The sequence below is a fragment of the Musa acuminata genome, chromosome BXJ2-4, assembly GCF_036884655.1.
Source record: "Musa acuminata AAA Group cultivar baxijiao chromosome BXJ2-4, Cavendish_Baxijiao_AAA, whole genome shotgun sequence".
NCBI lineage: Eukaryota > Viridiplantae > Streptophyta > Magnoliopsida > Zingiberales > Musaceae > Musa > Musa acuminata.
The window spans coordinates 26,140,202-26,212,290 of NC_088341.1; the positions used below are offsets into that span (position 1 = coordinate 26,140,202).

Genomic DNA, 72,089 nt, shown 5'->3' on the forward strand with positions numbered 1-72,089 from the left:
GTGCCGCACGACTTAGGCAAAACTAGCTAAGTCCGTGACAGATGGTATCAGAGCGGGACAAACACTCATAGAAACACTTAGCATGCAAACGTGGGGGACCTAGCGGGGCTACGTTGAGGGCAGTCAGCACACGCGCGATCGTTTGGGGGAAAACGGGCATGGAGATGTAGGGAAAAGGAGTCGCTCGGAGGAGCGGGCATCTGACATTGACATTCAGAGGAATGGCCAACCCTTCGCGCAAGAGGCACCACGAGAACAGGCAAGCTTGGAAGAATGTGGAGTGCATAAAGGTTGGGATGGCTGAGTTTGAGCTACGGCTCAACGTTGACAACTATACTTGATGGTGCTCAAGGCAAGCGAGGCGCTTGGTAAAGGATGAGACAATGCAAGGTGGAATGAGTTGCTCAACGACCAAAAGAGTTATGCAAAGCTCACAGAGGTGAGGGGAATTACTAACTCGAAGAATTTGGTACTCATGCATGGGCTTGTATGTGGACGATGGAATGTTCGTGGCCATCCCAAGGCGACCGAAACTCGGCGCCATGGAGCATTGAAACTTTCTCTTCGGCATGTGAAGGATACGTCCGTAGGAGGCTGAAGTGTGTAATGAGTTCAGCATGTTGCTAGGCCTTGAGTGGTGCAGCGGGGGCTGTATTGACGTGGAGTCGCAATCTAGCAAGTGCGTTTGCAGGAGGCAGAACAATGCACAGTTTGTTCAGCAGATCGGAGTAGTCCAAGGGGATGGTGGTCTCCGAAACGAAGAGAGATGTTTCTCCAATGGGACAGTTATCCAGGAGGGATAAGTCTTGGCTCTCCAGAGGGAGAATCATGTAGGACGGACCTCACATGTTGAGGAGGAGTACCTCGACAAACAACAACTCCACGAAGCTCAATGGACTGAGCAAGCGACGAGGAGTTGTCACATGATCTCGCTCGAGAGAATGCATTGGTGGATGCATTGCGAGATCAAGTGGGGGAGCGACCCAAAGCAACTTAAATGAAGACACACTTGGAGTCGATGTGGAGATCAGACTCAAGGGAGGGCTGACCCGTGGAATGGTGGGCACGAGGGCCACCATCAACTCAATGCAAAAATGAGGAGCGGAGCAACTTGGGTGTAACTTGGCGAAGTACCTAAGCCGCATGAAGGGAGCCAGCATAGAAGTTGGAACATGGAGCGGAGGCACAGTGCTTTCCTTAGACATAGGTCAAGGACATGAACTCTTGCAGAGGCAAGAGTAGAATCATGTTGTTCTATGGGTCCTTCATTCTGATGGAGTGGACTCATCTTGCATGGTCACAAAGACGAAAGGAGCTTCTGGGCACATGCACCTTATCTCGGAGGAGCATGGTCACAAAGATGAAAGGAGCTTCTGGGCACATGCACCTTATCTCGGAGGAGCATTTGATGGAGGAACTAAGGCGACTCAATTTGCGGAGGCGAAGTTGGGTTCAGAAGGCCTTAGCATGGGGCAAGAGGACGCAGAGGCAGGTACTCTTGAAGAATATGCCATAGTGTTGCCATTCAAGTTGCCATGAAGGAAGCGGTGCGCAGCAGAGATTGTGCTGGTAGGGGCAGAGACCCAGGACCCAGACAATGGTGCACAAATTACAGTGAAGTCGATGGACTTCGGGAGCTACTAGGCGACGGACTGTCCTAGAGCGATGCTTCATCTAGGTGTGACCCAAGAGTGGGTGGATGAAGGTCGATTGCCAAAGGAGCGAACAAAATCGAAGGTGGAAGAGACCCTACGATGTATTGGCAAAGGCCACACATGGAGGGTTCATAATTCGAGTTTATTCCACAAGGATCAGAATGCAATAGAGATGTCACCAGGAGGTGACATGGTGCAGCGGATCGTGGTGGAACAGTTCGTGGCAATGCGATACACACGACATAGTCCTATGAGGGACTAGATCATATGGAGGTATGATCGGGAGCTACTGGAAGCGCCACTTCGGTGAACAACACGACGACAAGAAGGGCTATGGATTTAAGGAGTGAAGGCCATGGTACCGCAGAGGCGGGTCTTCCATGCGTGCATTGAATTTTGCATCGAATGAAAACCTTGGTCATCAGCATATGGGGGCTGGGTTCCACCAAGGAAAAAGTTCGAATGCAAGTACCGGTGAGTTCCATGGGAGGGACTTGATCATGCAGAGGTATGATCGAAGCAGCTGGAGAGTTGGACTGCTCCAGAGCTCATATTCGCTTAAGGGAGCCCGACAAGTCAGAGGACAAGGTCGAGTAAGCGAACGTTGCTACCAAGGAAGCTAAGGAGAACAGAATCGGTGCAAACCCTACAACGTGATAGCAGAGGCCATGCATGGGAGTTGCAGTCTGTCTTTCCATCGACCAAACAAACTGCTTGGAGAACACAGAGGTGTTGAAGTAGGGGGTCGAAAGGGGCGAGGAAGCAACGACGAGTCTAGAGGGACTTAGCTACCCAAAATCAAGCATCAGTTAGAATGGAGGTTGACTCGGAGGAGTGCCACAGAGGCATATCTACTGATTGTGAAGAAAAGGGATGCAGATACGAGGTGACGGATAGTAGTGCCATGGGCATGGCATCGCCATGGTACCGCAGAGGTGGGACTTCCGTGAAAGTCATTGATCCCTTGCTCCCATGGAGGGAGAGCGCTTGGTCGTGAAAGGGGCCGAGGAGGTGGAGCATGCAGAGGCAATCTCCAAGTACTGAGACAAGGCTGAAGGGCAGAGGCCAAGGAACTTCGTAAGACCGGTGTTAATGAGCTTCTCATCAAGATAGCCGAAAGTGATGGACTTCGGGTCATGCAAGAGTGCATAACCAAGGAACGAAGCAGGCAGTATGCGGTGCTGTACCTTTGCTACTCAGTGGAGTAGGCGGCAGGGTTGATGGAGAAGACGGTACAATCCCAGAGGTGACCAAACCTATGAGAGAATTACTCCAAGTTGGGGTGAAAACTTCCTGCATTCCAGAAGTTCGATGGCATTGAGAAGGTGAATCACAGTAACTAACTCAACGCAAGGCGATTGGGACACATGAGCGAGAAGGGGCTGCAAACTCTTTCCAAGAGAGAGGTATTACCAGATCTCAGAGGTATACATCTGAACCCTTGTATTGATTGTTTAGCTAGTAAACAACATAGAGTTTCATTTGCTAGTGTTGCTTTGTCTAGAAAAATGCATGCCTTAGACCGTGTTTATACAGATGTATGTGGTCCTTTGAGGACAAAAACTCCTGGTGGATCTGTTGATGTTCTTGGTATAAGTGGTGCACTTTATTTTGTCACTTTTATAGATGATTTTTCTAGGAAAGTTTGGGCCTATGCTTTGAAGACCAAAGATCAGGTTATTAATGTCTTTAAAGAGTTTCATGCCAGGGTTGAAAGGGAGACAGAAAGGAAATTGAAATGCATAAGATCAGATAATGGTGGTGAGTATACAGGATTGTTTAATGACTATTGCAGGTCACATGGAATCCAACATGAGATGACAGTTCCTGGTACACCTCAGCATAATGCAATTGCAGAGAGGATGAACCGCACCATCATGGAAAAGATCAGATGTATGCTTTCACAGGCCAAGCTACCCAAAAGGTTTTGGGATGAGGCTTTGAGGACTGCAGTTGATGTGATCAACTTATCACCATGTACAGCCCTAGATGGTGATGTTGCAGAGCATGTATGGTCAGGGAAAGATGTTTCCTACAGGCATTTGAAATTGTTTGGTTGTCGTGCATTTGCACATGTTCCAGATAATGAGAGGTCCAAGCTGGATGGTAAGTCTAAAGAATGTATTTTTCTTGGTTACTCACATGATCAGTTTGGTTACAGGCTTTGGGATCCAGAAAAGCAGAAGGTGTTCAGGAGCAGAGATGTGATCTTCTTTGAGGATCAAATCTTTGAGGATTTGAAGAAGAAGGCACCAGCCAAGACTTCTGCAGAAGGATTAGCAGATTGTGACCCAGTTACTCCTCCAGTATATCAGGGTGATGGGGGAGATATGCAGGAAGATGGTGTAGAACCTGATATTGATCTACCTGTAGGACATGTTGAGCAAGAAGAAGTAGGAGAGCAAGTTCCCGCAGAACCTCAGTTGAGAAGATCTTCTAGACAACGTCAACCTTCCAGAAGATACTCTACAGATGAGTATGTGATGCTTACTGATGCAGGTGAACCAGAGAGTTACCAGGAAGCAGTTGAGAGTGAGCAGAAAGAGAAGTGGTTAGTTGCTATGCAGGAAGAGATGGATGCTCTTCAGAAGAACCACACTTATGATTTGGTGCTGCTACCAAATGGAATGAAGGCCTTGAAGAACAAGTGGGTTTTTAGGTTGAAGACTCAAGAATATTGTTCTCAACCAAAGTACAAAGCTAGATTGGTTGTGAAAGGCTTTGGTCAAAAGAAAGGTATTGACTTTGAAGAGATATTTTCTCCTGTTGTTAAAATGTCTTCTATTCGTGTTGCTCTTGGTATTACTGCTAGCCAGGACTTGGAGGTTGAGCAGTTAGATGTGAAGACAGCTTTCCTTCATGGTGATTTGGAGGAGGAAATTTATATGGAGCAACCAGAAGGCTTCAAAGTCAAAGGTAAAGATAATTTTGTCTGCAAGTTGAAGAAGAGCTTGTATGGGCTAAAGCAAGCTCCAAGACAGTGGTACAGAAAGTTTGATTCATTTATGACAGAAAATGGATACAAAAGAACGGCTTCAGATCATTGTGTGTACATCAAATGGTTTGGTGAGGATTTTATTATTCTCTTACTTTATGTTGATGACATGCTTATTCTTGGGAAAGATATGTCTAAAATTGACAGGTTGAAGAAGGAAATGAGTGAGTCTTTTGCAATGAAGAACATGGGGCCAGCAAAGCAAATACTAGGCATGCAGATTTCTCGTGATAGGAAAAACAAGAAGATTTGGTTGTCACAGGAGAAATACATCGAGAAGGTATTGGAAAGATTCAGTATGAGCAATGCTAAGCCAGTTGGTTCTCCTCTTGCAGGTCACTTCAAGTTGTGCTCAGAACAGAGTCCGTCAAGTGATGAGGAGAAGGAGAAAATGCAAAAGGTTCCTTATGCTTCAGCAGTTGGAAGTTTAATGTATGCAATGGTATGTACGAGGCCAGACATCGCATATGTAGTGGGTGTTACTAGCAGATTTCTTGCAAATCCAGGCAAAGAGCACTGGGCAGCGGTGAAGTGGATTTTTAGATATCTCAGAGGGAGCTCTAAGGTTTGTTTAAGCTTTGGAGGTGGACCACCTGTGTTGACAGGTTACACAGATGCAGATATGGCCAGAGATATAGATACGAGGAAGTCTACTTCAGGTTTTGTACTTACTTTTGCAGGGGGAGCTGTGTCATGGCAATCCAGGTTACAAAGGTGTATTGCTCTCTCCACCACAGAAGCAGAATATATTGCTGCTACAGAGGTATGCAAAGAAATGTTATGGATGAAAGAATTCTTACAAGAATTGGGGCTGAAACAGGAAAATTATGTGGTGCATTGTGACAGCCAGAGTGCCATCCATTTGTGTAAGAACTCAATGTTTCATTCCAAGTCAAAGCATATAGATGTCAGATACCACTGGATTCGAAATGTATTTGAAGAGAAGCAGTTGCAGCTTCAGAAAATTCATACAGATGACAACGGAGCAGACATGTTGACGAAGACCTTACCAAAAGAAAGACAGGAGATATGCCGACAATTGGTCGGCATGGCTTCACATTGAGGAGTCATGGGACAGCCTCCCTTATGGGCTGAAGGGGGAGGTTGTTGGGCTGATGGCCCATATTCAGCCCATGTGGGCTTTATCAGCCCACAGCCCACACCCTCTCTTAACCTAACCCTAATTAAGATTAGGGGGGTGTGGTGGCTGCGTTTTAGAGGCAGATTAAGGCTATAAAAAGGCAGCAACGAGGCAGATCTTTGAGGCCACGGGATTCCAAAGAGAAGAAGGAGATCAAGGCAGAAAAGGAAGAGAAAGAAAGGGAAGAAGACAAGGACAACGCAGAGAGACTGTTCACAATCATCTAGCAGTGTTCTCATCTCAGGTTAGATCAAATCTACAGTAGACTCTTGCTGTGATTACTTGGGGAGGTTTTAGATATTGTGGGCAGTGACGTGATCCTTGTATCCCAGTTATTCTCTTGTGGTTGTTGCTAGGGTTTTGGGCAAGAGATTGAGATTTGTATATTCATTATTCTCATAGTGGATTATCTCTAGTTTGCCCCGTGGTTTTTACCCTTCACATTGAAGGGGTTTTCCACGTATATCTTGGTGTTCTGTTTGATTGTGTTTCCATTTTATTCCGCTGCGTATTTTGGTCTTCTAGTATTTGTTCCTATACAAAGGTTATTCCTCTTTTTATCCCCATCAACTGGTATCAGAGCGGGGTTTTGGTGATTTAATTTTTGTATTTGAACATGGAGGCCAGTAATATTTCTCGCATGATTAGTTTAAATGGAAATAATTGGATGATATGGAAACCAAGAATGGAATATCTCTTGTATTGCAAAGATTTGTATGGACCTTTGCAGGGGGATAGTGCAAAACCTACAACTATGACAGATGATGAGTGGAAGAGGTTAGATCGAAAAACAATTGGGTTTATTAGACAGTGGCTTGATGATAGTGTCTTTCACCATGTTTCTACTGAAATTTCTGCATATTCTCTTTGGAAAAAATTGGAAAGTCTCTATGAGAGAAAAACAGCTGGCAACAAAGCTTTTTTTATCAGAAAACTTGTGAACCTAAAATATAGAGAAGGTGCTTCTATTGCTGAGCATTTGAATGAAATGCAGAGTATTACTAACCAGTTATCCTCTATGAAAATGTCTCTTGATGATGAGTTGCAGGCATTGTTACTTCTCAGTTCATTACCAGAAAGTTGGGAGACACTGGTGGTTTCCCTCAGTAATTCTGCGCCAGATGGTATTGTCACTATGAGTCAAGTAACAAGCAGTTTGTTGAATGAGGAGTTGAGAAGAAAGAGTTCAGCAACATCTCAGAATGATTCACAGTCACTTATCTCAGAGAACAGAGGAAGGTCAAAGTTCAGAAGCAGTTCACGTATGGGTAGGAGCAAGTCAAGATCAAGAAAAGATATTGTTTGCTATAACTGTGGTGAGAAAGGACATTACAAGAACCAATGTAAGCAACCTAAGAAGAACAAGAAAAAGGGAAAAGAAGTGGAGTCTACAGAATCAAAGGATAATACTACAGCTACAGTGCAGGGTGGTGATTATTTGATTTTGTCTCCTTCTGATGATATTTTTTCTTGTGTGTGTCAGGATCTTGAGTGGGTGATTGACACAGGTGCTTCTTATCATGCTACACCTCGGAGGGAGTTTTTTGCTACATACAGGTCTGGAAACTTTGGTGTTGTCAAGATGGGTAACTATGGCACAGCAGACATCATTGGCATGGGTGATATCCATTTAAAGACCAACCTTGGCTGCAAGTTGGTACTTAAGGATGTGAGACATGTGGTTGACTTGAGGCTGAATTTAATTTCAGTTGGAAGACTAGATGATGAAGACTATGAAAGCAGATTTCACAGAGGGCAATGGAAACTCAGTAAGGGTTCTCTTGTTATAGCTAATGGAAAGAAATGTCATACTTTGTACAGGTTGCAGGCTAAAGCTTATGGTGAGCAGTTAAATGCTACAGAGAAAGACTTCAGTATGGAGTTGTGGCATAGGCGATTGGGACACATGAGCGAGAAGGGGCTGCAAACTCTTTCCAAGAGAGAGGTATTACCAGATCTCAGAGGTATACATCTGAACCCTTGTATTGATTGTTTAGCTGGTAAACAACATAGAGTTTCATTTGCTAGTGTTGCTTTGTCTAGAAAAATGCATGCCTTAGACCGTGTTTATACAGATGTATGTGGTCCTTTGAGGACAAAAACTCCTGGTGGATCTGTTGATGTTCTTGGTATAAGTGGTGCACTTTATTTTGTCACTTTTATAGATGATTTTTCTAGGAAAGTTTGGGCCTATGCTTTGAAGACCAAAGATCAGGTTATTAATGTCTTTAAAGAGTTTCATGCCAGGGTTGAAAGGGAGACAGAAAGGAAATTGAAATGCATAAGATCAGATAATGGTGGTGAGTATACAGGATTGTTTAATGACTATTGCAGGTCACATGGAATCCAACATGAGATGACAGTTCCTGGTACACCTCAGCATAATGCAATTGCAGAGAGGATGAACCGCACCATCATGGAAAAGATCAGATGTATGCTTTCACAGGCCAAGCTACCCAAAAGGTTTTGGGATGAGGCTTTGAGGACTGCAGTTGATGTGATCAACTTATCACCATGTACAGCCCTAGATGGTGATGTTGCAGAGCATGTATGGTCAGGGAAAGATGTTTCCTACAGGCATTTGAAATTGTTTGGTTGTCGTGCATTTGCACATGTTCCAGATAATGAGAGGTCCAAGCTGGATGGTAAGTCTAAAGAATGTATTTTTCTTGGTTACTCACATGATCAGTTTGGTTACAGGCTTTGGGATCCAGAAAAGCAGAAGGTGTTCAGGAGCAGAGATGTGATCTTCTTTGAGGATCAAATCTTTGAGGATTTGAAGAAGAAGGCACCAGCCAAGACTTCTGCAGAAGGATTAGCAGATTGTGACCCAGTTACTCCTCCAGTATATCAGGGTGATGGGGGAGATATGCAGGAAGATGGTGTAGAACCTGATATTGATCTACCTGTAGGACATGTTGAGCAAGAAGAAGTAGGAGAGCAAGTTCCCGCAGAACCTCAGTTGAGAAGATCTTCTAGACAACGTCAACCTTCCAGAAGATACTCTACAGATGAGTATGTGATGCTTACTGATGCAGGTGAACCAGAGAGTTACCAGGAAGCAGTTGAGAGTGAGCAGAAAGAGAAGTGGTTAGTTGCTATGCAGGAAGAGATGGATGCTCTTCAGAAGAACCACACTTATGATTTGGTGCTGCTACCAAATGGAATGAAGGCCTTGAAGAACAAGTGGGTTTTTAGGTTGAAGACTCAAGAATATTGTTCTCAACCAAAGTACAAAGCTAGATTGGTTGTGAAAGGCTTTGGTCAAAAGAAAGGTATTGACTTTGAAGAGATATTTTCTCCTGTTGTTAAAATGTCTTCTATTCGTGTTGCTCTTGGTATTACTGCTAGCCAGGACTTGGAGGTTGAGCAGTTAGATGTGAAGACAGCTTTCCTTCATGGTGATTTGGAGGAGGAAATTTATATGGAGCAACCAGAAGGCTTCAAAGTCAAAGGTAAAGATAATTTTGTCTGCAAGTTGAAGAAGAGCTTGTATGGGCTAAAGCAAGCTCCAAGACAGTGGTACAGAAAGTTTGATTCATTTATGACAGAAAATGGATACAAAAGAACGGCTTCAGATCATTGTGTGTACATCAAATGGTTTGGTGAGGATTTTATTATTCTCTTACTTTATGTTGATGACATGCTTATTCTTGGGAAAGATATGTCTAAAATTGACAGGTTGAAGAAGGAAATGAGTGAGTCTTTTGCAATGAAGAACATGGGGCCAGCAAAGCAAATACTAGGCATGCAGATTTCTCGTGATAGGAAAAACAAGAAGATTTGGTTGTCACAGGAGAAATACATCGAGAAGGTATTGGAAAGATTCAGTATGAGCAATGCTAAGCCAGTTGGTTCTCCTCTTGCAGGTCACTTCAAGTTGTGCTCAGAACAGAGTCCGTCAAGTGATGAGGAGAAGGAGAAAATGCAAAAGGTTCCTTATGCTTCAGCAGTTGGAAGTTTAATGTATGCAATGGTATGTACGAGGCCAGACATCGCATATGTAGTGGGTGTTACTAGCAGATTTCTTGCAAATCCAGGCAAAGAGCACTGGGCAGCGGTGAAGTGGATTTTTAGATATCTCAGAGGGAGCTCTAAGGTTTGTTTAAGCTTTGGAGGTGGACCACCTGTGTTGACAGGTTACACAGATGCAGATATGGCCAGAGATATAGATACGAGGAAGTCTACTTCAGGTTTTGTACTTACTTTTGCAGGGGGAGCTGTGTCATGGCAATCCAGGTTACAAAGGTGTATTGCTCTCTCCACCACAGAAGCAGAATATATTGCTGCTACAGAGGTATGCAAAGAAATGTTATGGATGAAAGAATTCTTACAAGAATTGGGGCTGAAACAGGAAAATTATGTGGTGCATTGTGACAGCCAGAGTGCCATCCATTTGTGTAAGAACTCAATGTTTCATTCCAAGTCAAAGCATATAGATGTCAGATACCACTGGATTCGAAATGTATTTGAAGAGAAGCAGTTGCAGCTTCAGAAAATTCATACAGATGACAACGGAGCAGACATGTTGACGAAGACCTTACCAAAAGAAAGACAGGAGATATGCCGACAATTGGTCGGCATGGCTTCACATTGAGGAGTCATGGGACAGCCTCCCTTATGGGCTGAAGGGGGAGGTTGTTGGGCTGATGGCCCATATTCAGCCCATGTGGGCTTTATCAGCCCACAGCCCACACCCTCTCTTAACCTAACCCTAATTAAGATTAGGGGGGTGTGGTGGCTGCGTTTTAGAGGCAGATTAAGGCTATAAAAAGGCAGCAACGAGGCAGATCTTTGAGGCCACGGGATTCCAAAGAGAAGAAGGAGATCAAGGCAGAAAAGGAAGAGAAAGAAAGGGAAGAAGACAAGGACAACGCAGAGAGACTGTTCACAATCATCTAGCAGTGTTCTCATCTCAGGTTAGATCAAATCTACAGTAGACTCTTGCTGTGATTACTTGGGGAGGTTTTAGATATTGTGGGCAGTGACGTGATCCTTGTATCCCAGTTATTCTCTTGTGGTTGTTGCTAGGGTTTTGGGCAAGAGATTGAGATTTGTATATTCATTATTCTCATAGTGGATTATCTCTAGTTTGCCCCGTGGTTTTTACCCTTCACATTGAAGGGGTTTTCCACGTATATCTTGGTGTTCTGTTTGATTGTGTTTCCATTTTATTCCGCTGCGTATTTTGGTCTTCTAGTATTTGTTCCTATACAAAGGTTATTCCTCTTTTTATCCTCATCAATTGGTATCAGAGCGGGGTTTTGGTGATTTAATTTTTGTATTTGAACATGGAGGCCAGTAATATTTCTCGCATGATTAGTTTAAATGGAAATAATTGGATGATATGGAAACCAAGAATGGAATATCTCTTGTATTGCAAAGATTTGTATGGACCTTTGCAGGGGGATAGTGCAAAACCTACAACTATGACAGATGATGAGTGGAAGAGGTTAGATCGAAAAACAATTGGGTTTATTAGACAGTGGCTTGATGATAGTGTCTTTCACCATGTTTCTACTGAAATTTCTGCATATTCTCTTTGGAAAAAATTGGAAAGTCTCTATGAGAGAAAAACAGCTGGCAACAAAGCTTTTTTTATCAGAAAACTTGTGAACCTAAAATATAGAGAAGGTGCTTCTATTGCTGAGCATTTGAATGAAATGCAGAGTATTACTAACCAGTTATCCTCTATGAAAATGTCTCTTGATGATGAGTTGCAGGCATTGTTACTTCTCAGTTCATTACCAGAAAGTTGGGAGACACTGGTGGTTTCCCTCAGTAATTCTGCGCCAGATGGTATTGTCACTATGAGTCAAGTAACAAGCAGTTTGTTGAATGAGGAGTTGAGAAGAAAGAGTTCAGCAACATCTCAGAATGATTCACAGTCACTTATCTCAGAGAACAGAGGAAGGTCAAAGTTCAGAAGCAGTTCACGTATGGGTAGGAGCAAGTCAAGATCAAGAAAAGATATTGTTTGCTATAACTGTGGTGAGAAAGGACATTACAAGAACCAATGTAAGCAACCTAAGAAGAACAAGAAAAAGGGAAAAGAAGTGGAGTCTACAGAATCAAAGGATAATACTACAGCTACAGTGCAGGGTGGTGATTATTTGATTTTGTCTCCTTCTGATGATATTTTTTCTTGTGTGTGTCAGGATCTTGAGTGGGTGATTGACACAGGTGCTTCTTATCATGCTACACCTCGGAGGGAGTTTTTTGCTACATACAGGTCTGGAAACTTTGGTGTTGTCAAGATGGGTAACTATGGCACAGCAGACATCATTGGCATGGGTGATATCCATTTAAAGACCAACCTTGGCTGCAAGTTGGTACTTAAGGATGTGAGACATGTGGTTGACTTGAGGCTGAATTTAATTTCAGTTGGAAGACTAGATGATGAAGACTATGAAAGCAGATTTCACAGAGGGCAATGGAAACTCAGTAAGGGTTCTCTTGTTATAGCTAATGGAAAGAAATGTCATACTTTGTACAGGTTGCAGGCTAAAGCTTATGGTGAGCAGTTAAATGCTACAGAGAAAGACTTCAGTATGGAGTTGTGGCATAGGCGATTGGGACACATGAGCGAGAAGGGGCTGCAAACTCTTTCCAAGAGAGAGGTATTACCAGATCTCAGAGGTATACATCTGAACCCTTGTATTGATTGTTTAGCTGGTAAACAACATAGAGTTTCATTTGCTAGTGTTGCTTTGTCTAGAAAAATGCATGCCTTAGACCGTGTTTATACAGATGTATGTGGTCCTTTGAGGACAAAAACTCCTGGTGGATCTGTTGATGTTCTTGGTATAAGTGGTGCACTTTATTTTGTCACTTTTATAGATGATTTTTCTAGGAAAGTTTGGGCCTATGCTTTGAAGACCAAAGATCAGGTTATTAATGTCTTTAAAGAGTTTCATGCCAGGGTTGAAAGGGAGACAGAAAGGAAATTGAAATGCATAAGATCAGATAATGGTGGTGAGTATACAGGATTGTTTAATGACTATTGCAGGTCACATGGAATCCAACATGAGATGACAGTTCCTGGTACACCTCAGCATAATGCAATTGCAGAGAGGATGAACCGCACCATCATGGAAAAGATCAGATGTATGCTTTCACAGGCCAAGCTACCCAAAAGGTTTTGGGATGAGGCTTTGAGGACTGCAGTTGATGTGATCAACTTATCACCATGTACAGCCCTAGATGGTGATGTTGCAGAGCATGTATGGTCAGGGAAAGATGTTTCCTACAGGCATTTGAAATTGTTTGGTTGTCGTGCATTTGCACATGTTCCAGATAATGAGAGGTCCAAGCTGGATGGTAAGTCTAAAGAATGTATTTTTCTTGGTTACTCACATGATCAGTTTGGTTACAGGCTTTGGGATCCAGAAAAGCAGAAGGTGTTCAGGAGCAGAGATGTGATCTTCTTTGAGGATCAAATCTTTGAGGATTTGAAGAAGAAGGCACCAGCCAAGACTTCTGCAGAAGGATTAGCAGATTGTGACCCAGTTACTCCTCCAGTATATCAGGGTGATGGGGGAGATATGCAGGAAGATGGTGTAGAACCTGATATTGATCTACCTGTAGGACATGTTGAGCAAGAAGAAGTAGGAGAGCAAGTTCCCGCAGAACCTCAGTTGAGAAGATCTTCTAGACAACGTCAACCTTCCAGAAGATACTCTACAGATGAGTATGTGATGCTTACTGATGCAGGTGAACCAGAGAGTTACCAGGAAGCAGTTGAGAGTGAGCAGAAAGAGAAGTGGTTAGTTGCTATGCAGGAAGAGATGGATGCTCTTCAGAAGAACCACACTTATGATTTGGTGCTGCTACCAAATGGAATGAAGGCCTTGAAGAACAAGTGGGTTTTTAGGTTGAAGACTCAAGAATATTGTTCTCAACCAAAGTACAAAGCTAGATTGGTTGTGAAAGGCTTTGGTCAAAAGAAAGGTATTGACTTTGAAGAGATATTTTCTCCTGTTGTTAAAATGTCTTCTATTCGTGTTGCTCTTGGTATTACTGCTAGCCAGGACTTGGAGGTTGAGCAGTTAGATGTGAAGACAGCTTTCCTTCATGGTGATTTGGAGGAGGAAATTTATATGGAGCAACCAGAAGGCTTCAAAGTCAAAGGTAAAGATAATTTTGTCTGCAAGTTGAAGAAGAGCTTGTATGGGCTAAAGCAAGCTCCAAGACAGTGGTACAGAAAGTTTGATTCATTTATGACAGAAAATGGATACAAAAGAACGGCTTCAGATCATTGTGTGTACATCAAATGGTTTGGTGAGGATTTTATTATTCTCTTACTTTATGTTGATGACATGCTTATTCTTGGGAAAGATATGTCTAAAATTGACAGGTTGAAGAAGGAAATGAGTGAGTCTTTTGCAATGAAGAACATGGGGCCAGCAAAGCAAATACTAGGCATGCAGATTTCTCGTGATAGGAAAAACAAGAAGATTTGGTTGTCACAGGAGAAATACATCGAGAAGGTATTGGAAAGATTCAGTATGAGCAATGCTAAGCCAGTTGGTTCTCCTCTTGCAGGTCACTTCAAGTTGTGCTCAGAACAGAGTCCGTCAAGTGATGAGGAGAAGGAGAAAATGCAAAAGGTTCCTTATGCTTCAGCAGTTGGAAGTTTAATGTATGCAATGGTATGTACGAGGCCAGACATCGCATATGTAGTGGGTGTTACTAGCAGATTTCTTGCAAATCCAGGCAAAGAGCACTGGGCAGCGGTGAAGTGGATTTTTAGATATCTCAGAGGGAGCTCTAAGGTTTGTTTAAGCTTTGGAGGTGGACCACCTGTGTTGACAGGTTACACAGATGCAGATATGGCCAGAGATATAGATACGAGGAAGTCTACTTCAGGTTTTGTACTTACTTTTGCAGGGGGAGCTGTGTCATGGCAATCCAGGTTACAAAGGTGTATTGCTCTCTCCACCACAGAAGCAGAATATATTGCTGCTACAGAGGTATGCAAAGAAATGTTATGGATGAAAGAATTCTTACAAGAATTGGGGCTGAAACAGGAAAATTATGTGGTGCATTGTGACAGCCAGAGTGCCATCCATTTGTGTAAGAACTCAATGTTTCATTCCAAGTCAAAGCATATAGATGTCAGATACCACTGGATTCGAAATGTATTTGAAGAGAAGCAGTTGCAGCTTCAGAAAATTCATACAGATGACAACGGAGCAGACATGTTGACGAAGACCTTACCAAAAGAAAGACAGGAGATATGCCGACAATTGGTCGGCATGGCTTCACATTGAGGAGTCATGGGACAGCCTCCCTTATGGGCTGAAGGGGGAGGTTGTTGGGCTGATGGCCCATATTCAGCCCATGTGGGCTTTATCAGCCCACAGCCCACACCCTCTCTTAACCTAACCCTAATTAAGATTAGGGGGGTGTGGTGGCTGCGTTTTAGAGGCAGATTAAGGCTATAAAAAGGCAGCAACGAGGCAGATCTTTGAGGCCACGGGATTCCAAAGAGAAGAAGGAGATCAAGGCAGAAAAGGAAGAGAAAGAAAGGGAAGAAGACAAGGACAACGCAGAGAGACTGTTCACAATCATCTAGCAGTGTTCTCATCTCAGGTTAGATCAAATCTACAGTAGACTCTTGCTGTGATTACTTGGGGAGGTTTTAGATATTGTGGGCAGTGACGTGATCCTTGTATCCCAGTTATTCTCTTGTGGTTGTTGCTAGGGTTTTGGGCAAGAGATTGAGATTTGTATATTCATTATTCTCATAGTGGATTATCTCTAGTTTGCCCCGTGGTTTTTACCCTTCACATTGAAGGGGTTTTCCACGTATATCTTGGTGTTCTGTTTGATTGTGTTTCCATTTTATTCCGCTGCGTATTTTGGTCTTCTAGTATTTGTTCCTATACAAAGGTTATTCCTCTTTTTATCCCCATCACACAATAGTATAAAAGCCCATGATCGGCATCTGGCTACGGGATGGAGAAAAAAAGGAAAAAAAGCGACCACTAACTTAATCTACGAGGGGCCAAAGTCGGGAACCCCCCGACGAGGGCCTTTGTGCAGGAGCTCGGCCACCCCCGGAGGCGTGGTCGTCCTAACCAAGAGACGCCTCCCCAGAAGATTATGTCGACAGCCCGACCCTTGATCCGGCCGACTCCAATACTTCTTTCGTCTGATTGAGAACTCCGGACATCAACCCGTGGACTAAGTCGTGCTGACTCCTCGGCCACGACGTATCAGTTCACCAACACCTTGCAAACATATCTTCCCATAGAAACTATCTACCTGAGACTATCCCTTGGCCCGTAGGTCTTGACACAAGGTTAGAATTCTAACTCTTCTAGAGTCGTATCTCACTAATGGCTCAGGCCCCCTCGGAAGGAGACCTTCACCTTCCACCTAAGCTGCGTAGGAAAAGCCCAATCCTCTTTTATCTGTTGCGGGTCGACGATCCGTTCCTCTTCTTCAATCTTCGATTCATATTTTTCATATAGAAATCTCTTATCAATGATAGAACAAGATCTATTTTGCATCATATCTAACTCGGACCGAAGAAGTACTGTGCCCAATCCCGAAGTTAGTTATATACATATGACCAACGATCAAAAAAATATTAAGCTGCTTTATTCCATTTGATCACTCATGCCTATTCTAAAGTTTTTGGGATCCGAATCTAACATCATTTTGAATCCATTCCATTTGAATTGGCACTTTCTCCGTCACGATTATTGGTAAGTGACATCTACAAAAATTAGTCTTTGGACAAAATATGACTTTCAAATTAAGTTTCTAATTAGTAGATGTTGTGAAAGGGAGTAGTGATGCCATACGAAAAACGGAATATGCTGTTTTACACAATAGAAACATTAGAACGAGGAAAACATTTGAAGTAGCAAGAAGGGGCATAAAAAATAATAAAAGGGTTCAGCTCAGAAAACAACATTGAGATAGCAAGCAAAAGTCATCAAAAATTGAAGATTAGGCTCAGACAATCACTAAACATCTTAATGGTATTAAGAGCATATTGTGCAAGGACACCATGCACATGTGACACTCTTCATTGCCTATTACACTCTGTTCTTTTCGCTTTTCTTTTATCAAATGCAATTGTTTCTTATACCAGAGCAATATGGGACTAAGGATACGTATTTTGCAACCTTGCTTGGTATGATCTAGCTTTCTTTCTCCTTTTTTTTCTCCTCCCTTCATTTTCAAGAGGAATTTTAAGAAATTAAGATAGGAAAAGAACCTTGTTTTAAAGATTTAAGAAAGCAGAAAAGATTTCCTGTTCAGATAATTTAAGAAAAGAAAGAAAACGAAATTTAATTTTACCGAGTCTTATCTGTCGGGAAAGACGATGCTCAATCGAGTTTGACCCAACCCAGTTAAATAAATCTTGTCAAAAAGAATTTGAATCTTTGTGTACTTCACAAAATCTCATGCTGTTCCACACAATGGAAACAGTAAAGCATTATAATCTACAGAAACAATATCAATCCTCGACATAAATCTACCTCAAGATTAATCTCGTTGCCTTTTGTACTCACAGAATCTGATGTTTTACATAATAGAAATATCAAAACGAGGAAAAGATTCAAGTAGCAAGCACAGGATTTCTAAAAAACAGAATACGCTTTGTCATCGTTGTATCTTAATCTAGTTCTTCAAGTTTCAATATGAAACTAATATAATCTCATGCTGGTGTTGTTTTGCACACTAGAAAGAAACATTTAAGTAACGAGAAAAAACATTTAGAATACATGATGACTCAAGCACAAGTCTTGTTATTTGTTTTTTTCAGGAGGAATATTTAGAAACTTAAATGATAAAAAAAACCTTGTTTCAGATATGTTAGGAAGAAAAAAAGATTTCTTCATCAAATAACTTAAGAAAAGAAAAGAAAAAAAAGTGAAACCCTGCTTAACTTGAAGCCCCTGAAATGCACTCAAATTGGAACTTCTCAATTGTTCTTGCAAAGCATTTGTTTTGGAACATGTTGCTTTTAAACATTTATTTGCTTGTTGATCTTGAGAGATTAGCATAAGAAGCTAATCCCTTGTCTTCATTAGCTTTCAGTTTATCATAGTCTTTCATTCAATCAAGTATTCACTTATAGGAAGATGATTTATAAATAATATAAGTATTAACCAAAAAAATTAGATAGAATTAAAAAATAATTATATTTTATCCATTCTTGATTAAGGAGCAAACAAGAAATACATTAAAAGTCGTATAGTGAGAGATTGCTATGAAGGATATCAATATATAGATCATTCTATATTGTTTATATAATATATATTCCTACCTAAGTGGCAAACAAGTACATGCATTAAAATAAAAAATATTTGAACTAGTAAGCCAAGTCATTAGAAGAAAAAGAATGATTTAGCTCAAACAAGCACTTAAAAATTTTAAATTATTCAAGAAGTTATATAAGTAGCCCTTTCAAATGTGCCACTCTTTCAATTATAATGAAAGGATTTCATATCAGTAATTTTTTTTTTTTGAAAAAATAGAGTGCAAACTATTTCTCTCGTGTTCAAATTACTTTAATGAGAACATATTCAAGTACAAATGAATAATTCATCATGCTCCTAATCATATCTATAAGAGTGCAATTTCATCTTTCAATAATTTCATTGCACATTTGATAAAATATATTGAGTATAAATATCTCACTTTTCTACAAATATAACAAAATAACTATAATTATAATCAAGCTCATCATAACAGTCATAAAACTTATCATCTTGTCAAATCTAATAATTTTAATTTTTTTATCTAATCATCTCTCGACTTTATTTATGTATACCTAAAATTGTCAATAGTATGATATCTTAGATAGTCATATCTCAATAAATAATCTATAAATATGATAAAATATCTTTTTCTATTGAAACAAAAATATAAAATGAGTCACAGATGCAAGCATATATAATCTCAAGGAGTTCATAAAATTATATTCCATTCGAATATTTGATTATAGAATCATTACAAACCATTATATATAATTCAAAAAACTTTTATTGAATTATGATAAGTTTACTACTACCAAAAGAGAAATAATATCTTAATAATTTTAAATATAGAACCCAAATTTTTAGAATTATAGGAACATTACATGCATCCTTCGCTTTAAGATTATTCATATCTATACATAGGCAATAAGTATTCACTATCATCGCTTTCGCTTTAAGATGATTCCTTATAACGATGAATATCTTCTACTCTTTTGGTTCCCGTATTAAGATGAATATATATTATCAGTAATATAAGTTGAAACATCATAATCAATCCATCAAATATCATAAATAATATTTGATTCAAAATATATAAAAGTTAGACTTATACTTTACATTAAGGTGTAACACACCCAATATAAATTACATATACTCAAGCCATTTATAATAATTTAATCCAGAAAATATATGAACATTTATAAGAATATATTTGAGGAAGTACCACTATAATAAAATAATATAATATTAATAATTTAGGTTTTTTAATAAATGTTAAACTATTGATATCATCTCTATTCACCCTTAGGTGAAATATTAATATATCTAGTATTCACTTAAAATTATTTGTAGATGATTAATATTATCCTCGTGGAAAAGTGTTTAATACTTTTGGGCATACAACTCTAAATTGAAACGATATCCAAAACAATATCATCCTACCCCATCACATAATTATTCGAAATAAATTCTTCTTTAGGATTATCTAAATCTTCTAATTATGTATATCATTGTGAGTATTATTTTTTTAATATATTTAAGACTAATTCTTTAATGTAATTTTATAAGTTATTAGTCTAGACCCATTTGATGACTACAAAAGCAATAAAATAATATAAAATATTATTTTTAAAAAATATTTATTATAATTCACATCTCATAAGTCTATCATCCCAAGGCAACTACCTTGGTAGCTACTAGTTAGATAAAACTTAGGAATGTAAGAAACAAATAATATTCACTAAAAATTTTTAATCTAATTTATGTCAAAACAGTTCAATAATAACAAAATAATAACCTTACAATTAAATAGTAACCAACACAAAAAATATAATAATTATAATTATAGTAAAACATAAATAATACCTTTATGTAAAAAATAAATATTATTTTATAATTTTAAACATATGCATATGAATAACCAAAAAAATATCCAAGAACAATAATTAGATTTTAATTATCACATATAAAATTTTATATTTTTAAATTAATTTCATGTGGAACCCTTAGACCAATCAATCCTATTTAATTGGGATAAACATTAGACTAATTAAGTTAATCAAAGTCAAAATTAATAAAAAAGTTACCTCTCCTCAAATTTGATCAAAACCTAATTGATCAAATCTAAATCTAATCAAATAGTTAAAATATAATTATGATCAAATCCGATCAAAATATTTGATTAAAATAAGTTAATTAAGTAATTTTATAATTGAGGATATAAGTCAGAAAATTTTAATTTTTGAAGGGTAAAACTATAATTTTTCGTAAGATATAGAATAGAAGTAAATAATTCTAAATGGTGAAATTATAAAAAGGATATAAATTGGAATTAAAAGATTATAAGGGTAAAACTATAATTTTAATAAATAAAACCCTATTTTTTTTCCTTTGCGATCGTTGCTCGAGTCATATGACCATCACTATGCATGGTCGCCACTTGCTCGTCGTCCTAGTATGCAGTTGCCACTTACAAATTGTAGATAGTTGCCACTCTAGGTGGTCGTTATTCTTAGACAACCGACCAATGACCTCATCGGTCGTCGTGTCCACATTCAGTTGTTCTCAACGCGTGTGGGTTGTTGGGCTGAAGCCCATATTCAGCCCAAGGTGGGCTTTATCAGCCCACAGCTCACTCCCTCTTAACCTAACTCTAATTTATATTGGGGGGTGTGGTGGCTATAAAAAGAGGCAGAAAAAGACAACGAGGTAGTTTTTGATAGCCACGAGATTCCAAAGAAAAGAAGGAGAACAAGAGAGAAAAGGAAGAGAAAGAAAGGGAAGAAGACAAGGACAACACAAAGAGACTGTTTTCAATCATCTAGCAATGCTTTCATCTCAAGTTAGATCAGATCTTCAATAGATTCTTCTTGTGATTACTTGGGGAGAATTAGGGAGATTTTAGATATTGTGCACAATGACGTGATCCTTGTATCCCAGTTATTCTCTTGTGATTGTTGCTAGGGTTTTGGGCAATAAATTAAGATTTGTATATTTATTATTATTATAGTAAATTATCTCTAGTTTGCCCCATAATTTTTACCCTTCACATTGAAGGGGTTTTCCAAGTATATCTTGGTATTCTATTTTATTGTGATTCCATTTAATTTTGCTGTGTATTATGGCCTACTAGTATTTGTTCATATGCAAAAGTTTATTTCTCTTTATATCCAATCAACTAATATCAGAGCAGGGTTTTAGTGATTTAATTTTTGTATTTGAACATGGAGGCCAGTAATGTTTCTCGCATGATTAGTTTAAATGGAAACAATTGGATGATATGAAAACCAAGAATGGAAGATCTCTTATATTGCAAAGATTTGTATGGACCTTTGCAGGGGGATAGTGCAAAACCCACAACTATGACAGATGATGAGTGGAAGAGGTTAGATCAAAAAACAGTTGGGTTTATTCTTGCAGTTCACTTCAAGTTGTGCTCAAAACAAAGTTCGTCAAGTGATGAGGAGAAGAAAAAGATGCAAAAGGTTCCATATGCTTCAGCAGTAGGAAGTTTAATGTACGCGATGAGAAGTCTCAGAGCTTGCTAGAGAAGCTCGTCGGAACTCGCCAAGAAGATTGTCATGAAGTCCAAGAGCTTGCTAGGAGTCCGTCGGAACATTGTCGAGAGATCGTCCTAAGTTCGCCGGAAGATCGCTAGAAGCTCGCCGGAAGAATAGTCATAGGGACTTGTTTAGCTTAGATTTGGGCTTGGATTTGGGCCAACCCAATTAGGGGCCAGCTAGGCCCATGTAAGAACTGTGTTGGGCCCAATAAGAGGCCCAAACAGTGCCCTAAGAAGTCTCACCATCATGGCACAATCTTCGTGACTATGTCAGTCGGTGGTACTGCTAGTATGGGCGGTTATACCTCCCTCGGCAGGATGCCAGGTGGTGGTACCGCCAGTTTGGGTGGTGGTACCGCCCAGCACTATCCCCCGAGCGATGGTACTACTAGACCCGGGCGGTGGTACCGCCCGTGCCCGGGGAACCCGGGATGGGAAAATTTTAGGCTAAAGTTTGAATCAACTTGAAGCCTATAAATACCCCTCTTATCCCTGGTTAAAGCACACAAGCACAAAGAGTTAAAAAAAAAAAAAAAAAAAACGCTGCTAAAATCTTGTGTGATCCCCTCTCCCTCTTCTAAGTGTTAGACTAGTTTGAGAGAGGAGTGAGTGAGTGCTTGTAAGGGTTATCTCCTAAATCTAGTAAAAGAAGAAGAGAGGTGTAAAAGGTGATTGGCCTTCACCTATTGTAGGAAGGCCTCTAATGGACGCGGGTGACCTCGTCGAATGAGGAAGCCAAAAGTGGATGTAGGTCACGTTGACCGAACCACTCTAAAACTGTTGTGTTCTCTGGTTTGCATTTTATTCTTGCCGTTTATATACTACAAACTACTTAGTCACTATGCTTCCAAGTTATTAAGCTTCCGAAATCGGTTTTCGTCGAAATCAGTTTTTATCATACGAAAGTTTTTAAACCGACGTTATTTTACCGCTGCACTAATTCACCCCCCCGCCCCCCCCTCTTAGTGCCGACTCTTGATCCTAACAATTGGCATCAGAGCCTCGTGATTTCTCAGTTGGTTTAACACCCAAGAGAAATGACTCTTTTTGACTTTCAAAAGGGTCACTCTCTCATTCGTCCTCCCTTTTTCAATGGTACGGACTACATTTATTGGAAAACTCGATTGAGAGTTTTCTTACTTTCATTGTATCTCGATTTATGGCATATAGTCGAATCCGATTTTCAAATGTCTTCTCTTCCAATGAACCATTGGAATGATTTGGAGAAGAAGACATTTTCTCTAAATGCAAAGGCTATGAATGTCTTGTTTTGCGCCTTAGATAGAAATGAGTTTAATCATGTTTCTACTTGCGAAACGGCTCTCGATATTTGGCACACTCTTGAAATCACACATGAAGGAACTAGCAAAGTTAAAGATTCAAAATTTAATTTTTTAATGCATGATTACGAGCTTTTTCGAATGAAGTCGAGCGAAACCCTTGTGGACGTGTACACCCATTTTACGAATGTCTTCAATGGTTTAAATGCTCTTGGCAAATGTTTTTTGGATTTTGAACTTGTAAACAAGATTTTGCGTTCTCTTAATAAGAATTGGGATTCAAAAATAACGGTTATTCAAGAATCGAAAAACTTGAACCAATTTCCAATCGAAGAACTAATAGGGTCCTTGATGACCTATGAAATGACGTGCAATGCACGTAAAGAACTTGAGAACCACCTTCCAAAGAACAAGAAGGATTTTGAACTTAGAACATTTGAAGACCACTCGAGCATAAGCTAAGTGATGATGAACATGAACTACTCACTAAGAAATTTAAAAAGTTTATGAAACAAGAATTAAAGAACAAGAACAAAAAGAATGTAACTACTTGCTTTGAACGCAAGAAGAAGAACACAAAGTGGGATGAATCGAGCTCCTCCGAAGACAAGGAGAAAATCAACAAAGGCGAGGTGGCAAACTACGTCTTAACAGCTTTCGATGTTGAGGTAATCAAAACGCCTTTAGTTTATTTTGAATTTACATGATATATTTCTTAAGTTATTTTTAATTTAGTTTAGAATTAATTTTCTTAAAAAGTGTATGTTTAAATAATGATAATAAAAAATAGGAATAATGCTTATCATTCTAGTAATTTTAAAAATAATCATGAAAAATACATATTTTTATGATAAACAAACAAAATGATTTTGATTGAAAATATGAAATCATGTTTGATTTGAAGCTATGCATAATGATGAAAACATTAAATGTTTCGATACCATGCTTGATAATTTTATGCATGAGACTTTAAAGTTATACATGATGATTTTTATGATTTATTGGTCTTGATAGTTTTTATGATGAAATTCATTTTTCGATTCTAAACGTTGATGCACATTTTTATTTGGCATAAATGAAATAAATCACAAAAGGTTTCTCCTAGAAAAATATATTTTTCCTACTTTCTCGATTTTACCATAAAGGAGATTAATGAATCTATTTATATCACCTTTATGAATCTCTTGGACCATGAAAATGATTTTGATGAGTTAAATTTGAATGACCCTTTATCCAAATCTTTCACATATTCTTGAGAGATTTATGAATCAAAATCTTTTATCTCCTATGCTTCTTTTTATCATTTATAAAAGAGAAAAATTATCAAAATGAATCATGAATGTTCTTTCGGTATTCATGAATTGATTATAACTTGAAAGATTTGTTATGAATCAATATTTTTTATTAATCGTTCTCCTACGATTCTACTTGGTATTTTCTTAAGTGGAGATTTTCTAATGAATCATGATTTTTCTTGTGAGTGTTGAATCTCATATTTTGATGATGAAACCAATTGATAATTGTGTTTATGTTTTAATATAAGTTTTGAGTGACATAGGATGCTTAGATCAGGATGAGACAATTAAAGCAAGAAAAATCATGTTGGGCTGGAGGAACATGTCAGAAGATTGGACGTCGAGCCGGTGGATCGGTCGACGTATCGACAGAAGGCTTTGGGTCGTGGATTCAGGCATCGGGCTAAGAAGAGCGGACATTGCACTAAGGATATCGGAGTTGCGGAGTCAACTAGCCGATTGGGCAATAGGCCGCAGGAGAGGACGATGCGCCGAAGAATCAGACGAAGCGTCGAGGGACCAATGACATGCCGGACAACTTGATTAATGCTTAGTATTAATTGTCTAGATCGAAGTTTGTTTTACATGTGCAGGATTAACTATGATGGAAGTAAGACATGTAACAGGAGTTGTGCCGGAGTCAAAACTATGATCACGTTGGGGATTCGAGAGTTCGACGGAAGTCCGGACGGTCGTCAGAGGTTCTATGGGAACAAATCCGAGAAGTCTAGGAGCTTACCAAAGAAGCTCGTCGGAACTTGCTAAGTAGATCGTCGCAAGTCCAGGAGTTTGTCGGAAGTCCGTCGGAGCATCACCGAGGGTTCGTCGGATGTCCGCCGGAAGTTCGCCGGAAGCTCGCCAGAAGAAGCGATTGACACACAGAGCAAGTTGTAGTAAATGTCTTAAGAAATATCATAGTTAGTATGTAGATTAAGTTAGGAATGGGAGGTGATCCCATTAACTTAATTTGGGGGCAATTGGGTCCTTGATAGACCCAAATTGGGCTGAATGGATCAGCCCATTCGGACCCAAATTTCCTAGCCGGCGGTGGCACCGCCTAGGAGCTCAGGAAAGCTAAGCGGTGCAACCGCCCAAGTCAGGCGGTGGTACCGCCTGGGCTCAGTCTTCGAGCGAGACTGGGCGGTGGTACCGCCCCTGTCAGTCGGTGGTACCGCCTGGGCTCAGTCTCCGAGCGAGACTGGGCGGTGGTACCGCCCTTGTCAGGCGGTGGTACCGCCCTTGTCAGGCGGTGGTACCGCTTGAGCTCGGTCTTTGAGATGTAGTACCGCCAGGACCCCGGAAATCTGGGAGATGACACATTTGAGCTCCAAATTCAAATCAGTTTAGGCCTATATAAACCCCACCCTTTCTTGCATGAAAGGGCAACCAAAAGGCACCGAAAATCCAATCATACTCTGTGATATTTAGAGCTCAAAAGTGTTATATAAGCTAAAAGTTCCCCTCCCTCTTTTCTTCCAAGTTTCGATCATTCAAGAGAGGAGTGAAAATTCTGTAAGGGTTGTCTCCTAAGCCCGTCAAAAGAAGTGAAATTGTAAAAGGGTGGTTGGCCTTCGCCTAATGAAAGAAGACCTCTAGTGGACGTCGGTGACCTCATTGGAGGAGGAAGCCAAAAGTGGATGTAGGTCAAGATTGACCGAACCACTCTAAAATTGCGGTGCTCTCTGGTTTGCATTTCTTCTTGCTGCTTATCTTACTGCAAACCTCCATATGTGCTTTACTTCCTTATTACTTTTGCTGCACTCCTTTACGAACTCGCTTTCAAGTTAAGTTTCCAAAAATGGTTTTACGTCGGAAACGATTTCATTGTACGAATGCAGTTTTAATCGTCGAAAGTTTTTCGCTACAGAATCGAGCTCCTCCGAAGATGAGGAGAAAATCAACAAAGGCGAGGTGGCAAGTTACGCCTTAACGGCCTTCGACGTTGAGGTAATAAAAAATCCTTTAGTTTATTTTGAAATTACATAATGCTTCTCATGACTTATTTTTAATTTAGTTTAATTTAGTCTAAGAAAATTAAATACTTTTCTTAATTGCATGTTTTATGATGTAATGAAGATGCAAAAATAAAATTGTATCGTGCTTACCTTTCTAGTGATTTTAAAAATAATCATGAAAATTGCATGTCTTATGAAAATACAACAAAATGATATATTTAAATGTAATGATAATCCTATGTATGTTTTTGAAAATTTTCTTCTTGATGATTTCTAATTTTGATTGAAAAATGATTAAAAATACCTTATGAAATCACGCTATATGTGGTTAAGAAGTAATAATGTGTATCATTGTTATTTCTCGATTTTGATTAAATGAAATCATGTTTGATTTGAAGTAATGCATAATGATATAATGAAAATATTAAATGTTTTGATATCATGATTGACGATTTTATGTATGAGATTTTAAAAAGTTATACATGATGATTTCATCTCGATGGTTTTTATGATGAAATTCATTTTTCGATCTTAAACGTTGATGTATGTTTTTATTTGGCATAAAAGAAAAGAACATGCATATATGAAATAAATCACATGAATTAAAACAACTAAAAAGTGGAAAGGTTTCTTCTTGAAAAATTTATTTTTTCGACTTTATTGATTTTTCAAAAAGGGAAATTAACGAATCTATTTGTATTACTTTTGTGAATCTTTTGAAAATGATCTTGATTTGATGATTTAAATGAGCTTTATCTTGATTTTTCGAAATTTGTAAATTGAGATTTCTTATGCTTAAATCAAGATTTTATATGCATGAATTAATATCTTGTTTTCTTACAAGATTGAATGAATTCTATCTTTTTCATGATCTCCTAAGAATTCTTTATGTTATTTATTTAAGAGGATATTTGTTAAAATGAATCACGGTTTCAAAATTATAACTTGAGTATTCATTTTATAAATCAAGATTGTTTATATGTTCTCTCATGACATCTTTTAAGGCTTATGACTTGAATTTTGTTATGTAAAATTCTTTGAATGTATGAAATATATCTCATCACCTAATAATTCTTCTTGATATTCCTTATGTGATGATATGATATATGAAATATTCATTAATTTGTTTTGATGTATACAAATAAGAAGTTTCGATCATGCATGATATGATGTAATTTGATAAAATTGGTAACATCATGATGTGAAATAAATGATGATTTGGAATCATGCATTAATGATGATTTTATATTTTATGATTTGGTATTATGCATGCAATACTTATGATAATGATGTACATAATGTATTGCATATGATGTGTATCATGAATGCTTTAAATGATGAATATTTGGTATCATGATCAACATGTTGATAAATGCTTAAAAAATTTAATGTTTGAGTATCATGTATGATATGCTCATTAATGATGATTTATTTATTTTTCGTGCATGAAAAATATGGTTTTTGAAATTGTGTATGTTTTAATTTGAATATATAATGATGCACAAATAAAATTGATACTTACCTTTGTCATAATCTGAAAATTGATATAAGGGTCTTCCCTTCTTTTTGACAATGACAAAGGGGGAGCAAGAATTTCTAACCTGGACATCATGAAAAAAGGCAAACTAGCTAGCTTGCATAATTCAAGATGAAAACAAAAATTACACTTCTCAAAAGAGAAGAAATTGCTATCTTGAACATCACCGATAATTGCTAGCTTGAAATCTCAAGAAAATGCAAAAATGTGCTATCTTGCCTATCTCAAGATGCTAAACTTGCACTTTGTAACGGAAGCAAAATTGCGAGCTCAAACATTTCATAGGAAGTAAAAATTTACTAGCTTGCAACTTGCATATTTCAAGAAGCAAGAGTTGCCTTCTTGAACATCTTTAATTTGCTAGCTTGCATAATGTAGAAGTTGCTATCTCAAAAGAAGCAAAAGTGCTATCTTGTATGTTATAAAACTTACATATCTAAACCTTAATAGCTTGAATGTTTTAAGTATGATGTAACTGTTAGGATCAAGAGCACTAAAAGGGGTGGGGGGAGGGGGGTAAATTAGTGCAGCGAAAAACTTTCGACGATTAAAACTGTGTTCATACGATGAAGTCGTTTCCGACGTAAAATCGTTTTCGGAAACTTAACTTGAAAGCGAGTTTGTAAAGGAGTGCAGCAAAAGTAACAAGGAAGTAAAGCACATATGGAGGTTTGCAGTAAGGTAAGCAGCAAAAAGAAATGCAAACCAGAGAGCATCATAATTTTAGAGTGGTTCGGTCAATCTTGACCTACATCCACTTTTGGCTTCCTCCTTCGACGAGGTCACCGGCGTCTACTAGAGGCTTTCTTTCAATAGGTGAAGGCCAACCACCCTTTTACAGTTTCACTCTTTTTGATGAGCTTAGGAGACACCCTTATAGAATTTTCACTCCTCTCTTGAATGATCAAAACTTGGAAGAAAAGATGGAGGAGAATTTTTTGCCATTAAAACACTTTTGAGCTCTAAAATCACAGAGTAAGATCAAGCTTTCGGTGCCCTTTCATGCAGGAAAGGGTGGGGTTTATATAGGCCCCAAACTGGTTTGAATTTGGAGCTCAAAAATGTCATCTCCCGGATTTCCGGGGTCCTGACGGTACTACCGCCATAACTGGGTGGTACTACCTCTCGGAGACCGAGCTCAAGCGGTACCATCGCCTGATAGGGGCGATACCACCGCCCAGTCTCGCTCGGAGACTGAGCCCAGGTGGTACCACCACCTGACCTGGGCGGTTGTACCGCCCAGCTTTCCTGAGCTCCTAGGCGGTGCCACCGTCGGCCAGGAAATCTGGGTCTGAATGGGCTAATCCATTCGGCCCAATTTGGGTCTGTCAAGGGCCCAATTGCCCCCATATTAAGTTAATGGGATCACCTCCCATTCCTAACTTAATCTACATGCTAACTACGATATTTCTTAAGACATTTACTGCAACTTGCTCCGGTGCGTCAATCGCTTCTTCCGGCAAACATCCGACGAACCTTCGGCGATGCTCCGGCGGACTTCCAGCAAACTCCTGGACTTGCGATGATCCACTTGGCGAGTTCCGATGAGCTTCTTTGGCAAGCTCCTGGACTTCTCAGATTTGTTCCCGCAGAACCTCCGATGACCGTCCGAACTTTCGTCGAACTCTCGAACCCCCAACGTGATCATAGTCTTGACTCCGGCGCAACTCCGGCTGCATGTCTTACTTCCATCATAGTTAATCCTGCATATATAAAACAAACTTCGATCTAGACAATTAATACTAAGCATTAATCAAGTTGTCCGACATGTTATTGGTTCCTGTTCTTTGGAAGGTGATTTTGTTCATCATATTCATCATATGCATTGTGCACCATTTCATATGTCATCAATGAACTGATAAGTTCTTCAAGTGGAAAAATATTTAAATCTTTTGTTTCTTGTATTATCGTTACTTTTGATTCCCAAGCTTTAGAAAGTGATCGTAAAACTTTACTAACAAGTTCAAAATTCGAGAAACATTTGCCAAGAGCTTTTAAACCATTGACGACATCCGTAAAACGGGTATACATGTCAATAATGGTTTCACTCGGCTTCATTCGAAAAAGCTCGAAATCATGCATTAAAAAGTTGATTTTCGAATCTTTAACTCTAGAAGTGCCTTCGTGTGTGATTTCAAGAGTGTGTCATATGTCGAAAGCTGTTTCGCACAAAAAAAACCCAATTGAATTCATTTTTATCTAACACGCAAAACAAGGCATTCATAGCCTTTGCATTTAGAGAAAACGTCTTCTTCTCCAAATCATTCCAATGGTTCATTGGAAGAGAAGATATTTCAAATCCGTTTTTGACTATATGCCATAAATCAAGATTCAATGAAAGCAAGAAAACTCTCATTCGAGTTTTCCAATAAGTGTAGTCCATCCCATTAATGAAGGGAGGACGAATGAGAGAGTGACCCTCTTGGTTGCCGAAAAGAGCCATTTCACTTGGGTGTTAATCCAAGTAAGAAATAACGAGGCTTTGATACCAATTGTTAGGATCAAGAGCACTAAGAGGCGGTAGGTGAATTAGTGCAGCGAAAAATTTTCGACGATTAAAACTGTGTTCGTACAATGAAATCGTTTCCGACGTAAAATCGTTTTCGGAAACTTAACTTGAAAGCGAGTTCGTAAAGGAGTGCAGCAAAAGTATTAAGGAAGTAAAGCACATATGGAGGTTTGCAGTAAGGTAAGCAGCAAGAAGAAATGCAAACCATAGAGCACCGTAATTTTAGAGTGGTTCAATCAATCTTGACCTACATCCACTTTTGGCTTCCTCCTCCAACGAGGTCACCAGCGTCTACTAGAGGTCTTCTTTCAATAGGCGAAAGCCAACCACCCTTTTATAGTTTCACTCCTTTTGACGAGCTTAGGAGACAACCCTTACAAAATTTTCACTCCTCTCTTGAATGATCAAAATTTAGAAGAAAAGAGGGAGGAGAACTTTTGGCCTTTACAACACTTTTGAGCTCTAAAATCACAGAGTAAGATCAAGCTTTCGGTGCCCTTTCATGCAGGAAAGGGTGGGGTTTATATAGGCCCCAAACTGATTTGAATTTGGAGTTCAAAAATGTCATCTCCCAGATTTCCGGGGTAACTGGGTGGTACTACCTCTCGGAGACCGAGCTCAGGCGGTACCACCGCCTGACAGGAGCGGTACCACCGTCTAGTCTCGCTCGGAGATTGAGCCCAAGCGATACCACCGCCTGACAGGGGCGGTACCACCGCCCAGTCTCGCTCGGAGACTAAGCCCGGGCGATACCACCGCCTGACCTGGGCGGTGCCACCGTCGGCCAGGAAATCTGGGTCCGAATTGGCTGATCCATTCGGCTCAATTTGGGTCTGTCAAGGGCCCAATTACCCCTAGATTAAGTTAATAGGATCACCTCTCATTCCTAACTTAATCTACATGATAACTACGATATTTCTTAAGACATTTACTACAACTTGCTCCGGTGCATCAATCGCTTCTTCCGACGAGCTTCCGACGAACTTCTGGCGAACATCCGACGAACCTTCGGCGATGCTCCGGCGGACTTTCGGTAAACTCCTGGACTTGCGACGATCCACTTGGCGAGTTCCGATAAGCATCTTTGGCAAGCTCCTGAACTTCTCGGATTTATTCCCGCAGAACCTCCGACGACCGTCCGGACTTCCGTCGAACTCTCGAACCCCCAACGTGATCATATTCTTGACTCTGGCGCAACTCCTGCTACATGTCTTACTTCCATCGTAGTTAATCCTACACATGTAAAACAAACTTCGATCTAGACAATTAATACTAAGCATTAATCAAGTTGTCCGGCATGTCATTGGTCCCTCGATGCTTCGTCCGATTCTTCGGTGCATCATCCTCTCCTGCGGCCTATTGCCCAATCGGCCAGTTGACTATGCAACTCCAATATCCTTGGTGCAATACCTGCTCTTCTTGGCCCGATGCCCGAAGCCTTCTGTCGATACGTCGACCAATCCACCGGCTCGATGTCTAATCTTCTAACATGTTCCTCCGGCCCAACATGATTTTTCCTGCTTTAATTGTCTCATCCTGATCGAAGCATCCTACGTCACTCAAAACGCATATTAAAACATAAACACAATTATCAATTGATTTCACCATCAAAATACGAGATTCAACTGGAACACTTGTTAAATTTTCTAGCTTCAAAATTGCATGATGATAAAACTAGATATTATGTTTTTCATACAATGAGTTAAACCTATATTCCAAATACAAGAATAGTTGGACTTCTCCTTTTTGTTGATGACAAAGAGGGAGAAGTATGATGTTTTGGATAAGTTTATGCATAAGTTCATGATGACGTGTTGTAAGTATTCATGATGAATATTGCAATGACTTGAATTCAGTTTGAATTCAAGGTTCTATCAATATGGCATATTAATAGGAGTTTGTTTAAACTCCGGGAGTTAAGTTTAACTCCGTCATCAATTGGTTGTCATCATCAAAAAGGGGGAGATTGTTGAATCTTGTATTTTGATGATGAAATCAATTGATAATTGTGTTTATGTTTTAATCTACGTTTTGAGTGACGCAGGATGCTTCGATCAGGATGAGACAATTAAAGCAGGAAAAATCATGTTGGGCCGGAGGAACATGTCAGAAGATTGTTCGTCGAGCCGGTGGATCGGTCGACGTATCGACAAAAAGCTTCGAGCCGTGGATTCGGGCATCGGGCCAAGAAGAGCGGACATTGCGCCAAGGATATCGGAGTTGTGGAGTCAACTGGCCGATTGGCCAATAGGCCACAAGAGAGGACGATGCGCCGAAGAATCGGACGAAGCGTCGAGGGACCAATGACATGCTGGACAACTTGATTAATGCTTAGTATTAATTGTCTAGATCGAAGTTTGTTTTACATGTGCAAGATTAACTACGATGGAAGTAAGACATACAGCAGGAGTTGTGCCGGAGTCAAAACCATGATCACGTTGGGGGTTCGAGAGTTCGACGGAAGTCCAAACGGTCGTCGGAGGTTCTACGGGAACAAATTCGAGAAGTCCAAGAGCTTGCCAAAGAAGCTCGTCGGAACTCGCCAAGTGGATCGTCGCAAGTCCAAGAGTTTGCCGGAAGTCCACCGGAGCATCGCCGAGGGCTCGTCGGATGTTTGCCGGAAGCTCGCCGGAAGAAGCGATTGATCCAAAGACATCACAATATATATCCAAATAATATATGATAAAATGTCAATAATAATAAGCAAAGAGATTGTCGCAGCATGTCACAGGTGTTATCACTCATGTGATTGACTTGTAGGGCACCTATAACTAACAAATGGCTGGCAACATGCCCTAGTTTCCCCAACTGCCTCTTGGCTGACATCTCAGCAAAAGCTATGTCTCTGTATTAATGACTGACAACATGACCCGATTTCACCAACCTTCCCTTCCAGACAACCGATGGAGGGACCACTCCCTGCCTAACCCAAAGCGGCAAGGGAGTCGACCCAAAGGCATCCTAATGGTCCGCCCAAGGCGCTAGAGAACACATGGCAGCAAGTTGCCCTCATTAATGCCTCCACCATACTAGGTAAGGGGGGGCATTAGCTAACGCACACTTAGACTACTCGATGCTCAAGTATAAAAACCAAGCCCCAAACCAAGACGAGGGGGCAGGAAAAAAACCCTCTATCCTCACATTTACACTGCTCGTACTATTGTCTTCCTCCCTCTCCATCTTTTGCAGACTTAAGCATCAGAGAGGTCAAGCCAAAAGACCCCCGACGTAGACTAGTTATGCAGGACCATCGACGCGGCTAGGAAGCGACTCAATAGCTAAGAAAATCCAACTCTTCTACCCGGCTTTACCATGCCAAGGCCAGGTCGCTACCAGCGAACCACCTCCCCGAACGGGCTCTCTACACCGACTGGCCATGTCAACTCCCCCCATCAACAAGAAGGAGTCATCATGAAGGATTTGCACATTTGGCAATGAACCAATCGGGCCAACTCAGCTATCGACGGTCTTTGTGTATGAATATTTCAGCGCTAGAAAGAGGTCTAAATATCACAAAACTACAAGCCTTTAGGGGGGAGGGACTAGAAGTAATTACAGAATTATATCCTTTCAATGGCTGATCTTCCGGTTTACATTTATTTCTCTTTATCATTTTACTAATAACTATTGAGGGGCCTATCATATTTGGATATGCATTAGTTGACACTTTTGATTCAATAGAATCAGCATTATTTTGATACCATTGTTTTGGAATCAAGATAGTCTTTGTATTTATTTTTGTGCAGTTCCATGTCACATGATCAGAAATATTACAACAAGAGCAGCATACGGGCTTCCAGTGATACTCAACCTAATGTTATAATCATTTGTATCATTTAGAGTGATCTGAATAGAATCAAGTAACTCTTCGCATGCAAGAACCTCGATGCAGACTTTAGCGGAATCAATGTACTCTCTTTTGCATTTTAGCAGATCCATACCAAGGGTTTGCTGATACCACTTGCTATTATAACGAGGGCTTTAAGAGTCCACATGAACAATGATATGTTGTAGAATTTTACCCGTAGGAGATAGCAGATAAATTAATTTTTGTCAATTGAGCTTCGCGATCACGACGAAGGATGAGTAATCTATTGTGAATATACCACATACCCAATTCCTAACTCTGGTAAGATCATCCTAATTACCAAATCTAAAAATAAAGAACCCCACTTCCAAAAGCAAAAACTTCGAGAGATCCCATAGGATTCCAAATAGAGTTCACTTGGTTCTTAACAACACAAGAAGGTGGTCGTGACCCGACAAAATATATAACCAAAGAGTTCTTTTGGTGCTCTTCCCCCTCGTCAATCTCCTCCTCGAATGCTTTGATCCGAAGAACATTGTCTTTAGAGAAAATCGAATCCTCATGGTAGACAAAGCAATTTTCAGATCAATGAGATGATGCGAAAAGAGAACTCCACGATTTGTTTCTAGGCCGTCCAACATTGTTAACATGAGAAACAGAGGAGGATTGTGTGGCGTTCACCTTGTTACTAGCATCTGAGTCCGTAGCAGCGTTGAGAAAAGATGAGGGGGTGATTTGCATTGCACTAGCGTGCAACTTTACTTGCAGAGAGAGTGAGGGGGCCATTTGCAAATCAACTACATGCATCTTTACTTGCAGATTGGAAAGGGAATCCAAACTTGATTTATCGATGCTCTGCTTACTAATGAGGAAAGGGAAAGGATTCACTCACGTGAAGAAAGCACGGGGAGCAATGCATTCGCCCTTGAGGAAGGAAGCAGCATTGATTGCGCTCCGAATCTGAGAAGAAGTTGCGATCGTGCACGTAGTCGTTTCTGCATGCATCGCTGGATCATCAGAATAGCAGACCACTACCAAAGGAGAATGCTTGGAATCACCATTAGTCAAACTAGATTGGGAAGAAGGGGGCGATCTCTTCGTTGTGGATGTGATTCCGTGATCCATCTCCTTTGCTTGCAAGATTCCGACACAGCTTTATCCGAAGAAAGCAACGTTGTCTGGGAAGAGGACTCTTCCTCATGCGAGGCCTCCGTCGCGCTCTTACCCGAAGAATAAGGGGATGCGATTACTTCGATAAGCAACTGATTAGATAAACGTGGTCGTGTGGGAAGAAGACACCTCCGTCGCGTTCAAGGGAAGACCCATGATCGGAGTGGAGTTTCCAGCCTCGGTCCCCTCAATAGGAAAACCCATAGAAGCTTCACCTCGAGATAGATCAACCTTCTCCAACAGCACAATCCTCACAGACATAAAGGGGGGCAGCATCTTGCCATCGGCGAGAGCTACCGACGGCTATAAGAGACGGGAGAGAATGAAACCCTAACCGAGTTTGTCTCCTAATTATGGAGATAACTCTTCAATCTCCAAAAATACTTAGCACTAGAGAGTGAAACCCATAACATATGTCACGCTTCATTGCTTGTTGCATGCGTCTTAAATTTATTTAATTTTTTCTTTCTTTCATCGGAGCATTATGAAAGAAAAAAAGAAAAAAAACGGAGTCTATAACCTTATTTGGAATGGTTTAGTTTTTTTTTTTTAATCTATTCCTCATTTTAAAGAGGAATACTTGAAAAAGAATTGATGTTAAAAAATGCGTTTTAAAAAGTAGAAAATATTTCTTCTTTAGATAATCTAAAAAAATAAAAGCAAAATCCTACTTAAATATGAAACCCATAAAACACACTCGACTGACAACGTTTCAAATGTCCTCAAAAAGGGAAGGTCAGAATAAATATAAATATATATATATATATATATATATATATATATATATATAAACCACTGTATTATTATTCCTCTGTATTAAAATGTATACTTTGGTCTCTAGTAGAGTAATTTAATGGGTAAATGGTGTTGGATGACACCTGCTTAAAAATGTATTATTTTCAGTTACTGTCTTTTTTATTTCCCAAAGGGAAATCTCACCACTTTGTCAAGATTTTTACTAACTAAATTAATTAACATCTTCAAAAAAAAATACAGTATCAAGTTTAGATAAACAATCATCAAAGTAACATTTTAAACATGTTTTTTTTTTCAATATTTTCATGATTAATAATCTACTCTTGTGATGACAGCGTATGATGATAGTAGGTGAAAGAATTCAATCATAACAAGGGTTGGCTGTTGCAAGCAAACTAAAGAAAACATAAGCAGCAAGAAAAATAAGCAACGCCAGCTGCAATATGGCCCTCAACGTCTCCCTCTTCACGCCAACCAGCCGCCGTGTATGCTCTCTCTCTCTCTCTCACGCGCACACACCCTGTCATCAACGTGCGCCCATCACCTCGTTCAACCATTCACATCCTTTCCCATTCATCTTTGACTGCTTCTTCCTCCCGTTCTTTCGTTGTCAGGTCTCCAACTCCAACCACACAAAAACAACACGCCAAAATAGAAGCCATCCAACCCCTATATAACCCTCCTTCCCCGCCACCACATGAACCCATTCCTTCTTCTCTTTGCTCTTCTTTCCTTCAGGAGGATCTGTGGAGAGTCTCTACACACAAACTAAGCCTTCTCCTCTCTTCATTAACTTCAATATTATCGACGATGGAGGCTGGTCCTAAGCTGAGGCTCTTCGCCGTGGCCATGATGGCCGTCGTCATGGCTTCTTCCTTGGTCGAGAAAGCCGCCGCTGCCGAGGCTCCTGCCCCAAGCCCCACCTCCGGCGCCACAACGCTCGCTGCGCCTGCTGCCGTCCTTGCCTCGCTGTCGGCCCTCCTCTTTGGACACTTCCTCTGCTGAGCGGCATGTTGCCTCATATTCTTCGTCGTGATGTTGTATTTGTTGTTCTCATCTGTCATCTCTGGTGAGAGAAATAAATTCGTACCGATGTCTGTGGTCATGCTTGGTGATTGATCCTGTGAGCTATTTTTTGTGGTTAGAAGTAGATGAAATAAGATGTGGTATTATTGCCTTGGCATATTATTTGCTTCCATCTACTCTTGTCATGTTTTGTTACTGGTCTTCCCTTCTCCAATCTGAACTCGAAGCAATCATGCAGAGAAGACTGTCTCTAATCTTGTTGATGAATCCAACATTGTGGAGGCATTTTGGCTGCAGAGAAAAAAGAGCAAATGCCATAGCATTGTGATGTAGTTTATGTTTTGTTTGACACAGTGGAAGTCATTCAAGAAATTGGTGTTTGTTTGTGTGTCCATTATAAAGTGGTTTATACTTGAAAAGTGGAATGGGAATGCACAAAGACTCTCTCTCTCTCTCTCTCTCTCTCTCTCTCTCTCTCTCTCACACACACACACACATTATGGTTCATGGATGGAATCATCCAAGTACAACATTCATTATTGATCCAGTGGATCAAAACATGGGAATGCTGATCCCATGTGCATATCTTACAAGGTGATGGGGTCTGATCAAGTGGAGGTTTGATCGAAATTGGGACTCTCCAACTAATTGGGTTGGGGAATGGGCTCTCTGGTCCAATGATATTGGGCCATCTTAACGAGCCCAGCTTGCGCCGACGCAATCCATCAATAAATATATATGTAGCCTAACTAAACCCTAACCTTCTCCGCCGCCTCCGACTCCGTGACTTCCACCTCTCTCCGTCCGTGTATAAAGTGTTCGATGGTTTGCCTCTGCTAATGGCCGTCTGCGTATAATGTGTTCGATGGTTTGTCTCTGCTAGTAGCCGTCTAGTGTGAAGCCTCTAGCGTGATGCTGATCTCCGCCTGCCTTGCTTAACCGCTGCCTCTCTCTCTCTCTCTCTCTCTCTCTCTGTTTGTTTTCGTGTTTTAGGTGCTCGATGATTTGCCTCTTTGAGTAGCCGTATGGAGGCGAAAGCCCTTGTACCGTCCGGCTTAGTTAGGGGGCGCACAGAGATGGGTTTGCGCTTTACTACAAACCTTCTCAGGCCTTTTGAGGGGACTCCTTCACTGATCTCCATGTGGTGTCCCCCAAGCTGCCTTGGACATGGTCCTCCCTTCCTTTTCTTGCTATCTCGTATCCGCCCTTCTTCGATCTAAATGGCGTCTTGTTCTTCTTATTGTCTTGTCCTTCTTTGAATCTTTACAATCACGATGATTAATCGAGAATAGCCTCTTGAATAACCGGATGCAGGATGAAACAGCCATCTGCATACGGTTCAGACGGAGGCGCAAAGCGACATGAATCCTTTTGAGGGAAAGGAGCTCATTTCTCTCGGTAGTTCCTTTCTTAGATGGCTTCTGATATATATTATATTATATTATATCTATATAAATGTATATATAATTTATTTATTTATTTACTAATAGTATTTTTTAGTTTTCCTTTTGTGTTGATTGAAATCATTAAACTGGTTTTAGATGTGAATTTTTTCTTCTATTCCATTTTGTTTTCTTCCATTCCATGATCAATTCAATTAATTGCATATTTATTATGTTGATGGCTACATGGAAAATGGCTTGGCATTTGTAGGTGCAAGGTAATGTTTTTACTGTTCTTAATGTAAGTATATTCTTGATGTAATATGTATACATTAATAATAGGTTGATGAGGTCTCCAATGAGAATAATAATAATAATAATAATGTATCGTTTGTTTCTTAATTCACATGTCGATGTTTGATTGCATTCCTTATTAAATGGCCCAACCACGTCTCCTTTGTCTTTGTGGACCTTACAACCTTCTCTTCTCCTTTCAAGTTCCAACCATGCATTCCTAGATATTAATTTTGGACATCGACAATTGATTCGTCTTCTTAGTTTTCTTCTCATCGTCTTTGTCGTAAGACAAAACAAGCTCTGTTAACTTTAGCCATTAAATTGTGTATATATTAGCACCACACTTCCTCCTCCTACTACTCATCTCCCACAATCCATGTACAAATAAGTAGGGACTTTATGCGTTTAGTGATGCTGATGATAACATGCAGTTGATCGAGCACTATTGATTGTACTGGCCTTCGACTGAGACCTGTGCCTTGGTGGTGGGAGATGACAGTGCATCGTTTAGCCTTGTTGCCTTCATCCTCTGCGATCAACAGTAGAAGCTCAAAGCCATTAAGAAACTAACATGTTGGAAGTGAGAAGAACAGAGAGATATTTTTGCTACTGAATTAAAATTAATGGATATTAATGGAAAATCAATGAACACTACCTTATCATCCGCATGGATACCGAGATGGATCCTCTGCTTCTGCTGCGGTCGGCCGCCAATGATGAAGATGCAGATGGTCGCAGCTGCTACGCAGCAGAAGGCTCCGATGCCTGTCAATCTCCAATTCCATAGTGTGAACCCAAAGCCATCCCCACAAGCCTTGCCTTTGATCTCAGACGCTGTTTGATCCTTCTCGTTCACCATCGGAGCCCCCTCCTTGCCTTCTTCACCCAACTGATTCTGCTCTGGTTCCAAGCGAGGCGTGATGGCTTCCATGGCGTTGGAGGCCACCTTCATGTCGACGAGTTCGTTCTCCTTCAGCTTCTTGAAGAAGACTTGACGTACCACTTCACGCTGGTTCGCTGATGTCACCGGTGGGACGACGCCGACGTCCTTGAATCCTTCGTCGGGAGCCTCGTCGTTTGGGTTGTCGCCTGCAGTCGGATCAGAGCTAAGTGGAGCTGCAACATCTCTGGAAGGGCTTGAGAAGTAGTTCGTGTCCACGATGAGCTCCTTGAGCAGCACGTCTTTGGCACCGTCATGGCTGAAGCCCAGGAAGGCCTTGTTATCGGGGAGGAACTCCCACTCTTCCATGTCCAACTCCAGGCAAGATTTCTCCATTTGAGAGGGAGGAGGGGATTGCAATGCTAGGAAGCAGACCGGAAGAGGGCGTGTGATCTTGGACTGAGCATAGAATGATCACCTCTCCAGTGTGTTTGAGAGAGAGCCCGAGCTTATCCCTTTCTACTAGTGATAAATGAGCTCCCTATCGGACCCACCTGTCAAGATCTTTCCCATGGAATCGATTTCCAGCTTTCGTCGATGGCTTCTACCGATGAGACATGTATCGTAGCCTCACCACACCTGTCTCGTGCATGAGAAAGATAAATTTGCAGGTGATAGGCTGAGCGAGTCGCACGTCATTCTCTGTATTGCATTTCAGCCTCATTCACAAGTTTCAAAAATCTAATACTGATTCTGTTCATCTTATCAAGTCAAAATGTTTGAGTTCAAACTAATAACAGTACAATTATTTTGCCTTCTTGTAAATCATTGTGGAATAAAATAAAATAACTACTTATCCTAAATCTTTGCAATATTATTTATTGTTTAATAGCTTCAGAGCCTATCCCCACCTGAATAATTTATTTGTCATGAAACAAACCAAGGAAGCAAATGGACACATTCCATCTTCCAACCAGTGATTACATACTTCTTTTGCTTTCTCCCAGAGGAGATTCTCATTTGGAAATTGGAGTCATGTGGGGTTTGCTTGAGCCTTGGGTTAGAATCAGTTCTGACGGAGATGGGAGATGGGATGTGGATAGATAAAGACTATCAAAAGCGAAAAGAAGACTGGGAAAGCAAGGTGGCCACTATTCAGGAAAGAAATATCTTTCCTTATTATATAAAATGATCAATGAGATATCCGAGTTAGTACATTGTTATTATATAAAATGATCAATGAGATATCCAAGTTAGTACATTGTTATTATATAAAATGATCAATGAGATATCCGAGTTAGTACATTGTTATTATATAAAATGATCAATGAGATATCCGAGTTAGTACATTGTTATTATATAAAATGATCAATGAGATATCCGAGTTAGTACATTGTTATTATATAAAATGATAGATCTCGTATTCGAGTCTGTCATGTGAAAATCATATATAATATTCAATATAATAAAAATATATTTTATTTAAAAAATATTAGAGATCTTATATCAGATGCCAATCATTTCATTAACTTTTGTGCATTGTTATAGAGAAAACAATTCAATTAAAGACTGAATTGAATAGAAAACAGTTATACATCCATTCTTGTCCAATAAACCCAATTAATTTCCCTCTTACATCCTACGAAGGATCCAGCCTTCATTTCTGATGACTAGTTTTTGCAGTCCAATCAAGATAGAGATGCATAATTGGTTACATGAATTTGGTTACATGGATGTCATCAATTTTCTTTTGGTTAGACACTATAAAAACAATGCATACACTATGAATGACTAATCTTCTTAACATTCAATCTGTTCTTCGAGACCTTAAGAAGGCACCTCTGTATGATGAGAAACAACAGTAGTGTTCCTTTTCCAGAATCTCAAGCCAGGAATAAATGTCAATCAATGCACAAACTGTAAAGATGGTAGCATATTTATTTATTTTTTGTTCTTTGGATATTTGATCTCTATGCAATCCATTTAAACAAAATGGGTTTCAGTACCCCTTAATCGAATTTAGGATAAAGTTTTAGATAAAAAAAAAATCAGATTCCCAAGTCAAGTCCAAATTTGTACTCATGCAAATACCCCACCCAATTATTCGACAAGAATTCCTGAGTGGACGATAGACCCACGACTATCCAACCAGCTCAAATCATATTTATGTGCACAACGATCGGGCTTGAGACAAGTTCAAGATAGGAAATCAAGTACCCAAATTGTGTTCAAACTTAGGTTCAGGCACCTAAATTTCATGGATACCCAACCCGCTATCATATCTAATAAAAATATTTCATAGAATTAATAAAAGAGATACTGTATAAACGTATCCAATACACAAAGAGAGAGATGTAACACTCAAAATTTTACATGAGACCTTTCTTCCCATTACCCAATCTTCAAAAGAGGCACAGACAACATTTACATTGATGGAGAATAGCAAATGACACAGACTTCTGAGGTTACAAAAGCACCCACCTCTTTTTGGCTTTCTCCAAAGGACACAGGAGAAGAGTCATGAGTCACAAGGGGTTATTAGTCTTGAGGAGGAGGAAGAGGAGGGGGAGGAGGACTCACCTAGTGAGACAGAGGTTAGGGTAGAAGCCCAGGCACGAGCATTGTTTGCACCCTTCCTCAAATTCATAGTCTTATTACCCAGCTTAACCTTGCTCCACAGTTTATTGACGTCAATTCCATGCAGCACTCTTACCAACAACTGACTTGGTTCACAAAGGATGGGCAGGTTGAGATGCCAGCCATGTGAGACCCAGAGAGCCTTGAGATGGGAGTAAACAACAGGTAAGACGGACAGGACTAGCTTCAGGCAGATGAAAAGCACTCCAAGCACCAGATATGGCTCCGTGGTTATCAACTCCCTTAGAGATTCCACCTGATGCATTAGGGATCTCACATTTCCTAAATTAGCAGGCTGGTCGACGACCAAGCGTTCAACTGGATCGAAACCTGTGCATAACAAGAAAATTATGAGGTGAAAAAGGACCCAAAGATGGTGCTTGGTACAATTTTTTTCTTCTACAATCAATCATGTGATACAGACGAGCATACACTAGTACGACCAGAAGTAACTATAAGACATGATGATCTCTTTGAATGGATATTCTCTCCCACTAAACAGCTAGCATATCTTTCTATCTCAAAGTAAACCAGAAGGACAATCAATCTCATGACAGAAACTGGACCTTAACACAACCTAAACAAATCCTTCGGGATTAACCACATGATCTTGCATCTCATATGCCTAGAAGGTTTCAGCAAAGATCGAAGAGAAACATCAAGATGTGCAACACTCGGGTAGAAAGAAAATGATTGCAAGAAAAACTAGTGTCAACAAACCTGTAGTTTTCTTGTAAAATTGGATGAGAGTATCGATATCCTTGGGACCACGGTATCGAATAGTTTCTGTCTGGTTGGAGAGAACAATAGCTGGAAAGCTGTGAATACCATATCTCGAGAGAATACTGCAATGTGTGAGAGCAGAAACCAACCAGAAATAGAATAGTCAAACACTAAAAAGGAATAAGCAATATCTGAATGCAGCAAACTGACATATATGAGTATAATGGATACCTTGGCATTGTAGAAGATTCATCCGCTAACAAGTGCTTTATTTGGGGAAACATGGAACTAAGAACATTAAAAGTAGGACGAATATTGCCCGAGAATGGACACCATGAAGCATAGAACAGTACAGAGTAATAACCTTTACTCTCACCATGAATCAACTCTCTGTCAAGAGACTCCCCATCCACCTTAAAGAACAAAAGGGACAACATCAGATCAATTTATGCTCCAAATAAACAACAAAGGTGCAAAAGACGATAGCAGATTTAATAGCTAAGTGTTTTTCTTTTTGGGTATAATAAAATAATCTCATGACTCAGAGAGACCACCAGAGAACCATGAAAATACAGACAATAATGCAATATGAATCAAAGTGTACATCATTACAAGAAACTGAAATATTGGGGAAAAGAGAACAGATGACAAAGTGAAATACATTTATAGAAATAACTCTGTTAGCATATCATGAGCTTTATTACAGATAACAAACATACTATTAGCTGCAAAAACTGGCATGCATAAGTATAGAAGCATACTTGAACCTTAGGGAACCAATTATGAGCATCCTTTATTTCAAGATAAAATACTCTTTGTAACAGAATCTTCCACCAAACAAGAAATAATATGCAAAAAAAATCCCTTCATCCATATTGTGAACTTGTACCATAAAATGTTATGTATATCACAAAAACTAATTTGTAACAGAATCTTACACCAAACAAGAAATAACAAGCAAAAAAATCCCTTCATCCAGATTCTGAATTTGTATCATAAAATGTTATGTATATCACAAAATCCCTTCATCCATATAGTAAATTTGTACCATAAAATGTTATGTACATCACGAAAACTAATGTTGACAAATTATCTAATCAAAAAAGAAAGATGACCAATTATACCTCCTAAAAAAGTATGAAGAATATAACGATATCGCACTTTATTATGTTAACTTAAAAGAAAGACACTTTAATGAATCAACAATATATTTGACATCCATGGTTCGCCATGTCGACCTGTAGCGGGTGGTATATGCAGTACGTACCAGTTCAACAGGAGATCGATACGTGAACCGTCCTGTATCAAGTGGACCATAATAGGGGACCCCGTATCACTCGATACAGCATCTATATCGGTCGTAACGATCAAAATCTGATCGTTACTGACCTGTACCGATCGGTAACAATCGAATTTCGATCGATACCGATTAATGGTTGGGATTTGTTGAATTTAAATGGTCCATTTGATCGTTTAAACTAGATTTAAGGGTTTTTAAACCCTTTCTACCTCCTCATTCTCTCCCCTTTCACCCTCTCTAACTCATCTACTCTATCAATCACTTTCTACTCACGTATTTCTCTCAGTCTCTCATTTGCACTCTCTTGAACTCCACAAAGCTACGATTTGTGGAAATCAAGCTTAGAAAGCTAATTAGGGTGGATTAACACCTAAGTTAGAGGAAGAAATATCTAATCAAAGGTATGTAAATAACTTCTCAATCGCATTCAACAACTCACAGGGTCTGAAGACATGATAGCTACATTAACAACAATGTCAATGACGCCAAGAAGTCGATGGTCCCATCTACACAGTTTGAGGGTAGTGCATGGATCGAGGAGCAACATTTTATGCAGGTCACCTAGGTTTAGATCATGGAGCTCGACGTGAAAGTTGGTCATTCTTCTCCGAGTAGCGGTGATAGTTTGTCATTCTTCTCCGAGCAATAGTACGGTAATTGATCTTATGATATGGAGCAATAGATCAGTGGCGAAAATAGAAGTTTCGATATTCTCCAACCTCTGTAGATTTAAATGCATGCCACAATAATACTTGTCTCGGGAGCCACATCAAACGCGTATGGTTCACAACGATCAAATTATGACCATTACCATATTGATGCACCAATAGCATATGATATATCAATATACTATGTCATGAGATCAATTTCACGATTGGGTTCGACAAACATATCAAGTTGATACACAGATACATAGGATCGAGGACCCTAATCCACCGCCCGTGAAGTCCCGTTGTTCTTTTTGGTGGCAGAACCAATTATATCCATAGATCAATTACTTCATTTGAATCTTAAAGTTTAAGTTTAACAAATAATCTAACAACTTAAATCATTTCTTTGTAGATAATTCAATATCAATGAAATGATAGTCCAAAACGTACCACTGAGCTACTCCTCAAAGCCCAAAAAAGATATATGCCACTATTCTTTCCTAATTTAGATTATTTTTGCTAAAATTATACTAAATTTATATTTATTTTCAACTTAAAAACACTAATCTAACATTTCTGTATTTTTCAAAAAAATTTGAAGTCATTTTTTACCATTTTTCTGTGCCATTAGTATGCCCCGCCATACCAACACACAGTAGGTCAGTATGGAGCGACACATACCATATCACCATCCGATCGATACATCGGTGTGGACTGGTAAGGCAAACCCTACTGACATCTACTCAACACATAGCACATGAATATGTGTATCCATGATATATTTGATACAGACACAGATCTGTTTTAATTTGTTGAAGAAACTGAAATTTATATCCTACTCATTTTTTTCTATAAAGTAAAACCAAAAAATTTGTGTTAAAAGCAACTTCTTCATATACAGTGTTATTATAGATGTAAAGGTTTGACCAGGCAAGAGGTGCACCAAGACTGATTGTAATAAGCCTCAACTCACTTGATATTCATGACTTCAATTAGGTGCACTCCTACGGGTCCTTTAAAATGGTCAAGTGCCTAAATTGCTTTATAACATTAAGGATTTTGTCTTTATTGCTGACAAATTGCTAAGTGTGTATGACTAATTGTTGCTAAAACTTTATCATTTCTGCACAATCTCATTGTCAATGTTTGATATTATACTTATTTTATATTTCATATTTCACGACAATGGAGTTCAATTTTTTAAATCTATAATGTCTAGAAACTGAATAAGTATATGTGGTATGGAGACCTGACATATATGAGCATTGGCAATATAACTAATAATACTTTGATGTGTGAGAGTTTGTTATTGTCGAGGCATTCTACCTAGAAAGTTCCTCTTTTCTATCGCTTATACAAGACCTTGAAACCACAACCTTTCTGTAAATGCATCTTGAAATTAACACAAAATTTGACTATCTAGCCCATATTATAAGTAAAAATTTATATTTCGATTATTTAGATATTACTAAATGGTAAGTGCATCTCATTTTAAATTCAATTCACCTTTCAAGGTTCTTTCTAGCAAACTCTCATTTCAGGATAACATTGCTTCAATATGGGCATGCACTCTGCCTTGAACCTAGGCTCCATTAGATGAACAAAAAATTATTTATTGCATACTCCATCAAGTGGAACTCCACCTTAATTAGAAAGAAATAACTCAAAGATTGTGCCTCCTGAGAGAATTAAATATATGACAACTACCATCAGATCTTCTATAATCCCTATTTAGGTTCAAAATTTTAGAGTTTAGGGTTCAAAAATTTACGTCTGTCAAATAGGTCATCATCAACATCTTTCATCCAAGAAGAAAAAAAGTCTCTTCATTTAATGAGCATAAACATGACCATTGGTCTTCTCCTTAAAACCAGCAGTTGGATTTCTAGGTCCTACCTGGTATTATTCTATGCTTTTCTAAAACCTTGAACATGTGCACCTCATAAGCTACCTCTTCTGTTTCCTAAATTCTTTAACACAAATTAACCAATTCTTTTCACCAAATCCATTCTAGACAGTAAATGTACAAACCAGACTTTCAATTGATGTTCACACACTCCTTTTGTAGCTTGATGTCATTTCTTATTCTCTTGAAAGAAAACGACATCCAATGTGAACTCCCAAGCAGTGATTTAAAAAGCACTAGGTGCCAAAAGGAACCAATGTCCAAAAACGCCCAAGGCATTAGGCACTCGCCCGAGCGAAACAAGATGCTAAAATATGAAAATATATAATATAATTTATAAATATAATTATTTAAATAAAAAATATACTATTAAATTAAGAAAATCGAGTACAAAATCATAATGTCACATTAATAAAAAGTCTCAAAAATCAAAACAATAAAATTTTACATCAAATCTATTGAGTTGCTCTGTACACTTGCCATTTATTCTGAAACCTAACAATAATGTTAAATAAATAAAAATTAATAGTATTAAAATCAAAATCATATATTATTAATCTAATAAATAAAAATACTATTATTAGTATACAAGTAGCAGTATACTGTTAATATACTGTTAACAGTATAGTGACAAGAGTGTGAGAAGACCGAGGCTGCTAAGGCAACGACAGTAGTAGCAGGCAACAATGGTAGTTGGAGCCAGAGCGGGAGCGACGAGCGACAGCGGGAGTGGCGACAACAGCGGCGAGCGATTGTGGCAGCGATGAGTAGCGACAGTAGCGGCGAGCAGCGGCAGCAGAGAGCAACGACAGTGGAGAAGAAATCTCGGCGGCAAAATCGCGAGTGTTAGGGTTAAGGAAGTCAGGGAAATCGCGAGAGGGAGCCTGATATCGGTGATTTAGTTGGTTCAATTGAACCAACTAAAACACCGGAGACCAACCAAACCTAAAATCTGGTTTGGGCGCCTGGTTTAACCCAGGCGCTCGCCTCGCCTCGCCCGAGTGCCTATTATAATCACTACTCCCAAGTAAGAAGCTTAGAAAGAATTTTGTTTTTTCCAACAAGCATATGCAACTAAATGATTTTTAAAAATTTGTAGAAGTCTTTGTACCTTATATCTTCAAATGAAAACGAAGCATACATGTCTATGGATTTAAGAAACCAGTCATTTGAAAAGATTTTTTTGATACATGATTATATGAACATGATTAATTGCCAGGTATGCCTATAGCACTGATATTCTTGTTTCATGTTACGTTGCTTATAACAAGTCGTTCATCACTTGTCATTCTAACCATCTCATCTTATTAGTATTATAAACAAAGCCAAAAAGTGAGTAATACCTTTTAACGTGAGGTTCAAAATTAATTTCCTTTAGGCTCAACCTTAGGATTTAAACAACCACAGTCAAACTGCATTTTCTTGGAGGGTAAAGAACAAAAAAATTGAAAAACATACAATAATAACCTAACAAATAGTTTAACTCATCTACAACCTTTAATCAAAATTTGATACAATAAATTAGAATGAAATTTCAGAATAGTGGCATGTCATAAATTGTTAATTATCATTTCTTTAAATAGACAACCAACTAGTTAGTTAAGTCAAAAAATTGCTTAGAATGGTCTTGTATGGAGAAGAAATGAGATTATCAAGGAGTGAGACAGTAACAATATGTTTAAATCAAGGTATGCAATTTAGAATAATATCGCCCGGTACGGGCGGTATGTACCGGTCCGTCAGCTTATCAATACACAAACCGCTCGTTACCGGACGGAACGATATATATATATATATATATATATATATATATATACAAGACGACGTCGCGTCGCCTCGGCAATGTCGCCCCACGTGGGAGAAGGAAAAAGCGACGTGACGTCGCCTTTTATAAAAATATTTTTTATATAAATAAATAAATATATATATATATATAGATAAACGAGACGACATCGCCTTTTATAAAAATAATATATAAAAATATATATATATATATATATATATATAAAATCTTTTATACATAAATATATATATATTAATTTATATATATATATAAACGAGACGATGTCGCTGAATTATATATATATATATATATATCATATATATATATATATACATACATATATATATATACATACATATATATACCGAGTAGTGTACCGAACGATATACCACTCGGTATACAGTTACGTACCGTACCGAGCGAACGTCGAAACTCCGGTACGGTACGAAATTGCATACCTTGGTTCAAACATTAGTAAAACAATCGAAACTACAACAAAGATGCCAAGATGTTAAAGATCATATCATAAAATTCTTCATTTTCATTAGGTCTTGAGTTATTTTATAAAACTTTCTCGTATTGGTTTAATGGGTTAGACAGCAATATATTTTAGCTTCACAAAGGTATTACATAAGATTAAAAGACCACATGGTTAACTAAATTTGCTACTCTCTTTTAAGATAGATCAATCAAGGATGTTAGTAGGGTCTGCCAAATTACAATAAGTTGAACATACACATATGGAGCAGTAACCCCATTTATTCACATGGAGAGAAGAAAAGGGAACAAAGTGGAGGATATGTAACACTGTTAAAAAAAGTTTCTTCTCCTCTTTCTCAATTGGTTAATATATAATATGGTTAAAAATACATATATTATGTCATCATTAGATACCTTTAAGGCTAAAAGAAAATTTTTATTAGAAACAAAAAAAAAATTTGTTGGACGTGTGTAACAACTAAGAAACAACATATATAAAAAATCTATTCCGCTAAGATGAGAATATTGAGGTGAATGTGTGGATATAATAGGAAAGATAGGGAAAGAAATGGTTTTATTCGTGAATAATCAGGTATCAACTTGATATTGGATAAGATGAGAAAGAATCGATTATAGATATGTGCTTAAAACCGAGACCTACAAATGCGATAATTAAGAGGTGAAATAATTACTATCAATGGTATAAGAAGAAGTATAGGAAGATCTTAATATAAACTATAAATTAAGATTTAAATGTTCTAACTTAACTAAACATATGATTTTTTACAGATCTCAATGAACACAAAAGATCCATGTAACCGACTTCAAATAATTGAGACTTTACGACTTTTTTGTCATCATTGTTGTTGTCAGAAGCTTTTGAGCTAATGATTCTTTGCCTACCAGCCTGAATGATGTTCACTTATATCAATATTTCTATATATATTCATCCCAAATTCAGCCTGATTGGCTGAAAAACTACATTTTAGAATTACTTCAGATCATATCTTGTACATTGACCTATAGTGCTGATCTAGAGAAAGGTTTAGATATATGGTAAGAAAGTTATGATGATGGGCAATTATGATGATAGGCATGGAAGTCATTGTAGGTAATCCTTAGATTCCGGTGGTGTTTTGATATATGTTAATAACCATAGAAAGAATCAATGTCTATGCTGAATAAGTCAGGTGCTTATGTTGTGCTACTTAATATGAAATTACAACAGCATGAAAGGACATTAAGATATAATGAGCCGCATAATTTCTAAAAAGAACAACTATTCAAAGATATATGAACTCTCAATTGATCTTTGCTTCACAGAAAAAAATCTCTCCAAGATGCAATCAACATTCATATAAGTTTAGATACTCCTAAGAGTATAATTGGTGAAAAACTTTAAGCAAAACTCTCATTTTCCAGTTGAAGAACTACAGGGATACTTACTGTAGGCATATCTTCTGGATCAATAGTTTCTAGAACTAGTAGCCACATGAGTCGTTCATAAATGCTATCAAGAAATGGTTTTATGAAATTCTGAGGGATTTCATATTACTGAAAAGTGCTTATAGTTGTTCTCATCATTTTTTTCTCTCAATCTCTTCTTTTTTTCTCCTTTTGATGAGTATTACCTGTTACTACTTTCTAATGATACACACAACATTTTAGATTCTTTGTTTCCACATGCTACATACTCCAAATTCTTCAATAGTACCAAATCTTCCCTCATCAAAGAAAGAAACACTATGTCAGTATCAAGGATGTATCTCCACAATTAATGTTTTATCACCTTTCAATTTGGCCATAGTATTGCAAATTGAAAGAATAGCTCCAAAAAAAAAAAAGGTTTTTGCAGTTTTTTGTTATTTTTTTGGCTGAAGTAACATATGATCCAAAAAATAAACACGATCAGTTTTTCTCATTCAATGTATGTGGTGTGTGTGTGTGTGTGTGTGTGTGTGTGTGTGTGTGTGCATAAGTGCATGCACATGCGTGTGTGTATATATCGTTTCAACAATTTAGTTTCATCCAAGGATGTCACCAGATGATCGAAGGGCCAAATATTTGACTTTTATCATTTTAATCAAAAAAGGCTTTCTCTAATGTTATGATTTTATCTTCTGAAAATGCATGTCTAAGACTACACCAAGGCTCTATTAATCATAAAGGCACACTCATTAAAGTTATAAACTATTTGGGTAGTTAACTATATTTATGCATATGTCTCATATCAATTTCTAACAAAAATTGAACAATGCACCTATAAAGTTCAACCACGTTACACTTTTGAGGAAAAGCAAATAAAAATTTACCAAAGCAATCACAAAAAGAGATCACATTCTTTATACTATGATACTGTCTAAAGCTTCAAATATCTCAAAAAGAATTGAAGTGTTTCTCATCCAAGTCTCAACAAACAAGTAGACTGTCTGCAAAAGCATGTGATGGTTATGCTTCCATATCCTATGCATCAGCATATTAGGTTAAACATCTGGCTCCTGATTTCTATGCTGAAAGTTTTTAATTTAATTTAAATTAAAATATATGGCCCTGACTAGTACAAACTCAATAAGGTATAAAGACATTAGTTAGCTTGATAGCATAGACCACTGAATCAGCAACAAAGTATTGTGAGAAGTTCTATGCTGTAAGGTATTTCACTATATGCTTTCAAAGCAGTTCCCAAGAAATTTTGTCAGCCACAACCAATTCAGAATTAATTAGTAATTCAAAGTCACACTCTGCTTGACAAAAATAATGACACAGAACCATCTAATTATGCCACTAACAACAAGAAAAGAGAAGATTATATCAAATACTACACATATTTGGTCCATGGGTAGTAATTGAAAATTTAGTTAGGGACCAATACAGATGTGAGTCCATCATCCTATTTCTGACAGTTATAAAACTGGAACTGTACTGTTCTAGATAATTTTTAATCTCATTTTTCTTCCCTTTCTCACTTCATCACACTACACATACTTGGTCCACGGGTAATAATTGAAAATTTAGCTGAGGACCAATAGAGAACTGAGACTGTACTGTTCTAGAAAATTTTTAATCTCTTTTTCTCCCCTTTCTCAGTTCATCTTAAGTTGGCATCAACAATAACCCAATGAAGAGCAAATATTTCAGCAGATTAATCACATATGAGGAACTAATGCATGCAATACATAATTCTAGGCTCAATTAACTGTAAGATAGTGTAAAGCTAACTGCTCAACATCAAGGCATGTCTCAGTGGGCTTCTTATTTTCATCTGTGCACGCATTAGTAGCATATTTTATGCATAGAAACAGAACAACCATATTAATCCACTACCCCAACTTGAAACAAAAGTGAAAAGATCAGAAAGATCAGTATATTTTCGCGTTAGCACTATTCAGAACATCTTGCATTAACGAATGCTATACTCAGATAAAACGTCACATCCTTATAATTACGATTCTGCCATCGTTGAAATCAGAAGAACAGATCCAGACCTACAAAATCCTATTGCAGATGAATCAGGCCCTGGATTCGAACGACTTATGCGGAATCATCAAAACTCCAAGACCAATAGCGAAGAGGAAGATGTCATCGAGCGAAAGGGATTGATCTTTCAACGGCAAGAAGAAGGGAGTAAATAAAGCGTACCTCCAGGGGGAAAGACAGCTCGATCCAGCGAGGGCATTGCGCTATGAGGCCGCCGACGAAGGCGAGGTCGGATCGGGGGCAGAAAGGCCCCTCCGACGTTGCCGCCGCAGCGGCAGAGGATCGAGGAACCGGGACGGAGAAGGCGGAAAGGATGAGGAGGAGGCGGAAGAGAGGCAGAGAGTGCGTGGCCATGGAGAGGAGTGAAAGGGATCGATCGGAAAGGAGAGGGAGATCGGGGAAGAAGGTACCCTTTCTGTTCCCTTCTTTTGTCGCCGGTTTGGGGGCGCTTCCTCGTCGCTATCTTTCCTTCGTTGGTCGTATTTTTTGTCCGTTTATTCTTTATTTTTCATCCTTCTAAAGTTAGTGATTTATATATTTACCCGAGTAATGTATATTTCGACGTACATGTCCACGTATCAAGATATTAATTGATTTTTTAATTGATATAAGTACCCTTCAAAAGTTGGTAAGAAAATTTAAAGTCTTTTAACTCTCAAGAATATATATATGTATATATATATATATATATATATATGAATATTAATTGATATTAGTATCCTTTAAAGTAATAAGTCTCAATAATCATGTTTAATAATAATTACTAATTGGTGACGTATATGCTTCATTGATAATATATTATTTTAAGTGCAAGGATCATATTTATGTATAATATATGTATATATATATATATATTAAAATATTAATTGAGCTTCCTGCTTTTTAACATTTGTTAAAGAAATATAAGTATTATGACTCTTAATAATCATATTTAATAATGATTATCTTTATTTATTAATATATATTAATAAATATCTTAATATTTTATGGATAGTGGATAGACTAAATATGTTACTTCAAAATTTGCTATAATTAAATTGAGTATTTTTTAAATTTTTTTATTAATTTGATTAAAAAATTCATTTACCTTTCAATAGTTACTCTCAATTATTGATAGACTGCCTCTAACCATTATGAGTGGTGTAGTCTATGGTTTCTTTTGTATCTTCCTCTTTGTTCGACCACTCCACTTGGAATGAGAGTATGGGGCAATAATAGGTGAATGATATTACATACAGGGAAGAGATGAGTAGAAGGATGCAACAAACAACAAGGAATGATCAATGGCAAAGTAAGAGGAAAAGAAAGGAAAAGATGTGACGAATAATATGATTGTCAATGGAGTAGAGATAGAGACGATGAAAGATACAAACAACACCACTCGTAGTGGATAGAGACGATAATGATATACATAACAATGATTGGAGTGATTGGAGGAGGACGAAGGATTATTTTCGTTAAAATGATAAAAAAAATAATATATGTAAGTAAAAACTAATTAAGAGAGCATAAAAGCACAATAATAAAGACTTTTTTTTTATATAGTTATAATGCATGATTGAATTTAAGTAAACAAAAAAAATTCTGTTGTTATTCTTCTTCGTTCTTTTCGCATCATCAATTAGGACCGTTCCCTTTCGTCAAACCCCTACTTTCCCACGAACATGTGAACATGGCCACCTTCCGGTCCCCTAATACCGTTGGTGTGTCAAATATACATGATTGCGATTTTGACTAGCAAATCGATTGACCCCCAACCCAATTTGGACTCGGCCCTGTTGGCCAGTCAACATTTCTCGGCTCGATCCTGATCCACATCATATGATTACTTCATCAAATCTGTGGGTGAGTCCAAATCTACAAGCTCTGTTCCGATTTACGAATGACGTGTCTCCCAATCATCCTCATGTTTATAGATATACTTATTTCGATATACATGAAACCGATGGCATTAGTTTATTGGTGTTGCACTAAGGTGAATAGTATGTGAAGGTGGAATTTGATCCAAGATCTTGTTGATGCCTAATTGATATGATCAAATTTCAAATACTCAACATTTGATAGATGAGTATAGTATATCAATATCTAATATTTTAATTCTAAAAAAGATATAATGAAAAAAGAATAGTTGATATAAAATTTTTTATCGAACCTACGACTTGTGAAAAATGCTTTGCAATTTTTTTTCCCATGGCAGGCATCATAACTCTTAAAATTTGAACATCAATTTACGAAATTATCTGCCAAGTCGACTCTCAGCGAAATATTCCAAGTGTTCAATAACATTTATTTTTTCATTAGAAAATACAGAGTTTTCTTTGGACATAAATTTTAGAATTATCAAGAACATGAATTCAATGATGGTCGTTGTGTCGCTTTAAATATCAATGATTTGATACATTTTGACCAAGTTGCTTCGGAAAGAATATCATCAAAATTCAAACTTCAAATAGTTGCATGTCAGGAGATGATATCATATAAAATGTGAAACTTTATGGTTATAAATCAGCATGATTGTCAAACTAATGGGTCCCTTAATTAGATTATTCTTAGTTATGTATAGGAACTTTAAATGTACCTTTACTAATTATATGAATAATTTGTGTGGCTTCAAATTATTTTAAATTATACTATTAGACTATATTTAGTAAGATCTAAATCTAAATGAGTGAATTTATAAAACCATTTTAGATAGTGATGACAAGATTTTGATCTGTATTGTAATGAAGCCATATGAGCCTAAATGCTAATGCTAAGTTCTATTTTATATTTTATATTTTTTATTATATTAGAGTAAACTTTGGACATTAGATATATTTGTATTATATTGGAATTTGAGCTTGGACTTGTATTGATCATCAAAGATATGTTATACGCACATCTTAAAGTGCACTTGGTGGAAGATTTTGAAGTGAACATATCTCTTCATCTTATGAATCTAACTCTGTCTTTTCTAGAAAGAGGTATGTGATATTTGTATAAGGGTGGACACTTAGTTCTCATATGCCCTATCTATAATTTGTTTAGAAGTAGATATGTGTTACTCATCTAAAACTTGTCTTCATCACTCATCCAATGGATATCCTTATAAAAGCATTATAAACCCTCTCTCACGTTTTGGAATGAATGAATGAATAATTAAGAGGCCTAAATGAGAAGAGAGTCCTCAAGGGTGAGAGACTATACTCTATAGGGTGAGAGACTCTACTCTATCTTCTTTTAATTCTCTCCTTCCTACCATCCATCTCCTTTGTTTTTATCGTAGCAACATCATCGCCATCATACCAACAACACCACTACTAAAAAGAATAACAATATTAGCTATCGATCGCCATTAACGTAGGCTCATGTCAATAACCACCACCTTAAGTGTCATTATCTCTACTGCACCATATTAGATATTGGGCTTGGGCTTTTATGGGGTCATTAATGGGGGATGTCATTATAACACCCTTCTCATCTCACCCACACCCTACATATATGATTAAAGTAGATTATCACTTTCTAGTTCTTTTATTGCTATCAATAGGAATATAGGTAATCTTAAAAATAAAACATGTTAATTTATTAAATAAAATGATAGGGCTCCCCTATACACAGTAATTTTGACACTTGTACATAATTATAGCATCTAACAAAGCGGAAAACACACTCACACGATATGTCAAAAAGTTATAAATAAACAAATGTCTATAGGTCATTGTCCATGTCTATAATAGCATAGGCTCGAGCGTGCTCATTTCCTTACCCAATCATATAGGCGAATACTAATATTTTTACATGTAAAATAGGGTTATATTGAATATCACTTAGTATAAATCTTTATAACTTTATTTAAGTGAGCATATATCATGTCATGTATATAATACTTCAAAATTATCAACATAAGACATTTAACAATAAACACCTAATTGTATGACTTTTTTTCGGAAGCATAATCCTATAACATAGTATATGCAAAAAGAAACATGATAAATTTATGGACATCTGCCACCCATATCATGACATATGTATGCACTCCCACACCACACATCATAATACACACGTACACTTCCATACTACACATCATAATATATACATGCACTCCTATATTGCACATCATAGCATATATGTACATTGTACATTATAACATATTTATGCATTCTCACACTATACGTCATCGTATGAATACAGTATAATTTTTATCATAATTCATATATTTTTATACTTAATATATATATATATATATATATATATATATATATTCACATTTAGCGACTAATAACAATCATATCATTTAGAACATGCTTTTTAAAATATATTATGAATATGATAATTTATATGACCACCATTTTGCAATGGATTAGACTTATATTTATATTATTTAACTCAGAAATGAAGATATTAATGAAAGATCATATTTTATAATAATTAAGTATGCTAAGGAATGGTACATATATGAGAGCATAGGATCATGACATACCATAATTAAGAACTCTATCTCTTGAATTATTGGTTTATAATAATTCATAACAAAATTTATAGAAAAATTTTAATAAATTTCCCAATAAAATAGACTATACTCAATTTGAAAATTCATCAAAATTTCACCACCAATTTTTCTTTTAACAATTCACTTTATAATCAAATAAACTAATATCAATCAAGAAATTTCACTTCATTATTTTAACTAATGACATAATTTTGAATTATCATGAAATGTTATAAAAAAATTTAAAAACTATAAAGAACTAAATATACACTAATTTTTAACTTAAAACGGAATCATTTGGAGGCTAAATTACTCTTCTAATTCAATTACCAATACCTATTTTGTTCCACTGAAATTAGGTTAGGACTGTTTGAACTTATAGATCTCATATCTGATACACAAAGGTGATATTTACTCATATTAAAATCCCACGTAACTCTAAGAGAATATTTTAAAATATATCAAAAGAAAAAAATCTAATCATATCCATAAGAGGGTCAATTCAGTTTAAATAAAACCTCTTCTCAAAAAATAAAAGATTCTGAGTATCTCGTATTGGGGCACTTATAGTTCTATGCACCAATTTTATATTAAAGTCATACTAAAAGCTTTAGAACCATAAGAGATTTATACAAAATATATCTAAAAATCAAATATGAATTTGAAGCAAAGGTTATTCAAAAGCAACTAAAAAGATCAATCTATAATTTATAAAATCAAAATCCTAGATATAACATGGGAAGAATTATTTTTTTTTTACCTCCACCTTCCTTAGAGATAGGATTTCCTATCATCCGTGAGAAAAACTGAGAGAATGATTGAAGAAGAGAAAGGGTTATGAGTTATCAAGTTGATAAAGATTATGAGATCAAAATAAGATAGAGGTGCTTAAGAGGTTAGCTTGATGTCTAAGGTTCAATCCCATTGGACCTTATTTCAAGTTTTTTATTTTTCTTAACTAATATAATTATAAGGTTGAAACAACTTTAATTGAATTTAATTTGGTTTGACAAAGATGATATTTTTGGTCTAAACTCATTCTTTAATCTTACCTATGTATCTCAATATTTTTTTTTAATTTTTTATTACTCCATCTATGTCCAAATAGCTTATTATTATCTACATATATGATGTTTAAAACTCATTCAAGTCTTGAGATTCACATTAGATCGATTAAAATTTAACCCCCACTTTTAGTCATTATATGAATATTTATTATCATAACTTGATCTCATATTCAAGTCCACTAGCACACTTTGTCTTATTGCTATAAAATATGCTTAAAGTAGATATTGATGCTATGCATACTTAACCAAAATTTTGTAGAACATTATGAATAACATATTTTGAAAAATTTATACTTTAACTTTAATGGTCATTTATCATATTAATGAAACATAAACATCACAAATTATATTACAAAATGAGAGTAACATATATATTATTTTTATTTTTATTGAGTTGCTAGTTGTAATTTAATGTACATAAGACTCGGGCACTATACTGATGCACACATTTTAAAATGCACGTGGTAGGAGATTTTGGAGTAGGCATATATCTTCATCCTATGAATCTTTAACTCCCTCTCTTTTAGGAGGGTATATGACATTTATGCAAGGATAGACACTTATCCTCATCCTATGAATATTTGCCCACCATTCTTCTAGAAGAAAGCATTTGACACTCATCTAATTGTTAACACTTGTCTATATCCTATGGATCCATACTCATTTCTTTTCTAGAAGAGACATTTGTTACTCATCTAAAGGATATTCATTCTTATAAAAGTATTGTAAACCCTCCTCCATATTTTGGAATGAATAAATGAAGAATTTATTGCTTGTAGCCATTAAAAACCTTAGGTAAGAGACCTAAATGATAAGAGAGTCCCGGACGAGAGACCCTATCCTATCTTCTTCTTATTCTCTCATTCTTCTCACCATCCATCTCCTTCGTCTTCGTCGCAACAGCATCATCGCCATCATAGCAGTGACAGCATCATGAAAAGGAGCAATCACATTAGCCATTAATTAATGTTAACGTAGCCCCTATCAATAACCACCACCTTAATCACCATCACCTCTACTGCACCATCACAATCCACTTTATTACCATTTCAACGTTCAAGGCCAAAAGTCTTAGATCATTTTATTTATGTTAAGGGTTATTTACGGAAGAAATGTTCCCTACCCTTGAAGTTTATATGATGTATTAATTCGAAGAATAGAATTGATTAAACCCCTAATTGTATTTGACTTATGACTAACTCTTAGCATTCTTTAGTTTCGCCTCTTCCACCTAAAGCAAGCCTTCTAACCTCACTTGATTATCTTTACATAGTTATTTTACACTTATTTAGATTTATTAAGTCATTTCTTAAACTAATCAAAGTTAACTGATTGGGAAGACAAGTTATGATTGAAAATATAAGTTAATATTCTCATTTCTACCACTTATCTTTCCCTCAATCATCTCTCACTATACTCTTTATTTTTGCTCATCATACACCACACCACTCACCCCCCTAAATCAAGATACTCCAGATCAAAACTATTTTAGACGTACCTAATTGAATCGGTTCAAAACTGATTAATCTGATTCGAGTAATCAGTTTTTAATTTTAAGTAATTTAATATATATTTCAAACGAACTGATTAGGTTTGATGAATCAATCAGTTTAATTGAATAAAACTAAAATTTTGATCTAATTGGACATACATTCTCAAAAATTTATATCATAAATATCATTCCAAATATTCTAAACAATTGGACGCAAGTGATTTTTTATTTTTATATTAAAAGATATCCTAGAAAAATAACAACTTCACAAGCCATCCTTTTTTCTTAATGATGAGGATATTCAAGCAATATATTCAAATTAACAAAGAAATTCATATAAATCAACAAAAAAATTATTAACGAAGAAGGATAAAAAAAAAAGATTATATATGAGACGATAGAGTAAGACTAAGAAAGGGATGATGTGAAAGAAGTATAGATACAAAGAAAGAAAGATGATGAACACTTAAGAGTTTGGAAAAGATTTTAGAGGTTTGAGATGTTTGGGTTGAGTAAATATTTTTTAAATTAAAATCAATTCGACTCGATCTAAATCGATTAATCAAATCAAAAAGTACCATCCTAAACTACAACCATTTATAATATTCAAAATTAAATTATTGATGAATCAATTCGATTTAGGTTTAATTTGAGTTCAATTTTTTCGATTCAATTTCAACATATTTTAGAGCTAACACCCTTTAAATACTTTTGATAGCTTATATGATGGCCAAATGCACATTTGGGATTACTTTTGCACCCTACATCATCATGAAACCAACTTGTTGCAACAAATTGCAAGGCTGCAAGTGCAACTCTTGTCCTCAAAACTATTACTTCTTGTTTCATCGTTCTGTGCATCTTGAGTTCCGCAAATGCAATGACAACCTGCATTGGCGATTGCAGGGGGTCCAAACAAGTCACCATGTAATCGCAAATGCAGGCTAAAGGGATTATAGCTGATGAATTGCTATATCCATTACCTTAGAATTCGCCGCATCCGATACCCTGCTTCTCATAGGTATCCAAGGATAAAGAGAGCAATAATGTTATATCCACAAATCACACCTCGTTTGAAGGATTTGTGGTATCAATTTGACCAAGGACAAACAAACCATAGTCCACAACAGTTGGACTAATCAACTCAATTTAGCTTATTATACCAATTTAATAGTAAAAAAAATACATCAATCTAGAATAGATGCTAATTCACTTTCTGTATAACTTTCATGATAAATAAAGAAAATGAGATTTCTACTTTACCTATTTCACAAAATGAGGTTTCTTCCTTACTATTTCAGATCTATCTTCCCATTATAGAATAATGATATAGAGATAAAAAAAAGGGGAGATCAAAATTGTGATACTGAAGAAAAGAGTTCCAGTACTAGAATTTCAACTTCAGAAATCCAAACGACATAAACAGTTCGACCTCTATCAAAAGCATTACTATTCGAGCAACCAATCTGCAAAAAACTGATAGTATCATATGTCATATAACATTTTTGAATCAGCTGTATTAAACCTGGACACATCAACAATTGATGAAGGCAATGATCCTTGTCCCAACGAAGATGGACATATAAGTAACTATGAGAATAATGGATGTTACTGAGGAAAAGAATTGTTGGCAAGTATTAAAAGAAGCATGGTAAACTAAAATTATACAGCAATAATATCTCAATAGTTTCTTCAAACAGCTTATAAGAATCACAAGGTTATTTCCTATACTTGATTTAGTACAGAAAATAGATATACATTTATGGAGATCATACCTTATTACAGGAATCACAGCATATGGCAGAATAATGCTCTCTGTATGCAATTATATAGACTGCACTTATTACAATCAGTTGCAATCACAGAATTCTTAGTCATCTGATTTAAATTTTGTATGATTTTCTCAAGTTGAATCCAACTTCCTCAAGTTAAAGGGCTGTTGCGTGTGAGGCATACTTGGAAGGAATTCCTGGTCCAAGTTGATATCCACAAGTTGAGGGGATTTCAAATGGATGAAAAAGTTTGTAAGGTGCACATACTCAAATATAAGTTAATGAAGTCAAAACACTTGGATGCATAATCAAGGAAGAACCTTTACAAACCACATGAACATTCCACTTCCAGCGATTATTATAACTTTCCAGGAGCAAGCATTCTTCTTTGATATCATTTTTTCCTTCGTTCAATATTTTTGGTCATTATCATTCTGGTGCATATGTGTTTGAGTTACAACTGAACCACTTTTATACAGTCATTATGCTTCCAAAACTTAAATAGAGGGTGAATCATTATCACATGTCTCTACTGAATTATATAGTTAAAAAATAGATATTTTTATAAAGAAAGGAAGAGATCATGACATATTTATGTCAAATATACATCTTAATGTCCTTATGACAGCCTCATTGATGCTATCATTGCAAAATGTTCTGAACAGTTTGTATACGTTGTTTATTTTCCAAAATCGTATTAATGATAATAACTCCATATACATTAGTATTACTTTAGTGGAACCACTTACCCAATGAATGAACCGAATGGACAGATCAAAGACTGAATCTTTGAACTTAAAACTCAGTTTCTTAGCTATATGAACAGACAGATCAAAGATTGAATCTCTGAACTTAAAACTCAGTTTCTTAGCTAGATGAATGCTCAACCAAGCTCCAGCATTTTTGTTGTTGAAGAGCTTTGCATGTTTAAATTAGTTATTTTATATTTCTGAACAGCAAAGATTGTTCATTTTGAAAGTTGTCATAAGTCCTGAGATTACTTGTAACAAAGACAGAATAAGAGTAAACAAAATTCTGATGTTGCCTATGTGAGATGTCCTATTGCTTTTATGTCTAAGATTTAATTTGTCAATTCTTGTAATTGTAATCCATTTAATAAGGCAAAACTTATGGATTAAAACATTTTATTTTGAATAAATAGTTGCATGACCTATTGTCATGAGCTAGTCTAATTATGATAATTGGCATGTTAACTTCATTGATTCTGCATCGTTGGTCCAAAATGTGCCTAAGTTAGTAATGGTACACCTATTAGACAATCAATCTTAACCTTTACCCACTTCTACTGTCTACCCCACTAAACAATTTGATGTTATCGTCAAGATTCAACATAGCGTAGAATCAAGCCCTAACATAGGGCATGTAAGACTTAGCCCAGTAGTAGCTCCATGTTGTGATGTGCCTTTTGACCATGTCTACAGATAGGCCTTTCCTACTCAAGTCTCTCACCATGCCCCAATACTAGGTCGGTATTGATACCAATTGTCACGACTTAGCCTAATGAGATAACTGACTTGTTAACTTCATTAAGTATAAACCACTAACCTAAAATGTTTAAGCCGAAGTTAATAATAATACAGTCATTAAACCTACATTTATAAGTCAATCTTAATGTTTGCCCACTCCCAATATAGAATTCCAATGTAGGACTAAACTGAGGTGTAAATAGGAAATTCCTGCAATTAACATTAGTTCATATGTTGTATGTAGAAAGCATAAACATGCAAGCCATATTGGCAATGTGTTTTGATGTACCTTTCCAAGAGAGGATAAGAAGCAAACATGATTTGTATTCAATGACAGTGAGACAAAATAACTATGAGAGTGTCATAACTTGTTTTTTGTTATAGGCTAACTACCTTCAATTTATTGAAAGATAACAGAAAAATAATATTTACTGACAGGAATTTAGAGCACAACACATATAACCAAATATTAGAAAATTAGAAACCGTAATCACTTGTTGCTAGGACAAATAAATCAAATTCATAGTCTACTTTTATTCAGTTCCTATTCCAATAAAACCACTCACTAGCAACCAGTTCACAACAAAATATAGCATGTTTTTGCTTTTGCATCGCCAAGAAGGAACCAATTTGTCCACCCTATTTAAATTTATAATTGACAATCACGTTGCTGTGTATATTGTTTATAAACAGGAGTTGAAATAAACAACTTTTCCACAAAACAGAAAGATGTGTGGCCTTAGTCAGACTCGTGAACTAATTAACCAACATATAACATGCATGCCAAAATGAGAAGGACCCAAGAACTCTTTCCATAAATCAGTAAAGAAAGTGCAAGGAGATGTTAATAACCAAAGCAATGTATCTGTCAAAAGCCTTCTCCAAAATATAAATTAGTCCCGAAAACCCTGTTCTGATACAAAACATAGACAAGAAGAAAATTATCAAATCTCAGAGATGGCATAGAAAGCACCATGTGTATACAACAGGCCTCAAGGCAACATAAATGTGCTTGTTACAACATCTATCAGAACTCACTAATACAGGCTTATTTGGGAACAGTAGAGGCTCCTAAACATTCTCACCAATGAATTAATGTGATCTGATCTGATTACATTAATGGTTCACATCTTTGCATAACTCAATTCTCAAAGAAAATAAAAAAAAAGAAAAAAATAACAGTATCGTATAACCATTCAAGTTGGTTTACAAACCACTTTTGTCATGCAAGGAAAATATACTGTTTCTGTTTTGCCAGAGGACCTTTTAATTTTTTAAAATCAAGAGAACCTATTAGTTTTGTATTATAAAAACTCTATGCAGAAGTAGCCAAGAATACCAGAATGAATACTCCAAAGGACTCATCAAAATTGATACTCGAGCAAAGAACTAAAATCATGATCCTGTTCCAAGTTCCTACGTCCTCAGTAATATAAGCTGGTTAGAGTCTCTAATTAGCAACCAAGTTGGTACATCCCAATTTTGGGAGCATATCTTGAGTTTGATGGGTAGAATGGTTCATTGTGTCTCAGCCTCAATAGTGCCTAAACTACAATATGCTGGTCAGAGATCAGATACGAAATTAGAGCAACATAATTTCTTGACTTTAAGGCCAAGCCCAAAATGATGGGAATAAACTTAAACGAGTCCCAGTCCTTACTGCCTTGGAATTTTGCTGTGGAACAACAACTGCATTTGTATACTAATTAAATACAGGTGTCAAATCCAAATCAAATGTTTGTACCACCAAAATACCATAGAATTTTGCTGCCGAACAACAATTGCTAGACTAATCAATTACATGTGTAAAACCCAAATCAAATGATTCTATTTCCAAAGAATGACATACAGTTTCTGCTGATCTCCAGAAGGTTAGTAAAGCATTGGTCCTCCATGCGGTGCATATCCATTCACTACCACCAAAACAACCAGCTTCCAGAGTCCATTCTAACACACAATATAACCAATAGCAACAAAAAGTACCAAATCAATCCCCAAGCCAAGAAGTAAATCTTTAATGGATCTATATCTGAATGTTCTCAAACTATAGAAGGTCCACTTAATACCAATCTTTCCCCAACAAAGATAGCACAGCTTTGCTTCTGTGTGAAGAAGTTTGTAAACCAATTTGGTAAACATTGTCTTGCAGTTTGCTTCCCAACAGAAGTTTAAAATGACATTTCTTACATCAGCGCTACCAGATAAAAATGTGCGAGTTAACGAAGATTATGGAGTAAGCTGATTAAAACCCTTTTCTTAGTTGATTAAGGAACGTCCACCCAAAGTGCAACAAGGATCTTTAATTAGAATCTATAGATATAATTTATCTATGAACAACTTTCTCAAGGCAAAAAAAACCCCAATTCCATATACTTAAAGCAAAAAATGACGAATCACACCATCCAATTGGTTCCTGCGTGGGAACTACTCCTATTCACATAGTGAGAGCACATCAGGATATAAATCAAAGGAGGGTGATCAGTATGATAAGGAGGAGAGCGGCGACGAAGGAGTACTTGACGGCCGCAAGGAGGATAGCAACGGAGATTACGAAGAGCTGGAAGAGGACCTGGACGCTGGCCCAGGTGAGGAGGCCGGTCAACGCGACGGCCGCAATGTTCTCGGGGTCAGGGGACAGGAGATCTCGCCACCGGAGGTTGAAAGCCGGCCGCTGGCGGTCCCTCCCCAGGTCCACTCCGCCGCCGCCGTCGTCGTCCTGCTTCAGCCCGTTTCTGCCCTCCGCTGCCACGCGGAAGAGGGCCCTCCGCGCCTTGGCATCCCCCTTTGGCCGTCGCTCGAGAAGGACACGAAGGGACGTCGGATTGCTGTACACCGCAACGCGGACTTGGCCGGGGATGGGAAGAAGGCGCGAGGGAAAGAGTGATGAAGCGGAAGCCATGCCAAGGCATCGACGGAGACGGAGTCGAGTGATGGATGTATAGGGCTTCCAACAACCCGACCATGTTTGGGTGATGCAAATGTGAGCTGAACATGGACCAGAATTTTGACCCCTCAAGCCATTTAGCTAATTGATTCGTTATCCTATTACTGGGTCAGACCACTATTTGACTCAATTTGTGATTGAAGGACACAAATCTTGTGCACCATTTAATGTGATTTCCAATTACATTTGCATGTTTGATTCTGATTTTTTTTAATAATCTATATAAACCTACCGTAAAAAATCGATCGAATATCAACTCAAATCTTTCTTATTATTTGTTCCAAATGTATTTACATTAATTAATAATTAGAATTAACGGAAACACAAATTACTTTTTCTCATCTAATAATTTTTGTTCTTTCACCTCCATCGGTAATTCCAGCTGTTAAGCGCTTCTTCTCTCTTTCTCTCCTTTTGACTTCCTCTCCCTTCAACCTTTTATCTCCCTACCAAAACAGTTCTTTTATTCTCGTCACCTTTAGTCAAAAATCTTCGTAGGGTCGTTATATTCGTTGGTATATTTTTTATTATAATTTATTATATTAACATAAATCACACCTTCATTATACATATCTTATATGATATATCCTTATCATACAATTACGTTGGACAAATTATTAAATACTATATTTATAATTGGACTAATGTAACTGTCTTTTAAATATTATAATGTATTATCTGATTTGAATAAAATTTTATGTGTTTATCTTTATTAAGATATCTTATTGATTAACATATTTTTACATAAATGATTAGTCTCGGGTTTAAATGCACACTTCAGTATCCTTTTTTACTATAATAAATTATTTTTAATTTTTTTTGAAAAAAACACGTTTAATATGTTTAGTTTTATAAAAAAATAAATACAATATATATTTTATTTTAAAAAATGCCATTCATTTTTTTAAAATAAAAAAGTAAGATTTATAAATGGCTTAACGTAAGTCAGCGGCTTAACAGAATTCAAATTTGGTGTTCGTTTGCGTCAACCTGGTTCCTTGTGACACGAGTGAGCGGGACTTAGAGAGTGCGCCCGAGTCGGTGCGTCGGTATATGACCTGCCGCGGTGGACGCCAAGACCCACCGCGGTCTCCCCCCTCTCATCTAGAGTTTTTGTGGACGATGAGCCCTCCACGTGTGCGCGTGAGGAACTCGGAGTCGGGACTTTCCCGTCCCCGAACCCCGACCCCAACCCCAACCCCCAACATCCAACGAGCCCAGGAGACCGCGATGGCGAGCCGTAGCGGTGGCGTCGGTCGCGGCCGGGGTGGCCGAGGCAACCCACCCGGTCTCGGCGGTGGGATCGCCCCCAGGGAGTGCGAGTGCTGCCGGGCGGCGGCCGGCATCCCCTTCTGCCGCGTGGAGTGGTCTTTCCTCTGCGCCGGCTGTGCAGCCGGCGTCCATGGTCAGAGCTGGATCGTCGCCGTACCTCCTGGCCCGAACCCTGGCTCCAATCTCAATCCTGTTGCTCCCAGCGCTTACTCTTTGCCTTATGCTTGTCAGTACCCCTGCCCTAATTCTAACCCTAACCCTGGGCCTCCTCCGCCTCCCCTGCCTACCGCTGTCCCTCCTCCTAATCCGTATCCTAACGCTAATCCTAGCCCCGGAACCAATCTCAACCACGTGGTGCAGTTGTCGTCGGACGAAGACGTTGCGTCCGCCGGTGAGGACGGCGACGGTGGCAGCAGCCGGAAACGTCGGCGGGCGTCGGCGGAAGGAGAGAGTTCAGCGGAAGCCAGCATGATGAGGGACAAGGAGATGCGGAAGAACCGAAAGTCCCGGAAGGTTCATGCGGACATGAAGCCAAGGGTCGATGGGAAATCTGTCGATACAGCGGATTCTTCTGGGGCAGAAGGGGAGGCTGGTGCCAGGGGAGAAGGAGAGCCTGATAGCGGTGGGGATGAGGCGCGAGTGGACTCAAGCGAGGATGCGAGGACCGATGCTGTTGAGGAGTTGACCGATCTCGGTGAGCAGCTAAGACCAGTGGAGGCAGGTGAGATGGTAGCCACAAGTCCGAGCTTTGAGGTGGAGCAGTTCGATGAAGGAGTGGATTTGGGGCAGATTAATGCTGGTGAGGAAGTGGGACTATTGTGAATTTCATCATGAGCTTGGGCTTGTTCCTTAGATTTGGGTTGCTTGTTGGAGAAAAGATTTTTTCCCAGATAGGTAAGCCATAGCTTTCCCTTGTACCTCTATTCTTGAAATTAACAATAATTGCTGGTGCAAACTTTTAGGATCTGTTTGACCTTTCAGATGGTAGGATGGGATTATGTACAGTGTTGTGCTTTGCTTAAATATGATCTCTTGCAAAGGTTTTTTTTTTCATTGCTTGTTTTAGTAGAGCAGGTTTGCACGCACAAGCAAGCTTTACTATAATCCTCCTCCTAGGGATGATGCTTGAAAGAAGCATACCATTGGAGAGGTGAATGATACTATTTTCAATCATGAGGAAGCCTCTCAGAAGAAGTTATATCTATGTATATTAATACACTGTTAAATTTCTTATTAATTGACGTTAATTTGCAGGTAAGATTAACCTACAATGGACCAAAGAATTTTGTTCAGGAACTGGAATTTCAACTTAGCTTGATTTTACCATTTAACTCTGCAGTCCTATTTTAGGAGTCCTATTTTATTTATAAATACTGATCCTGTTGGGTCAACAGCATGCTAGATTTCAAATGGATGGTTGATTCCATCCCATTTATTTGGTACTCTGTTTATAATGACGGTGAATCGATAATAATATCTTGAATGACTAATAGTTTATCTCATATTCTGACCCGGTAAATTTTTGATAGAATATGCTATATCAAACTGATGCTTAAAATCATGAATGAAATAAATTATATTTCAATAATTATCTTATTTGGTAAGCTTTTTGTTGTCATTAAATGCCTTTATTTTATAGTTGAACTGCACAGGAACAGCTAATTCTTCAAAATTGAATAATTTGCTAAGAAATACATAGAACTAGAGTCTTTCAAGGCTTTTTTTTGCCAATTTTATTATAAGTAGCTTAAATAAAATGAACTAAGCAGTAACTTAAGTTGCTGCTGTCTCTCTGTTCTCCCAGCTGAACATTCTTTTTGGAAGTGCATCAATGTCTGACATCCATAAGAATTCCCAACTCTTGTTTGGCACTGACAAGGATCCAGTCTCTGTCCTGAACGGAGTGATTGGGAACTCATAAGTTCTCTTTCTGCTATCGGCTGGACTTATAGTCTGCTTGGACAAAGGACTAGGTCATGCTGGACTTGAGTCTTAGACTTCTTGGACAAAGGACTTAGTCAGCTAGTCCAGAGGTCTAGATGGACCTGCTGCTGTAGGCTCAAATTTGAACAGACTGTCATTGTTGTTATTGTTGGACTTATTTGAGTGACATGATTGTTGTTGCTTTCGTGCAGGATATATTTGAGGCTAATAGCAGTTGTAGACACTTGATTGATTCAAATCAACTTATGAACTGATTAGTTTGATCACATGCACCATAATAGATGCCAATCCATATCTGATCCATTTATATTGAAATCGTTGGATTGGGTCAATATTGGTGACATTGGATTATAAATTCTATCAATATGACAATATCTACTTTCAAACTGATTAGATAAGGTTGATTGACATGTGAGAAGAAGTGCAGTTAGAGAAGAGGAGAAATGAGAGAGAACTCCATTGCCACACACCCCCCCCCTCTCTCTCTCTCTCTCTCTCTCTCTCTCTCTCTCTTTCTCTAAGATTTTTAATGTTTTCTAGCTTTTAATTCACTTCTTGAATGAAACAGAGGTCACTTGATATAGAGAAATCAGATCCTAGTAATCCCTAGGGTTCCAAACAGGGATTTCAGTGGGGTTTCCCTTGATATCCTAAGATGTCACCGATAATACTTTATTATCGTTACTTAGAATTTAATGAAACCTAGGTATTTGAGTCATCAGGATGAGCTTGGGATGTGGAAATCTCGGGGTTTAGGGTTTTTAAAATTGTAAGATTGTAAGATAAACATAAGTATGCATGAAATTGTTTAAAACTAAAATATGAAATTCCAGGTTGAGATTTATAACATAGTCAAGCAGAAAAAAGAGAAAATTTGGAACTAAATCCCTTGAAATCCTAGGATTCACCCAACACACCCTCTTACCTCCACCTTGACAGTTTAAAAGTTTCAGTTATGTGTCTGAAACTTGAGGTATTGTTGGCCAGTCAGTTATTTGTGAATGCAACCATGGTTCGGTGAGTAAATTCTTGTCCAAAGAAAATATGCCAGTGAGTCCCTTGCTAAACAAAAAAGATGCTTAATTTTTGAAATTCTAGGTTGGATTTACAAAATGTGGCCAAACATAGGATGAGAGTTTCCATTGTAACTCAGATCCCCAATTGAAAATTTTGAAGAAACCCAATAATTCCTAGTCCCCATACCAAATGTGGCCATAGGTTGTTCTTATTCCAATTCTTGATCTTTAAACTTTAGCTGATTGGAGAGGCACCCATTTTATTTCTTGTCTTACTTGCTGTTCCACACCCTTTTCTCTCTAAAACAGGCAACTTCTACCAATTCCCTTTTATGAATATTTGTGAAAGGATAGAAGTATATAACATACAAAAGTGGAAATAAAAGTTGGAGGGTGTCAAAACGTGAAGGTATTACGAGAGTTGAGGTAGGATGCCCTCTTTAACTCGATTGATCCGTTATATCATGAGAAATAAGATATCTGGGGAAATCATCTGAGAATCAACAAATTGGTGATTTAAGGGAAAATCAAGATATCCATTTTTTTCGAAAATATGAAACTAGTGAAGGCGTGTTTTTTGTGAGCTTTATTTTCAGGTTTTGGCCTTTTTTTTTAACAATAGAGTTGCTCCTTTGTGACTTGGACGACTAAGAGTTGAGTCACAAAAAGAGCATCTCCATTGTAGTGATAAGGATGTGCATTGTGGGAGTTCATGCAACAAACTGTATGTTTCCATGAAGTTTTTTTTGCATAAACTTGTTCCATAATCCTGTCATCTAAGTAACAATATTTATTGGCCATATAACAATTTTGACACATCAAATTATGTAATATGGACTCCCATGCTTAACATACTTTTGGTGGAGATATTAAATTCATGCATAGCTCTCTCCTATTTATTTCCTCTCTTTGTAATCTTGCTATATGCAAAACAGATGCCATTGATTGTGAATGCTTGAAGAATTTTTTAAATATGTTATAGTTTTATTGTTCTTCTAGCGCAACAAAGTTCCTACATCGGGTGTCTATTCACTGATGAGAAGCATTATGGCATTATCAGACAGGCAAGCTAAAGCAAATGCATATCAGCAATCAGCATGACATCCAAACTTGCATCGACTTTTTCTCTCCTCATTAAGAGGAAACATTTATGTTACTTTGTTCTTTTCAATTTCCTTTATAGATGAAAGTTATAAAACTTCAGTTTCCAAGGTTTTCTTACCATTCCTTGAAGAAAAACCACACCATTGTATTGCAGCATCAAAGCCTTTTTGTAAACCATGTCTGAAGATATTTGTCTTTGGTTGTTGTAGTTTTATAAGTAAATTGTTCAGGGCTTGTTGTGATATGAGAATTTAATGATGTCCTTACTAGAAAATAAAAAGCAGCAGCTAGTATGTGGTTTCAATGTCCTTATATTGCTGTCTTTTTTCTGTTGTTACAGTGATTCTTTTGGTCATCATGGTCAGTCGGTTGGCTTGTTAACGCTATTGAATATGTACATCGAACGTGTAGTAATGTATCACTAAGATTGCTGTCTGGTACTGTTTCACTAGGATTGTAGTGATGAACATAAATTTTTTGTTTTTGATCTGTGTTGTTTCAGATTTATTGTGATTTGGAGAAACTTTCTTGAGTTAAATATTTTTGAGGAGTCATGGCAGTTTCCCATTGTTTTCTGACACCTTACTTTTCTGGATGCTATGTTTATATATTAGTCTAGCCTTGATGGCACTTCTTTTCTTATTGTGGCATTCAAGTTTATGAAATTAGAAAATATAAAGCAGCCAGTATGTGGTTTCAATGTTCCTTATATTGCTACCTTCTTTTTGTTGTTACAGTAATTCTTTTGGTCATCATGATCAGTTGGCTGGCTTGTTTAACATTATTGAATACGTAATGTGCGGTAATGTATCCCTAAGATTTCTGTTTCACCGGGATTGTCATGACTTCTGTTTCACCGGGATTGTCATGACGAATATAAATTTTTTGTTTTGATCTGTGTTGTTTTAGATTTATTGTGATTTGGAGAAACTTTCTTGAGTTAAATATTTTTGAGGAGACAAGGCAGTTGCCCATTGTTCTCTGACACCTCACACTTTTCTGGATGCTGTGGTAATATATTAGTCTAGCCTTGATGGCACTTCTTTTACTTGTTACAGCATTCAAGTATAGGAAATAAAATGGTTGCCACTTAGT

General features: G+C 37.7%; 4 protein-coding genes and 2 non-coding genes across 9 annotated transcripts in view; 3 read left to right on the forward strand and 3 right to left on the reverse strand.

Moving 5' to 3' along the window:
- Positions 1 to 37,958: 37,958 nt before the first annotated feature.
- Positions 37,959 to 38,081, forward strand: LOC135611431 (small nucleolar RNA U19). The gene has a single exon (XR_010486572.1). It is a non-coding gene; the product is annotated as a small nucleolar RNA U19 (small nucleolar RNA).
- A 117-nt stretch (positions 38,082 to 38,198) lies between these two features.
- LOC135611440 (small nucleolar RNA snoR138) lies at positions 38,199 to 38,340 on the forward strand. The gene has a single exon (XR_010486579.1). It is a non-coding gene; the product is annotated as a small nucleolar RNA snoR138 (small nucleolar RNA).
- Positions 38,341 to 38,888: 548 nt separating this feature from the next.
- LOC108952533 (uncharacterized) lies at positions 38,889 to 40,017 on the reverse strand. The gene is made up of 2 exons (XM_018824562.2): positions 39,245 to 40,017; positions 38,889 to 39,118 (listed from the first exon to the last, which is right to left on the reverse strand). The coding sequence occupies exons 1-2, from the start codon at positions 39,863 to 39,865 to the stop codon at positions 39,032 to 39,034; spliced, it is 708 nt and encodes a 235-aa protein (XP_018680107.2). The 5' UTR covers positions 39,866 to 40,017; the 3' UTR covers positions 38,889 to 39,031.
- A 1,733-nt stretch (positions 40,018 to 41,750) lies between these two features.
- Positions 41,751 to 52,915, reverse strand: LOC103981897 (5'-adenylylsulfate reductase-like 5). Its single transcript, XM_009398654.3, has 4 exons — positions 52,588 to 52,915; positions 43,061 to 43,242; positions 42,827 to 42,951; positions 41,751 to 42,436 (listed from the first exon to the last, which is right to left on the reverse strand). Exons 1-4 carry the CDS (start codon positions 52,777 to 52,779, stop codon positions 41,988 to 41,990), a joined length of 948 nt encoding a protein of 315 aa, XP_009396929.2. The 5' UTR covers positions 52,780 to 52,915; the 3' UTR covers positions 41,751 to 41,987.
- Positions 52,916 to 65,061: 12,146 nt separating this feature from the next.
- LOC103981896 (uncharacterized) lies at positions 65,062 to 65,694 on the reverse strand. The gene has a single exon (XM_009398653.3). The coding sequence runs from the start codon at positions 65,611 to 65,613 to the stop codon at positions 65,179 to 65,181; it is 435 nt and encodes a 144-aa protein (XP_009396928.2). The 5' UTR covers positions 65,614 to 65,694; the 3' UTR covers positions 65,062 to 65,178.
- Positions 65,695 to 66,822: 1,128 nt separating this feature from the next.
- LOC135585737 (uncharacterized) overlaps positions 66,823 to 72,089 on the forward strand; it is a 6,277-nt gene continuing 1,010 nt past the window's right edge. For 3 of the 4 annotated variants that reach the window (XM_065104342.1, XM_065104343.1, XM_065104344.1), the window contains exon 1: positions 66,823 to 67,824. In XM_065104342.1, the coding sequence (XP_064960414.1) occupies positions 66,889 to 67,752 (864 nt within the window). In that variant the 5' untranslated portion in view covers positions 66,823 to 66,888 and the 3' untranslated portion in view covers positions 67,753 to 67,824. Of the gene's footprint in view, positions 67,825 to 70,889; positions 71,307 to 72,089 lie in introns of those variants that run through there. The other variant, XM_065104345.1, reaches the window with a different exon arrangement.

Excerpts from the sequence above, each read along its gene's own strand:
- LOC103981897 (XM_009398654.3), bottom strand. The coding sequence starts at position 52,779 with ATGGCCACGCACTCTCTGCCTCTCTTCCGCCTCCTCCTCATCCTTTCC. Across the intron at positions 42,952-43,060 it reads GAATCTTCTACAATGCCAAG|TATTCTCTCGAGATATGGTA; the intron begins GTATCCATTATA and ends CACACATTGCAG. Across the intron at positions 42,437-42,826 it reads ATTTTACAAGAAAACTACAG|GTTTCGATCCAGTTGAACGC; the intron begins GTTTGTTGACAC and ends TGTTATGCACAG.
- LOC103981896 (XM_009398653.3), bottom strand. The coding sequence starts at position 65,613 with ATGGCTTCCGCTTCATCACTCTTTCCCTCGCGCCTTCTTCCCATCCCC.
- LOC108952533 (XM_018824562.2), bottom strand. The coding sequence starts at position 39,865 with ATGGAGAAATCTTGCCTGGAGTTGGACATGGAAGAGTGGGAGTTCCTC. Across the intron at positions 39,119-39,244 it reads GTATCCATGCGGATGATAAG|AGGATGAAGGCAACAAGGCT; the intron begins GTAGTGTTCATT and ends TGTTGATCGCAG.